The sequence below is a fragment of the Molothrus ater genome, chromosome 7, assembly GCF_012460135.2.
Source record: "Molothrus ater isolate BHLD 08-10-18 breed brown headed cowbird chromosome 7, BPBGC_Mater_1.1, whole genome shotgun sequence".
Taxonomy (NCBI): domain Eukaryota; kingdom Metazoa; phylum Chordata; class Aves; order Passeriformes; family Icteridae; genus Molothrus; species Molothrus ater.
The window spans coordinates 22,037,545-22,094,407 of record NC_050484.2 but is presented as its reverse complement, the minus strand read 5'-3'; the positions used below and the strand labels follow the sequence as shown (position 1 = coordinate 22,094,407).

The following is a 56,863-nucleotide window of genomic DNA, read 5'->3' as shown; positions in this document are numbered from 1 at the left end:
CTGTTTCCTACTGAGTAAATAGGTGCCTAGATAAATTGTTACAGGTAAGATTTTTAGTTCCTCTTTACTGCAGTAAGCAAAAGCCAAATCCTGCATCCATCCCAACTTTTAACAAGAACTGCTCACACATCACTGAATCCCCACATCCCCATCCAGTCTTCTCTAGGTCCTTAGTCCTCGGCAGAACTTGAAAACAATTCTATTTTGCCAAAACAACTGCTTCTTGGAGGTTTTTATAGCTACCTGCAATTTGAAGAAGCAGAATTTTTTTTCTTCTCTATGAAAAACATTCATCTTCAGTTTTTTTACTTCAGAAAGGTATTTAATTGTTTAAAACAATATTCACTATCAGTTCCATCATAAATTAGTTGCATTAACAAACAAGAAACCTGGTGGTGAGTGATTTCAGTGACCTTTTGTCTAGTCTTGGTATCCCAGAATGCAAAGGCGCATGAAACTGCAGAGCTGTATGTAATGTGGGCCTTCCACATTTAAAATTGGCTGTCTCCATTTCTGTAGTAGCAGCAGCTAGGGCCTGTTAGCTGTGAAACAGAAATTGCATAGTAAAGTAGGAGTTAGTATGCAACAGGTTCCATTCCAATTCATCATCAAATTGTGCCAATATTACTAATGCTGTGTTGCAGAGCACTAGTTTTGAGGGTGACAGTACAAGAAGAAATACTGTACATAACCCCTGCTCCTCTCTCATTTCCACTACACTGCAGCATGTGCAAACACACCATGCACTTGCTACACGATCAGTCAAAGAGGGTGGCCCGTGCTGTGCATCATCCCTTCAACTGGAGTTTTGCCTTAAATAGCATCACTGATGGAGCCCACAAACACCCCCTTGTTGTCACAAGGAATTAAAAGATGACCAGGTCACAGATGGGAGAGAACTGGAATGCAGAGGCCACCTGAGAAGCAACACTTTGTATACACTGCATACACTGGCTTGATCTCTAATGTATCAGACTAGGCTTGATTATCCATGTCCTAACTCTGCACTAGCTCTGTGTTCTGGCTCTTGGGTTGCTGCAGGCAGCTTGAACCCACTTGAAACATAACTCTCACTACTATTTGTTGTAATTCTGCTCATTTCTATAATAGAATTCCTTCTTCTGTCTTTTTTAATTTGTAACTGGCTTTACAAGATGAAAGTTTAATAAATTATTGGATTGCACAGGCTGTATTCACTTACAGGCATTGTGTGTCCATGTTAAGGGGTTTACTCAGAGCTTAACACTCAGAATGTGCAAGTGAAAATCAGGCGTCACCGGCATGAGGATACAACAGCCCTTCCTCCCAGAAGCAAGTTTTGGGGGCAATAGAAAATAGTTTGCTGCTAAGATGGGGAAGGTTTGTTTGCAACTTCTGCTTTTCTCTCTGGGGCTGTCACACCCTTGCTCAGTGGGAGATGTCCCACTGGTTCTGTGACATCCGAGCAAGGAATTAATTGTCTCCCAAGGCCCAATTTGTGGAATCAGCTCCATACCTTCTCTTCAGCACCTCCAAAGTCACTAATAACAGAAAATCACTTCTGGCTCAAATAAGCTGCCAGTTTGCACTTCCCACACAAGTGCATGGCCTGACCACGGTACTCGCTTAAGAGCTTGTGTCACTGAAATTGGAACTGGTAGCAGCTGTCAGCAACACAGACAGACCATCCCACTAGCAGACAAAAGTTCCCTCAATCCATACACAGGTATGGAATCCAAGCAGTGATGCGTAATCTCCATCATTATGCTCCCCTTGGTCAGATGCTCTGAGAGCCTCGGGACCCTGGAGATCAATCTATACAATATCACTTCCAACTGTTCACAGATTCTCTGTTCTCTATCTTTATCCCCTTTCATAGATTTTCCATGTCTTTATTGGAGGCTGCAAATGCCTCTGCTTACTGTCAGCTAGCCAGTCTCCTTTCTGGGCAGCTGTTGAATTTCAGACTGCACTTGTTTCATTAATACACCTCTATAAAGACAACAAACATGCACTGCTGCAGGTCCAGTATGACTACAACAATGCACACAAAGGCATTTATTGAGTGCTAGCCATGAATAACAACCCAGAGCGGTGCCCAACTAAAAGCCTTTTCTGACTCCCTTTTTAAATGTTTGATCACCCTGTTAGGTTGATATTCAGTCCCTCTGGGTCCACACCCAAGTATTTCTGTAATAGTTAATTCAATTTTGAATGCTCTGTTTATTTTATATGAACTAGTTTCTAGACAATTTATAATCAGCACCTACATCATAAACACAAAATGGTTTATACACAAAGATGCTGCGTCAGGTAAGTTGTTTCACAAAGTCATGTGTCTAGTTATTATTGGCAGTAAACTTGAAACATTTATTTGTACCTGGTTTTAAAACACACAGCCTCTCCCTATGTAGGCTGTGTATTCTATTATTACCCTGTGCATTTGCTTCAAAGTAACATGCTCCCCTTGGGCCTTTAAACAAATCTCACACAAGAATTCCAGCCCCCTCTGTAAAATATGAACTCCTAAATTGGTAGGATGTAAATTTGCCAGGCTCTTGGCTACTTTTTTGACCAGGGATTCCTAAAAAGCTGCTCTCAGCTTTCTTGCTTGCAGAGGAGGGGGACAGACCCACGCTGCCAAGGTTGTGGTGTTCTGTTGCTACAGGATGTTCCAGCTGTGCACAGTGGCTGTTGCAGCCCTTTCCCTGCAGCCCATGACAGGGCTCCATCTAGTGCCCTAATGGTCAGTGCTGCAAAGAGGTGTGAGAGAGGAGAGCTACAAAGAAGAATGGTGTCCACAGGAGAAAAAAAAAGATGGAATTTTAGAAAGCCAGTCTTTCCTCAAAGCAGCTCACCATGCAAGCTGTGGACAAATGTGATTTCCCATTATCCACACCCACTTATAATTCACACTGTCATTTAACACAGGACACTCTTCAAATACCCAGATTATGTTTATGAAAAAAAAGACATATCAATGAAAGTACAGTTGCTAATGGTGATGACATTCAATCATGCATATTTGAAAACCATCTCAACCCACTACTTTGTAAGTTTAATTCAGATATGCATATAAGGCCTGTTAGCTTAAACAAAGTGTAAGCACCATGGTTTTATACAATTATCTGCTCTGAATAGTCTCCTTAAAGGGAACATGACACATGGCATTTGAAAAGAGAAGTTCTATAGAAAGCAGGAGCAGTACTCTTACAATCTGTATGAGTGTCCCAAGACACAGCATGCAGAAAAAGATCTCTGTTCTCATTTGTTCTAGCACAAATGCATAAGAGGCCAGCATAATTCAGGAAGCACATTTTGAAATTATTATTTTGTATTGCTGGAATCCACTCTTTTAAAAGTCACCTCGGAGTAAATTACTCTATTTATGATGAAAAGTATTAAAACAAAGAACTGTTGTACTGTTTGTACTTATAGTCCCTTCTGCATTGGTAAAGAGAAATCCAAAAGGACTTCCAGTCTTTGTTGCAGTACTGTGTCATCACAATAAAAACCTCGTCTGGTATCCTCCCCTAGCCCCTCAAATCTGTAAAAAATCTTAGTTACTGATAGATATTATGATAAAATGTGCAGGAATTTTCAGTGTGCAAATACCATTCCTGTGGTTTAGCCATAAAGAATACACCCAAGATGACAGTATTTTATAAGGGCATCTATACTGTGCACCATTTGCAAGTTAATTTGCTATTAACAGAATATTCCCTCTCTTGTACTTTGTCAACTCCCATCATAAAACTCAGAACTAAATGGGAAAGGTCCATTAGAGTGGCAACTGAATTTATGCTCCAGTAAGGAATCTGTTTTTCCTAAGCTCTGTTCTTTAAATTGCTCATAGGTCTTCCTTTAAAACTGTGCAGTGTCTGTTCAATTTGGTCAATAAGAACTTTATGTACTTCTTGACAACAGAATGAATTTGACTAACTTTTAGAAACCTGGGTGTTATATATCCCACTGTGCTCCATACACACAGCAACAGCAGATGCATGAAGGGCCCAAACAGTAGTTCCAACTTGTAGCAACAAAAATTGTAATGTTTGGTCTTCATTTTTTGCAGCCACACCAAAACCAAAGAATCACTAGCAGGCCATGAAATTTACTTACTCCTTTCAAAAATGTTTACATGCGTAACATATGTCCAAAGCAACAAGCAGATGGTGCATTTGGTTTAAGGGAAAAATGCTGAGAAGTACAACAAAAGCATCAAGCCCAAAGAGTGCTCATGCATAAAGACTTGTTGATTTTTATGTCCATTAAGTTACTGACGCAGAAACACTTTTAAAATAAAAATGCTGGCTGGTGTAAAGGCAGTTGTGGATTAACCTTTCCGTGACCCAGAGTCTCCAAGGCCTGGGCAAAATTCAGGAAGAGGAACTGAAGTAGTACACTTTTTGCCTAAAGCTACCACAGCTGGCAGATATTCTGTGCTCTGGGATGAAGGAGTTTTAGGACTTCTCAACTCCATTGCTCTGGGACCTGGGAAAGCATTTCTCTGCTGCCATTTCCCTGTACATCATCTCAGTTAAGATTAATGTTTTTGAAGCAGATGACCTCGTTAGTCATCTTGCACAATAGGATGTTTCTCCCAGCAAACTAAAAATAACACTGCCCTTTGACCAGCAGTCAGAGATTTTGGGCATCTGGAATTCAGAGCTCAGACATCACTTAAAATGAAGACATCTTATGTTTTAATGGCAAGTGTTACTTAGCTGGAAGTAGTTTAACTTTGCCTATATTTTAAGAGGCATTATGGAGGGAGCCTTTATACACTGCCTTAATCTGGGCCTTGAGGTGCTAATGAACACCCTGATTAGAACAAAAAGGCACAGGGGAATGTTCTTTGTGTAAGCCTGAAGCAGCTTGATAAAAGCTAGGTATAACTAAGTTTTCAACTGCAAAAAGAAAATTAAAGGCATTCTTTTAAAATGCATCAAAGATGATGTATTACCTCTAAAAGTTTTCTTACTGTAGTAACACACATTTACTGGCTTTAATTCTGATCACAGCCCCTGCACTGTGCTTTTTTACCCAGTGATTAACGACCCATGACTTAGCTCTGATAACTGCTTCTATGGAAATAAAACCAGTGTAAGCAGTTCAGTGGTTTATTTAACTTTATTCTTTCAATAACAATACTGCCAAATAATCTTCCTGTGTATTTCAAATGAAGTAGGTTATTCACCTGCACTAAGGCCATAGTGCTTATGCACAAAGGAATTACCAGTGATTAGACAACTTGGGTGTGATGAAACAAACATGAGAAATGGGGCCTGAAAAAATTATTTACATCATTTATAAGAATAAAATATACAATTTTTAACAAAAAGTATATATCCTTTTGTGTTGAATCAGGATCTTACTACTAATTTCCACTTTTCATTTCAGACTCACACCTAAAAATGCTCAGAGTATAAACATCTATAAAACTATTAAATCTCAAAACATGGGAACGTGTAAATAATTTTTCCCATTTATTACCGTAGTTAGAAAAAGACAATAACCAATATTTATTTAGTCCATTAAGTTAGAAGTCATTTGGCAAAGCACTTAGGCATAAAAGCGAAACCAGAAGACATCAGGAACCAGACTTTGCAGCATTTCAAGCACTTCTCATACCAGTTAAAGAATGAGAGTCATTTTCCTCATAACGACATTTTCTACAATGAAGTTTTGTTTTTACCTCAGGAAAAGCAAATGTTCACAATTGTGCCCAAAAGTACCAAAACAAACAACAAAAGTGCTTAATTTGATCAGCAAACTACCACAATGGCTCCCTTACTGTGCCCCTTCAGGCTGCTCTTTTAACAAGCTCAGAGTGTATCTACAAGGAGTTCTCTACTTCTCAACACAAATGATAAACACTTCCTTATCAAAATAGTGCAAACAGGAACAAAGAAAAGTGCCATCAACATAAGTAAACTGCAGGAAAAGAAGGCAGTTGAACACTGTGACCTTGCTCTGCTGCTTCAGAGAAATCAGTAGTACTCTTCTCAGCACACCAGGCCAATGTATTCCTATTTACCACCTCATGCCACCACTACATGCAGAATGGATTTGGTCTTTGGCATATCCTCCTTCATAAAAGTAAATGCACCTGTTCTTTGTACTGTGCATTCAAAAACATCAAAAGACTTTTTCAAAACAATAATTGATCAAATCATTGAGTAATTAATATATACAACTCTGTCTTCCCTTTTTCTCTTTATAGTGTTCTTTGGAGTGCATAGGAAAGTCTACAGTGACACATCACATACAAAAATCAAGTTTCAGTTTTATGAAAAATACTCAAGTATTTTTAGCATTTATGTACACAAGTTTGTTTACCATATATTCTCAGTCTTTCCTTAGACATATCTTTTATCTTCTTTCTTGGACAGATGACATATTTCACCTATAAAGTTATAGATTTACTAACTATAAAATTAGGCATTTAATTCTAGTAGAAATAAGAGTATTGGGAGAAGTAAATTTTAAGTGTATTCATTAAAGTGATGTTGCATGAAGTACTGTTGGCATTAATTTGTTCCATCAAAAATTCCAGTAAAGAGAGAGAATACTATAAATTAAAAAAATACAACCGAACTCTAAACACCTTGCATCTTATAAGCCTGAGGCCAAATATAAAGAATTACCATTAAATTGAATAAAAATTGCACTTGTATATAAACAAACTAATTTTAGCCCCCATTAATAACCTTGTTGCTTTTCAAAAAAGAAGTAATAAAACATCAAGTAGCTCATTTCTTATGGCTTCACATAGTGAAGTTCATGCTTAAATTGAACAGAAGAAAGCTTTTCAATAGCCATCTTTCAGCTATCTGTGAACATATCATCAGTTTCATCATCATTCATCCCTCTTTGGTAGCGTACAGAAGAGAAGGCACTCCAGTGAAGACGCTTCTTTTTGTAGAGGTAAAATACCAGTCCAACTATTAAAACCAAGATAATTAGCAGGGCAAATGCTACAGCCACACCAGTATGATTAGAACCTGAAATAGAACAAAAGAGGAATGGTTTTTATTTAAGAGTTCTGGCAAGAACATTTTGTCATAGGGTTGATGCTTAGGTAGCTACACATTAAGACTGCACAGTTAGCTCAAGTCAAGGCAAACTGCTTCCTATCAATAGTCTTCACTTCATCACATGGGAAGTTAGATGTTGATTCATGCAGGAATGCATCAACCAATTTTTGATCATTCTGTTGTTAATTTACTAATATTTAGGTTGGAAGGGACCTCTGGAGTTCAAAAAACCTACTTGCAAAGCTGCACTCATTTAGAGGTTTGTATACTTCATAAATCTAATGAGATCCTAGGCTCTTGGAAGGGAAGGTAATTATACTCCCCTCAGACTGAAGAGATCTTGTTGAGGTCTTCCTTATTGGCACAAAGTTTAATCTATTCCTGCATTTCCACTTAAGTGAAAATGTATACAAAATCAGAAAGATTCCACTGCTTCTCGAGAACTGGCTTGCTTAATGCTCAGTTAACTGCTTGCTTTCCTGTACAAAGCCAAGGATGAGGGAGTAAAGGCTTGAGTTTTTTTCTGGAGTTATGGGGTGACATTTCCAGAAGCCTCCCAAGACTGAAACCACAATGTGCAGTACTTGCTTACAAGCAGAACTCTTTCTGATTCCAACTACACAAACTCACCCACAACAGATACCCTGTGGTAAGAAGCAATGGCAACAACTCTACGCTTTCTGGACATTTCAGTTCTGTTCCTTACCAACTGAGTGGATAGTGAGAGCCAGCAGAAGTAAATTCCTAGACAATTTGCCACTGAATGCAGTTTTATGGCTAAACAACAAAAGACTCTTGCTTAGGCAGAAGTACTTGATGGGCTCTTTTGTGAATTGCACTTCCAGTATTTCAACACAGACTTCATCCAATAAACCAGAAATTCCTGAAAACAGTCTCTACAAAATCAATTCTCTGCTAAAACAACACTTTCATACCTAAAGGTGCTTTACAAACCACTCTGCTTCGACTACGTGCACAGTCAACTTTGGACCACATGCCAGTTGTGGACAGGATAACACTGCATTTTTCATTGGCTTCTGCAGTTTTATTCTCCCAGTTGACATATTTAACAGATGAGCCATCCAGCCAGTTCAGGGACCGTCCTGTTGAAAAAAACATTACTTAGGCTAGATCACCAAAACATCCTGTAATGCTACACAATGTCATTCACAACCTATTGATCTCTTTGCATTGCTAAAAAGAAAAGGGCTGACTAGCCATCCCACATATTAAAAGCAGTAAATATGAACACAACTTTTAGCCACCCCTCTTCTCTAGACCTTTAGCAATTGATGCTGTTGCATCAAACATTAGAGAGAAATAACAGAGGTGGGAAAAATTAATTTCAGGGACTCCTGATTACCCTAACTGCAACAGGAAGAGATTTAACTACAGTGAAGTCCTAAGTTCTTTAAACTGTTAAATGACAGATTCCAACGTCAAGTAGAAATTACTGTAGGCTACCAACGCTACAGAATGTTCTTATTTGAGGATTTATGCATTTATATTTACAATATGAAACATTCATGCTCATTCATTGTTGCTACCTCTTACCCTTAAAGCTCTGATCCAGGCCAAGCCATACATTCTTGGTGATGAGATCATGTTCCTTTATGTGTGTGCTCACAAATGCATTTTCCTCAGCATCCACTATAGTCAGAAGTGTTGCTGAAGGATCTAAGAGGCAGAGGAAATCAGTCAGAATTGCAACTTACACAATTTTTCATGATGCTGGTACACTGAATCTATTTGGGAACAATTACTATGGGAAAGGGCTTGTAAAATTAGCTTAGAATAACCTTCTGAATAAAGACATGAACCTCCCATCCCCTAAAATACAGCATGTTTTACAAAATGGCTTCAGATGGCTTGTTATTCTACCAGGTCATACAGAATAAAATGGGAGTAAACTTACTGCAGCTGCAGACTACATACATGGAAGATATCAAGAGATATGCCTGATTACTAGTCTTGCCCAAGTAATAGGCTTTCAAAAATATAGTTGAACAAAAACTCAGCATTTTGCTGAGTCTAATTTCTAAATCAATCCTCCCACCGTGCCTCAGGTTTTTATGTACAGTAATTAAGGAATAAGAGGGAGGAAAGGGCATGCTAGAGAGGCATGCTCAGAGTGTACCCATCCTCTACAAGTATATATAAATATAAGCCAGGTGCTTTCTCTTTCAACTACCAGAACAAATTTGACTCAACAGAAAACTGCATCCAGGACTGGGTTCTTTAGATTCTAAATAGTGAGTCCAAGGTCACACCATAAAATAATTCCATAAAAGAAAGTTACATCAGTCACTAACTTCTGTGTTAGGGTGATTAAACCTTCTGTCCATGAAACTGATGAACATTGTCTCTGCAATACAATTCCCCATGCAGCTCAGCAAAGACAGACAGAAAATCCTTTAATGTGACATAACATTAGGTTTGTTACATGCTTTAATATCTATAACATACATACCCTTTGAACCATTTGATAAGTCTAGCAAGCTCCCTATTAGCAAGCGGCTATGGCAAAGATATAATAAGAAAGCCCTGCCAACAGCACTAACTTTGCATGCAGATAAAATGTCTTCCGTCAAACCACAAGCATTAAACCTCTGACTCTTCAACTGGCTACCTGCATTTTATCTACTGATACCTGTGTGCCAAATGATCTGTAGCATGTTGCAGTATTTTATTAAGACTTTTCCTCAGGTATTCAAAGATAAAGCTTGCTATTGCATTTCCTAAACTCAAGGAGCATAAAAATGGCAAAGCTGAAGTACAACCAGTGTAAGATTTCAGGTTGTTGGGTTTTATTTCTTCTCAAATAGTGGACTTCTATAACAAATTGTAATGTGATAAAGAGTCTAAACCTACTCAGCTTCTTGCAGATTCTCTTAGCCTCTTCCACGTTATACACGGAAAAATTGTAGAATGCCATGTCAAAAGCATAACAGTGATCCCTGTACTGTTCCCACTGCAGGGAGCCACTGCTCTGTGGGCATCCAGAGGCTCTGCTTGCTTGCTTTGGCTCTAATTTTCTTTCTGCAAAGACAAAGAAATTGATGTTATTTCGGCTGCAGCAGTTTGTGCCCAGTCTCTGGAATAACACGACAATAAGTATTAACAAGGGCTACTACTCCAACCAACAACCACTATTCAATTAGTTTACATTCCCTCTTCTTGAGTCATGGATGAATTTATTTAAAAATGAGCACAAGACAAATCCCAAATGGTTGGAAACAATTTTTATTGTTTTTTTGTGGTTTTTGACATTTATGGTGTATATTTGATAAGTATTTTGATTTAGAAAAGATACATATATTTGATATTCCTATCTCAGGTGCTCAAGAAGTAACCAGATTTGATTTAAGTTTTCACCACTGGAATGATGAGAATTTATCTCCCTGAAGTATTAAAAGTGTTTTATCATTCCTGATAGAAAACTCTTCTTAAAAAAGGAATCATGTGCAGTATTTCAAACTTGATTTCTACTTCTAAATACAACATGTAAACACAACTACACAAAACCTTAAAAATAACACTTACTGTTTGGAGGGCTGTAGCAAATGGCACCTTCAGCAACATTAGTACATTTTGTACGGTTCCAAAATCCTTTAGTATCCAAAAGAACACAGTTCTCAGTAGTATTTGAGTTTTTTAATTCCCAGGGGTAGTAGTCAAAGTCACTTCCATCTGACCATTCAAAATTAGCTTTACTTCCCTAATAAAGGAAAAAATGAAAAATTTTAAACCACATATGACTGTGCTTTAAATCTCATCCATCGTGAATTAAGTCATGTAGCAATATTTGTCCCTTGTAGACTGATAAATTAAAGAGCAGGTGGTCTCATCTAAATTCACAGTAAATAAATGTACAACATAGTTTGCATTTTCTTAACATAGAAATTTTTATTATTTGTGGGAACTGAGAAAGTACAGCATGTTCACATGCAAGTTTAAACCTGCAATGTGGCTGTTTTATCCTGCGGGGAACATTTTACTTGGTTCCACCCTGCTGTTCCATTTAAGCAATCTGCCTTCCCTGCTATGAACACTAGTGGATATGTTGCAAACTGCTAAATTGTTGAGATGGCTGCAGTGAGTAGAACTGGGCAGCTCAGGGATGGTTTGCAGTGCTACCTCCTACTTCAGATACCCTCCTGGAAACCCATGACAATGAGGAGTCAGTTGGGAGGGACCCATTCCCAGGTATGCATAGAAATGACACACCTCTGCAGAGGACTGTTCCTGCCAACTAACTACCACTACCAGGTCTGCCAATTAGTGAGGGGAGCAGGGTCAGGGCCACAGGCTTTTGGCTCCACAGTAAAGCAGACAGAGGAGGAAGTAGATCTGCAGCTGCCTCCTGCTATTGTGTTTTCTGGGAGGATGGACACTTAACTTACTGAGAGCCTGTTCCTGAACTGCTCTGGAGAGCCAGTCCTGACCTCAACTAAGCAGGTTCCACACAGCCTTGCCTGTCTCTATTTGTTAATGAAATCTGATTCTACAGAAGGCCATAAAGTCTGAAGCCTCTAGAGATAGCACTGCAGATCATGCTTCCTTGTGCTGCAAGGAGCAATGAGAGAACACTCTATTATTTTAAACTGTCAGGTATTAGGAAGAAATATCTTAGTGTGCCTACATTCACCAAAATTTAATATTAACACATTACACAGGGTTGAAAATATACTACATGGAAGAGAGATGCTAAGAAACTGGAAAAAAACATCAGACAATATTTCATATCTTGTCCAAAACATTATTTACAGATCTGTTACTGACGTCCCCAACAATATATACTTACATCATGAATTGACAACCCAAGCCACAGAGGATAACCATCCTGTTTGACAATATCTTCTAGAAATAACTGTTCTGATTCACTGTGTACACTTGCTAAATCGCTGTTATTTTGTTGGCACAATCTCAGTGCCTCATACCACGTTAATTTTTTCTGAAGGATCCTGTATGTTCTGTTTCCATGTGGAATAGTGTCGGGCAATGGAGGTTTGTGCTGTTGGTGTCCTATTTCAAAGAATAAGAAGATAAGTTGTGTGCATTTCTTTCATGTTACTAGGAAAAATACAGAAAGCATTAAAATCCATCTATCTCAGTGTAACTCAAGCATTAAAGTGCTCACTACAAGCCACTTCTATCAAGTTAAGTTTACTTTTGCTACTTGGAGCACTGAGTTCAGCAGTTACTGGATGAGCACAGCAAACACATTTCTCCTGATCAGAGTATTACAGCAGTGATGCAGACTGACCAGATGACCCCTCAAGACAGCTGTGCCATGTGTTTCACTAGGAGCAAAACCAAAGCCTTATTCAGCAGGAACTATGATTTAAATTATGACCCCTCACCCAACACTCCAATACTACTCACCCCTTTCGATTTTACAGGCGAGAATACTGTACATGTTGTAGTGATTAGCATGCCAACTTTGAGAATAATTATAAATATCCCAAAACCCATCAAGATTTACACCAGCAAAAAAATTGTTCTTCTTTATGATAGGTCTTCCCAGCCTCCAGTTATTGTAAGTCAGATGAGTTTCATCATACCACTTGAGAACTTTATCTGTGGAAAATATTTCATATTTATTAAGCCACTGGCATTATGTATACAAACACCATTTAACTTTGAATATATTATTGATATTAAGAGATCTTCACTTTGGAAAAAATGCTGGGATACTGAAAATTATTCTAAATCAGTTTCATATCCAATGCTAAATATGTTAGCATTACTCATCCTGGCCACTTTACATCCTGCTTTCCAGGGAAATTAAATCTAAACTAAACAGAACATATTGGATCTAATTATCACTCAAACAGAGAGCATGTCAGGTTATTTTTTCTAGAAGATAAGTACAAATATAAATCATTATTACAGGTTTGCATTCACTTTTACTTTAGTTATAAACTGAAACATGCAAGGAATGTACACTTAACGCTGCAAATTTTGTCTCTGATTCAGATAATGAGAAAAAACCAAACCCTTAAATCTTACCACTGTCATCATAAATCACACCCAGCCAGACCCACAGAGCCAGACCGCTGAATGAATGAAGCTGCTCAGTAACAAAGTTATTCTCCTCTTCATCTCGAACACTCAGAACAAATGATTCGGGGTCTGTTGAAACATTTTTTACATTACTTTCTTACAAATCCACCTTTAAGTTAAAAATTAACTTTTTTTTTCTAATAATGTTAACAATTATTACAGATAAGTCAACCTCTGTAAAGGCCAGATCTTTACAACATAACTAATTGAACAGTGCAAAACCAATTTTCAAATGTATTATCAATGGTTCTATCCCTGGTTTTGTGGATAAGTGAAAGATTTCAGCTCCACAGATGAAGTGACAGTAGGACCCACAAACAAGTTGTATGTAGCAAAAGTTCTCTGCATAGAACATAAAAATACCAGCGAACTTTCATGCTTGAACTGCTCTATCAGAGAAACAGTATTAGGAAAAAGACTGAATTGAAATCAATTAAAAAAATTAAAATAATTTTTGGAAAGATGAATGTCTGAAGGTTTAATACAAGAGGAAATCTGTTCCTGAGGTTATACTTTACTCAGGATGTTCCACACAGCAAAGCTGGAGGTAGCAGGAAACCACGAAGTAAATGTAACTGTAAAGCCAGAATGTTGCCAAGGGTTTAACAATTACCCAAACTATTTAAAACTGGCACATTATAATAAAGCCCCCAAACAAACACAAAACCTTGCCATTTTTCAGATTTCAGAGCTCAGTAGCTCCAAGCTGCCTCTTTCCTCAACTCTCCTATCCATGCTCTGGCACTTTTTATCAGGGGAGTGCAAAAGCAAACAGCATCAGGCAGTGCTACACTGCTGCATTACTGCTACAGCCTTTCCCCACATTCACTCTGCCCTCTGTCATTGTAAGACAGTGACTCAGATCTAACACTCATCTCCTCCAAGCTGATCCAAGTCCATAAATACCTGCAGTATGACAAACTACTTACTCATGTTCCTGCATAAATGATGAGCTTCGTGAGGCTTCAGTTCTCTCCATCTATTTTTTGTTATCATAAAAGTGTAACAATTGTTTCTAAATGATATCCAGGGTGTATTTTTAATCTTATGTGGGCATTTCACTTGTGTAACTTGTTCTTTTTCAGTCTTCTCTAAAAAAAGACAAGACAACATCAGGACATGAATTACTAATAGCACCACCTGGCCTGGCATCCCACAAAGCACTTTCAGGTACCACTTAAAAACATGTAAGACAAATTAAGTTGTCATCCTTTAAATGTGTTATTTTCAGTTTCTCATTATAGTGATTTTTTTAAAGTAACAAACCAGCAGTAAGCTCTACTAAAGAATACAGATACTTGCAAGTTTTCACAGTTATTTTAAATAGGTTTAAAAACAAAATCCTTTCATAAAAGTGCTAAGTGTAGGCCAATAATCAAAAGCTCTCACTGCCTCTAGTGCAGGGCAGATCACTGTAACAAATAAGCTACTTCACAGCTAGCAACACCTCTTAGTTCTAAGGCTTTATCTAATATTTGAGGAGTGGGAGTATGACATCATTAACTATTCCTGCAGTTCCCTGGCCTGTAAGCACAAACCAGTTAATGATGTCATAACACCACACTTTACTGTGACTCAGGATGTACAGTGGCTTGTGTCCCCTCAAAGAATAAAACCAAAAGAAATCATCATGGTCTCATAGAGAAAAAGTCTGTGATGATCTCTCAGAAAAATCTTTTTCTGAAGGATACATAACTAGCACAGCTCTTTCCTGGAAGTAAAAAAACCAAATCCTACTACATTCCTGTCTTGTTATAATTAGTAGGTATTTAGAAAGGTTTTGTGAACTTCAGATGATGATTTTCAATTCAGTGTCAACCTTCTACCCTTCTCCATATAGCCATGTACCTTCTCCCTGTAGAAGATTTCCATGTCTGAATAGATTTCAGGAGGTTCCAATATTAAGATGTAAACAGTACAGAGATATTTTAATCTTCTCCCACAGGCAAGTGGGAGAGATTAGTATGCAACAATCTTAGAGAAGCAGTGCAAAGATAGGATCAGTTGGCAATAAGGGCATTAACCCAATGCATCCATGCTGAATTTATTTCTAAGGTACAATTAGATTAAGACCAACAGGTGCATGTCCCCTGCCTTTGAAGCCAGTTTTTTTTTTTTTTTAAGGGCATAGAAATCAGACTGTGGGAGAAAATGTAAGTTTTAAAATGTTGTAATTTTGAAGTTACAAGCTGAAATCATTGAATTCATTTCATAATAAAATAAAAGTCAACTTTTCTAAAAATGATGGTTGCATACATACTTTCTGATGCATAGCAAATAGCTCCTCGATTTTCAGAGGAGCAGTCAGAAGTTTTCCAGAAGCCATCAGTATCCAAAAACACACATTCTTCATTTGTGTCTTCATCATCTTCAGACCAGCGACTAAAACTCACATGCTTCCCATCCAGCCAGCCATAATGTTTTCCACCCTAGCATTATTTAAGCAAAAGGAATGAGCTTACACAGAAAAAAAATATAAGGTGCAGAAAATGGTATGATAATACATTTACATTGGCTAGACATTTTCAGTGTCTCTGATGAGAACTGTAAGTGTTCCACTGCCCTCATGAGCTGATTTCCTGCTCACAATATAACAAGCTTTGTTATTTTAAGTTCTGCAGTTGGAAAAATACAAATTAGCTGAATGGTAAATTATCCAAAGGTAATGTCTCACTACTGTTCTTAGGGAGGCAGGCCTAGCAATGGGATGTCCAAACTGCATCATTTGCATCTGCAAAGCAATGGTGGATATCATCTCCTAATCTTGGAAAACTGCTAATAACTGAGAAGAAAGTCCAGTCTCAGTTACTCTATATTGAGTTGAAAGTAATTATTAAATACTTAATTGATGTTCCTGCCCTGGAGGATGTAGGAAAAAAAACTCCACATAACAAGCAGCATGCTATCTTTAAAAAACCTTACATTTGAAAGTCTTTGGGAAATCCCCCTACTGTTGTGTAATTTGTCTTATATCTTTCTTTTGTGTCTTGATTTCAGCACTGGAGTAACAAGTTCTGTTGACCAGTTGCATTATAATATACTTTCATGTGACATTTTAATTGTGCCCAAATAATGAAGTGTTGCAATAGTGAAGAGCCAGTGCATGCCTGAGCTATATGCCACAAAATGAATCATTTGATCTTCACTTACAGATAAAAAAATCAAAAGAGATGGGGAAAATAGGTTGTCTGGTTTCCCCATTTTCACTAAGATTAAATGGTTGTTTCATTTAAAAATTTAAAAATATTCTCCATAAAGTATATACTCAAATTTCTGTTTTCCCCTATTTGCTAAAGTATCCAGTAGCCCAGAAGTGACAATAGCAGAACATAACACCAAGTGCTGCATGAACACCACTATACTGTGTAGGTAAGGCACCTCTAAAAAAATTCTAACTTTTTTCTTGCAATTATCTCCAGACTTATGAGTGTGACAAAAGAGATAAACCTGGCCAGAAAGCCCAAGCCATCCCATTAACAGCTGAGACACCTCTCAATCCACAATAAAGATTTTCAAGAGGTCCTCCAGCTAATAAAGATAAAAAGCAGCCCCTCCTGCATTATTTTATTTTTTTTACCAAATAAAAACCATAGGGAGAAAGAAAAACACACTAACCTGTCTCAGAGATGCCTCCCTCAGACTCACAACACAGGTATAAATAACATCAAGTAACAATAGAATCTAAGTTAAACTTCAAAAATGTATCTCCACAAATATTCAATGATTCATTTTGAATTTTATTTGCCACTTGTAGTTTCGCCCTTCCAAAACAGATTTTTGGGTCATCTTTCTAGAGTGGTACTGTAAACAGTGGTGATGATATTAAATGGCAACACTCATTACTCATTTGTAAACAAAAGAGATGACTCAGTAACCTATGTTGCTGCCACCCTACAATATATCCCTTCATCATCAGTGTTTTAAAATAATTTTATCATCATCATCAATTCATCCAGCGGAGTTCAAGAATATGTAACTTGGAGAACTGAAGGTTCAAAACATTTATCTTGAGATGGTTATCCCTAAATTAAAACAACTTTTAGCCCAGAGAGTAATTTGTTACTGAATTTCTTTAACTCAGGTTTTGTTTCACACAACTGTAGAAATTACCTTAAGCCACAGTTTGAGGAAAAAACAAAACTTACATCTCTGCTGAAGAGTCCAGTCCAGAGTGGGTAATTATGAAGAGCAGCCTGAACAGCAAGAAAAGCCTGCTGGAACTGATCTGTAATGCTAACCAGCTGCATCTTGTTATTTATGCATGCAGCCATTGCATCATTCCAGGACAAATTCTTCAGAATTAACATGTATTGAACATTTTGATAGCTCAATGTTTCATTAATGACTTGCTCTGTCTGGTTATCAGCAGTACCTATACATAAGAAAAGAAGTCCAGTAATTAGGTAGTTAAATACTGTAATACATTTTAAACTCCAAATATCTCTGTAACAATCAGAAAAACCTGTTTGACTACACTTGGGAAAAAAATCTTAGATAGTAGATTATGCTGATAATTATAGTTAGAAGCAAACATCATTGATATCTTAGATAGAAAAATATATATTAAAAATAATTATTATTTTCAGCCAATGTATTATTAAATATCTTTTTCTCAATTTAGGTTCATTTATTTTTATATGTTATTTTAAATTAATTGCTAATTAATTTATTGAATTAAAAACATATTCTATAACTTCAATTATACACAAACATGAGAGAGCAAGTGCTCTCTGCTGTAATGTAGCAACAGCTAAACATGACTCATTCATCTCTGTGGAGCCTGTGGATTTATGGTTATGCAAATCTATTGGGCCACAGAACCCGTCTATGCAGATCTTGGTACAGCACAGTCCCAGAACTCCTTACTGCCATCCATGAATATAGTGAGAACTGTTTTCACCTCCACTTAATTAACTGCAGAAAATCCAGCTTGCATAGGGAGGGAGATAATTCACTATTTGTGCTCTGAGCACAGAGTGTTATCACAGTTACCTGCACCACACCTGAAGGTACAGCTCAGTGATGCTTGGCTACTGCAGTAAATAGAAGGTGCAAATATTCCCATGGGTGGTAGGGTTAAGCATACAAATGGTAACCCCGAAAGCTTTATACACAACCAAAAAGAAACTCATTCTGCAAAAGGCAGAACCCTCCCAATATTTAAAACACTTGAAGTAGAAAAATGCCCGCAAGGGGTGAGGGGAGGCATCACTATAAATACCAGTATATAAATGGCTGATTGATTGGCTGACAGGGCCATTTTCCAAAACACATGACAACAGAAACACAATATTAATTTGATATTTACAGCTTTCAGTAGATCAGAAAACTGACAAGGCTCAAACAGATTGTTTCAAGTAGTTTGTCTGCTGCCAAATGCTTTCACTTAGTAAACAGCTACAAAAGAGAACCATGGAACCCAGGGTGCCATCACACATCAAGGGGTACCAAATTGGAAACAAGGCAGTAAGCAAAATGTTCATTTCTGAAAAAATAATTGCTGATGATTACCATCTCAAGAAATTCTGCAAAACACAGTCATGCCAAGATTTCCAATGAACATGAATCATCTTTTTCCTGATGATAAAGCCCTAGACAGCTTCGACTCTCACACAGCTGTCCCTACAACCTGCTGAGGTCCCTCCCAGCCCAAACTATGCTTAGATCCCTAACACAGTATAAGACCAGACCATAGCAGGACACATTCTCTGTCACTCCAAAAACCTTTCTCATTAAACCTTCTACAGCTGTGGCAAAGAAACATTGAGTATTTAGTCACTCCAGACTAATAAGAGATTGATATAAACAGATACATTGTCAACCTCCAATTTGTATAAGTCTCCTTTTCACATTTTTATGACATCTCTTCCATCCAAACTTCTAATCTTAACACTTAGAATTTCTGGAGTATTTGGCACTGAGTAAAGAGGATTTTGTATGTTAAATGGAGGTGGGAGGTGGAAATCTCTGCCTATTGGAGACTAAAGAAGGTGGGTGTAGTCTTGGGCGTTTTGTACACCTAGGTTTCTTTGTGTTTGATTCTTTTTTAGAAGATAGCATGTTCATCACTTAAAAGGATTATTTATATAAAGGAACCTACTCAGAAGTGGGTATGCTGAACATTAGCCCATAGCAGTAATTAAATGCACATAATAACTATATGTGTTTGATCTTATTCCAGTAATTGGTATTTGCCAACCCACATGGGGACATCTGAATATTATTTTTAGTTCAGATTAAAAAATCCCACTCACACCAACTCTCAAGTTTTCTCTGGGGAGAGACCAACTTCAACATTTAAAGTCTATGATACTTTATATTCTCATAGAACTAAAAGACAGAGGATGTATTTAAGGAGGATATAAATATTGTGCGATTCCTTCCTAGGGCTTCTCACTTCCACAGTTCTGAAAAGGAATCACTTGTTCCATCCCTCAGTGTACATGACCTCTATACACACAGAACATTAAAGACCCATCTGCTGAAGTGTAATTCCACTGAGACTGCACAAAGTCTCTCAGGAAAAGAGATTCTCCCTGAGCTGGCCTATGAAACACAATAGGGAAAATTCTGAATGGCTGATAAAACAGGCCCCAGATCATCCTCTACACTCTGCTTTTCTAGAATTTACCTGCTCAGTCTCTACAAGAATCTTGCTCTTCAAGTGAAATCATTTACATGCATTGAAGTCTCCTGGCACATGCACCTTTAAACTCTGGCTGCAATTTATTTTGACTCTTCAGACTTACCTACAGACCGCTGGCATATACCCAAGAAGTGCCTGTCAGCACAAGCAGTGAAATTCCATGTTCCAACATATTGTGATTTGGGATCATTGAGGATTACACCACACTGATTGTTAAATTCTTCATCAAAAAGCTGAGAAACAGAAATATCCTTATCAGACTCAAATAGGGTAAAAACATACTTGTGTAGAGGTGAAGTAACATGAGTCTAGGAGATCCCCAGCTGTCTGAACTTGTTTAAGAAGTTTCAAAGGAGTGGTGCAATACAGCTTATACAGCTTACCTGCTTTACAGACACTACCAGGTGCCTGGACTCAAAGTTTTCCTAAGCTAAATACCTTTCAGAAGTTGTCATCCAACTAAGGTAAACAGAACTCCAGTACTGTCAGCCACCCTGTTGGCCAATTAAAATGACTAACTGGGGAATTTGGTCTGTTACACATGGGTTTTTTTTTTTGACACAACATTCCAAATTTCATTACTCAATAGGCAAAAGAAGTCAAAAGTCAGAACTTACATCCAGTGGAATTTTCCTTAACCTCCCTGTCAGGAGTGGGTGAAAGTTACTATATAACAGTCTACTCTCATCTATCCATTTATTTTCCCTTGTACTGAAGAGGAACTGTAAACCAATCCAAATATCTTTTGGCAGGCCAGGAAGCAACGATGTTATATAATCTGTTGGACAGAAGAGTAAATGTACATATTGTGGTTAGGAAAACAACAGTAAACCTCCAAAAGAAGACTTCATCTAAGTAAGACAATGTAATCCCTGTTTGTGTTAATTTAATTTTTCCAGCCCTTCATGACTGATGAATGCTTATCATTCCGTCCTTCCATTTGATAACACCTTTCATAGTGATTTTATCTGAAAGGAGCAGTTGGTATTTGCCCTTCAAATTCTGAGCTGAGGAGAAATTAGGTGATTAAAACTGTTCCTTTGCCCACTAATTGGCAGTCTTATTCACACACAAATTTAAGAAGCTGCTTTTCCACAAGCCTGCAAGATCTTCTCTTGTCTTGCTGCCCTTTCTGAATTGATGGACAAAGTCTCCCATCTTTCTATTTTACATATCATAAATCAGAACGTTTTTTGGATTCTGGCAGACTTTGTCCACTCCACCATCAGAGACAGCAGGACAGGTCAAAGGAAGTCAGATTTAGCTGAAAAAAAATTCAGCCAGGTAAATCTTGTATCAGACCCCTCTTAGTGAGCATTCTGGGAAGAAACAATGGGCTCTGGTAATGCCCCAGGCACCAAAGACATTCAGTAAACTTGACTAATTTAGGAAGACAAATCAAAGCTGTGTAATTAGCTACTGCTGACATGTTTCAGCTATTGGTCACATGCCAGACTAGCCACAGCCTATTTTCTGAACAAGACAAAGCCACTGTAGATTTGCAGGTCAGGGCTAGCCCCCAATACCACCAGGAGGGGTAGAGGCAGCCCACAGAAAGAAGCACATTTTAAGAGGACTGTGTCTCCTTTCCATATAGGTGGTCTCCACTACACAGAGAAAAGAAAAACAAACAAGACAAAATAACAAACACTTCCAATTGCACCAAATCACACGAGGGATCCTGCTATGTTACATTTCAGAATGGCTGTGCTTTTCCAACCTTAAATACATACAAAAACACCCAGGCCTGAGACATGTATATTCCTGTACATAACCCTATTCCTCCCCAATAACAGCAGTGAAAGAAAATTACCATTAAGCTGCTGCCTGCAGGTACACTCTTGACTTCTCTAGTCTATTTACCATATTTTGTTTGGCAAGAGGTTATTTGCTTATAAAGAAAATATACACTGTGGGCACTGCAGAATTCAACTGAGCTACTTCAGATACACCCTCAAGAGAACTCTTAATTATCAACAAGAATATAGTTGCAAATTCAGCCATATCATTCATCAGTTTATTGCTGAACATTACTTGCAGCCAATGTGAACCCATTTCTTCCTCACTGCATTTCTCTCATTGACCTTAGTTGATTTAGGTGAAACAGTTCTGTCTTCCAGTCCTCCTGCTTCCAATCCTCTCATCAGGAGCTCCTGAAGAGCTCAAAGGGGGTCACTTTGGACACATTGCCACATTAAGCTGCACATGCAGAAACAGAGGGTCCTGTGCTCCAGCTGGCACTGTATTTGCCACCTCATTCCCACACACACAGAGCTGAGCTTCTCTTGGAAGCAGCTTCTAAGGTGGTTTTTCACAGTGCAAAGTCTACAGTCTCAGTTATGCTTAAGCTAGGAAAGCCAAACAATTCTTCATTCAGTGATGACCATTTTATGCTCAACTCTCTCAACAAGGTTTTGCAACTTTTTTCTTTTTGTAATGGGTTAAGATCATATAAAGAAGCTGCTCTTCAAACTGGTTCAAGTATCTGGTAACTGCATTTCCATGTTATGTTTCCAGTGATGCAAACAACAGACAACACATTTTTAATCAGTCCTGGATTTTTAGAATGCTCCTAAGTATGCCTGTGGATAACCAAGTGATTTATGCTCAAGCTCTTAAGCAGAACTATTTTGAATATAGAAGAGAAGCTGCACACTAAAGTGCCCCCAGTCCACCACCATACCTTGGTCAGCTTGATCTGAGATAGATGGAAGAGAGCCTCCAAAAGTTACACATTTTTCATTAGCTGCATTAAATGTTAAATGTTCAGGTTTCATCTTTAGAAAACACTGCAAAATAAAGATAATGAAAATTATTTTTATCATACTATTCTGCCTAAGACATAAATCAAAAATCTTAAACCAACCCTAAAAACTCACTTCTCATTTCCTGCAATAAAATATAACATTTTTTTTTGCAGAAAGCAAGGGACATGATAATAGTTGCAAACATTTATTTGGTTCAGCAGAGTAGTTAAATATAAACAATCTCCCTGACTAATGCCTCACTCATACTCAGTAATTCTTATTTGCCACCTCAGAATCATGTACTGTTTTAGGAATGACAACTCACACATGAACTCTGCAGTCAAATAGTGCTGGTCAGGAACTTGAAATAAGCTACCTTTAGGGAAAAACTACTTGGGAACTCCAAGGTCTATTCTGCAATGATGTGAAGTAAGTTTGCAAACCTTGGCACAACGTAACGTGCAGATTTGAAGATTTGATGCACATGTAAAGAATAATGGTGGAGCAAACAACAGGAATGAGTCTCACTAAGACTTTAGATGACTGCCTTAAAACATAGTACTGAAATAATTAATTATTCTATGGATTCTGACTTGTTGGTTAATTCTTAAAAGCTGCTCACTGATTCTTACGTAAATTTAATCATTAAGGCAACTCAGGAAATAGTGTCTGCCAACTTGCTGCCTGCCTATGATTACTCCAGAACAGACGCAGCATGCTTCTGCCACAGAAACCTCATCCTCTCCCTTTCAAATCCTTCTCTTCATCCAAAGAAGGAGCCCAAGACTAGATACTACAACCAATGTTTTTGGACCTAAATGTGTGGCAATGGGAAAGCAAAACAATCTGAAAATGAATGCTTTGAATTTAAGAAGCCGTCAATCCTGAACAAGGGACAAAAAGGGGACGAGATTATTTTCATCACTACAGTTAGTTTTCAAAAGTCCATTTCTAGTCTATTCCTCAACAGAGGGGCTACCTCCTCCTTTCTTTCAGAAAGGCATTCCAGCTTACTGGACTGTGAAGAATAGGCAAGGATGATGAATCTGTGTTATCTCTGTACCTTATTCCGGAACTGATGCCAGCCTTTAGGGCAACCTCCTTGGACTGGGCGGTAACTGGGATCATGTTTCTCTAGTAAGGAGGCATTGTTTTTTTCACAGATGAAGGGTAGTTTCACATTACAGTTAACTGGGTAGTCTGCAGAAATAAAAGTTTAAAAAACAGTTACGGTAATGCCTATCACACTCCAGTTGCTCTCCATACTTTATGACATGACAAGGACCAGTCTGAAGGGAAATCCGTTTTGGTGGAACCACAGTGAACTATTGTGCAATTGAAAGCATTAAAAATAGCAGTAGAGCAGAAGGCAAGCATAAATCATTTATATCAGACAGTAGTACAATATTCCTAAAGATCCAGAGTCTCACTCTTACTTCCAGTATTACCAGTTTGTATAGGCAGAGAGAATTTGAAAACAGAATATTATTGAAAAAAAGATTTTGTATATGAGGACTAACCTTGTATTCTGGCAAAGAGGGTACACCTAATTGTCAAAAAAAGCCAAAAGGAATCCTTCAACATCTACATGGAGAGCATCTGACCTGCACTGCTTTACATGACTCCTGCAGTCATAAATGGACTGACTTTCTGGTCTAGAGCAATTTTTAGCTAACAGAGATGAAAACAGTTCAGCAGCAAACAACTGAACAATGGGGGAAACATGCTTTAAATAGAAATGGTAGAAGACAGGAGGAGCCTCTTGTTCTCTGGAGGTTATACATTTTCCTCAACATAAAAGTGTTGAAGAAAGGAAGCAATACACTTCAAGTACCACCAGGAGGCTTTTTCATTACTCTGTCTATCCCTTACAATATGACTCCAACAGTTAATGGAATTTGTGTCTTCAGATATGTACACGGTTGCAAGTACAGAGTTAAGCTCTCTAACAAACAGCTCTCAGACAAACTCCAGACCTCAGAACATGTGGCATAAACACAAAAAGGTAGCCACCAAAACCAGATTTATTTCTGTTGCAAAAAGAGTGACAAGCTATCATAAAAAATTGCCATTAGAATTCAGGTTTGCCTCTGGCCATTAAGAATTATTACCATGGATTCTACCATGAGGAAGTAATAAATGATTCAACAGTCAATCAGATTATCATGAAGAAGCCATTCACTCCTATTAATTGCAGATTGATACCAAAATAGAAGAGCTTGGGTAGAACAGTAATTACTACTTTTTTCTTTTCAAACAAACACAACAATAGGAGAGGGGGTGAAAAATAAAAACAACCTTACCTCTATACCAGTTCTTTCTGGAAATGTACCAGCAATCTCTCAGTAATCTATCATGGAAGCGTGGAAATAACTGTAAACTGGATATAAATATTTCAGTTAATCTCCAATCCAATGTGACCTTCACGGAGAAACTCTGATAGCAACAGTGTCAGTGCAAACAAAAATTTGGGCTATTAACTGTTTCTAGATGCCCTACACAAACTAGGCTAGAAATAAATAAGTGGCAGGTTCAGCATTTATATATTGTTCCCAAATTAACTTTTTGAAATGTGCAGAATGAGATTATTTATCACCATGCTGCAATCACAGCACATTGCCAGGACAAGTGAAGGGAATAGGAAATAGCTCTGGTTTCCTTTTCACAATAGTGCATTGCTATAGTATTTTGGAAAGTGAAGGACTTTCCTTGTAAGAAGCCTATGAATCTTCCCTGCAGCCAAGAAGGGAATGATGCAAGATTTGCTGTGAGTCATCCCAGCTCTACAAGGTTATACTAAAAGTCCTCCAACACTTTGGCATTACCTAACTAGAAGAGTGATGTCTTAAACCAATTTCCTATTTCCTGCTCTTGGGTATTCCTCAATCATCAGAGTCAACAGACTGGGCACTTTTTTTTGGTCAGTTCTCCAAATCTTAGCAGAACACAGAAGTTTGCCCAAAACCCCAATAAAAGCATTTCAAAGATCAAGGGAATACATTAGCTACTAGGATCACACATTTCAAGGATTCACACAAGAAGACTAAGATGGCCATGCCCAACAGCCCAAAATCTAGAGGCTCTGATAACACGCATAAGAAATGGATGACTAACTCAGTTACAATAAAATTACTATGAATTAACTACTCCACTTAACAATTCCTAAAAAGCACAAAATAAAGCTTACAATAAAGCATCTCATAATTATTCTACATACGGTGAATGATAGCTGTAGCCATAATCAATAAACTTCAGCCACCACTTCTGTTCGCTGTTTGATAACTGTGGAAGGAAAGAACAAAACCCAGTGTTTTACAACCCACAGAGAAAGAGCTCCTGACTCTACCAAACATAGAACAATGTGACAAAATTAGACACAGAGGTACTGAAACTTGACATGTTTTTCTCAGATGCCTTACAAGAATGTACTTTTATGCCATGTACAACACAAACCCCTTCCATAAAGCCTATCAGATCATCCAGCATTTCTAATTAAATCCTCTCACCAGGTGAAAAACTATATGTTGTCCTGTGCACAAAATTAAGAACTAGCACAATTGTTAATGAAATATTTGCAGACAATGGGATGCTTGCATGGTGGGCCTGCTATGATACTTTTTCCCCATTCAGAGAGCTTTGTGTTTTTTTAATGTTGTTAAACCTACTTTTAAATTTAAAAATTCTTTTACCAGACTGACATTAAAATAATTCTCTTTTATCCCATCTTTTCCTTTTAAGTACAATTGAAAACCATTCAGGCCAACAGGAAAAAGAAAGAAATTAGGATTAACATTTTCTTATATTGGAAAACTTGGCAAGTAAATTTCCCTGCAAGGGAAAGTAACTGTAAAAACAGATTACACCCCCTTACCTTTTCTATTTGAGATAGTATTGTCCTGAATTTTGGGTAAGACTCTATAGAGGCTAAATCACTATCATTTTTTTGACAGTAGGAAATAGCTTCCTGGTAGCTCAGGTTTTTATCTGGTACAAACCACAGCTCTGCTCCATCAACAACAAGTGGGGGTCCATGAATTCCAATTTCATCTACACAGAAGAAATATCACATGAGTAAGAAATGAATTCTGAAATACAAATCTTTTATTTTTCTGAATTTATTAAGGAATCTCAATTTGACACTGGGAAGAGTCAATGCTCTGCATTTTGAACTTTCTCAAAACCAAATTCTATCAGTCATAATCTTTTCTGGAATGAAACGGGCATTGCAGTAGCAATGTAACAAACCTAATAAAAGATACTGAGTACAAACAACCCTACAACATAGTGGAAAAATACAGAAGAAGTCAAATTACCTGGTATATACCACTCTGGTGTCTTTGGAGTGCTACCTGTTCAGAAGAAAAAAGGAAAAGTCACTGAATTCACTTTCTAACAAGACTGTGGCCACCAATAATAGAAGTGATGGTTAGCACTCATATTCTCAGCATTCATGATGAAAAGAAAGGAGAATGAAATCATACACGGGTTTAATAGTTTAAAATTAGCTAATATAAAATTAATGGGAGTACTGCATACCTCCATCTTACATATCTGTGGTTCTTTCATCTCTCAAGCATCAAAGTAGTATTTCCACCAGAATCTCACCCCAACAAGAAAGTTTCATCCCAAGACACCTTTTAATCAACAACCCAAATGTAAAGGTCTACTGGATTACATACTGCATGAAAAAACCTGGATCTGTGCAGATATACCATGCTATTCTTTGGTATTCCCACTCCTCACTACAATGAGGAGCTACTACACCTGTTCTACAAGAAGGCTAGTTGACCGAAGGTTGAAGCAAACTGTACGCCCAAAATACTTGTGGTGATTTAGTTAAAAATATCACTAAGAAACATTAAGTCAAGTCCACAAGTGCTGCAACTCAGTGGCTTATATCAACACACAAGAAACCACTTACTTCATGGGACTAGAAAGAATACAAGAGCAGTGATACTGCATTCTCCTCAAGGTCAGTTTCTAAGTGTACATCTGTTTGTATGTGACATCCATGAGACATTTCATGTACTGTCCTCTTTAGCAGTTCAGAGAGGAAACAACAAAATACTGTTTACAAAGTTTCTATTATAGGGCAATAATTACAACTCATTGTATTAAACTCTTTATACAAACAAATGGATGTAACTGCAGTTTACCTTTTGTTATCTGGCAGACCCATTCAAGCCTAGCTTCACAATCAAAAGGCCTGAAGTAAAATTCAAGGTCTCTGGCTTCATGGAAGTAAAATCTCCAAAATGATCTCCGTGAAAACTGTGAGGTCTGCATAAAAATAGAAACAGAGAACTGAGTTAGGATAGCATAAGCCTTTGAAATGTAAAATTAAACTGTAATAAAAAGGTCCTTTGGCAAAGTCAGTGTATTTTAGTGTGTTGTTAGCCACACAATTTATTTTGCAAATAAAAGAGCAGCTATAACTTCAACTATAACTCTTCATGTTAGCTAATGCTGTGAAGCAATAACATAAAGGGCTTAAGATCATCTACACACAAACATCTTAGAAGGTTTTTCTAGAACTAATGTTTCTTAGGGTTTTTGTAGTGCCCAGTTTCTCATAGATGCTTATTATTAAATTATCTATTGCAACTTGTTCCCCTGAAATGAATCTCATATCTGCTGAAAAGAAACCACCATCTGAACTGGCACAGAAACAATCATTCTTATTTAAAATTATTTCTTACAATCAAACTTGAAGAACTGACTTCACTCCTGCTGGTCTCTCCAGTAAAGAGAATTTTTTATCACTTACTGAAATGGCATGTCTAAATCTAGCAGGCAGGAGAGGAAAGTTACTATGTTCACAGCATTCCCTTCAAAGTGCTCTCTGGGGTCTAAAATTTTAGGAGCTCAGTGCTGACCAGGTTCTCAGTCTGGGGTCATGAAGACAGGAAAAGCAAATAAGGGAAATGGCTGTGAACAGAAGGAAAGGGATGCAATTATCCTTTCCCCCAGTAAATCCTAAAAGCAGAAGTGGTTCTATTTAGGTTAAAAGGGATGGTAGGTACTGCAAAAAGTCAGATGATACTTCAGAAAAATAAAAGGCTATTTTAAAACTCATGCCATCAAGACTAAATTAAGTATTGAAGAGCTTAATCAGGAATCAAGCTGAGGTCTGACATTTGAAATTAGAAACCAACAGAGAACATACAGTCTATTTCACAAGTAAACAAGGAAATACACACAATAAACATGAACACATGCTCTGTCCTGGCTACTGCATTCCTCTTCAGGCTTTAAATTTTTTCTTAATCAGAAAAGCTAGTATAGATTTTTTCAAAATTACTGGTAGGGCTCTCTGTGCTTTTTTCTTTTTGACTCCATGACACATCCTTAAGAATTATATGTAAACAAGAGATCCATAGTATGGCACTAGGCAATACAAAATACCATTGTTACTAAAATCATTTGTAGTTAAAAAGATACAAAAGAAGTCCTATGAAAGGTTATCATTAACATAGCACTCGTCTCATAAAAATACTTAATTAAGGGAAAGTTTGTAATAGGTGTAGATTGATAAAAGGAACAATACAGCTTTTTCACTATCCTTAGAAAACATCTAAACCTAAATTCAGTTTGCAACTGGAAAAATTATTTTTTCCAAGTACCTCCAAGTAAAAACACACATTACTAAAAACCTTGAAACTAACCTTTAATGCAGCACAGTCTCTTGTATCATACTCATCTTCCAGATAGTCAAGTGGCATAACAACACTGGTTACCTACAGGATGAGTGACAGGGTGAAAGAATCAGCATCTGACATTCTGCTGTGGCAATCCCAAGAGATAACCTTTCAAACCTGGGGTCCCATTATGTTTATTACTATCAAAATATGTGTTGAATGGCAGTTACTCCTTCAGTTTTGAGTCTCCATGTCTGTTTTTTGGAGGGGAGGAGGAAGAACTCACAATTTCAGACAAATAAAGCAATTACAGTGAGGAAGATATTTTTGGAAAAGTCTGACAACAAGGAAATGAGCTGATAAACCCTCCCTTCTGTTGTGGTATGAAGACACCTTGTTTTCTCCACCATCTCTTGGATGTTTACTACTACATTTCTGTGAAATTACTTTAATATAATGGAGATGGAAATCAGGTTAGCCTTGTTAAAGATACGTTTTTAATTGGAAATCTGCTTGCATGACACAATCTTCTTCTGAATTATTAATCTGTTGAAAGACTTGACAAATTTTAATTAAAATATTTATCAATTTACTTTCAATGCAGTCCTAGTTGAAACAAATCAGTATGTGACACTTCCTGATTAAAAGTTAACTTACTGGTTTGTTATCACTCCATTGCCAGGTTCCCAAAGAATCAGGACTCCTCTTATTCATTCCAATCCAGACCCATCTGTCATTGCTGTAAATAAATAAGATACAATCTTATGCCAAGCATATGGTTCAGCTCATTTAACAGGAAGACTGACCGATGGCATGGCATTATTTAGGAACAAGCAGCAAAACCAAGGTTTTAGTTGTAGCAGGCCAAAGAGAAAATAGACAGAAGGGCTGGGACCTCTTCTGTACAGAAGAAAACGAACTTTTTGTGGGCTGCATCACCACTTCATCTGTTGTCATTTGATATAATGGTCTCTTTTCTTCCAGAACCCACACACATGGTGTTTATATAGTTTGGTTCCCTTTCTCTTGTCCACCTTTGGGCTATCTCCCAAATACCATCAGCTCAAATTCACTCTTCCTCAAATCACACAAAAGCTTCTACTCAAAGAACTGGCCTATTTTCCTTAACTTTGTAAGTGGTATAAACACACTAAACATGGGCACCTATTTCAATTATGAACCCTCACAAATGAGGCGTAGACATAAATCAGCACCAACACCACTGACTTCAATGGCTGCATGAACAAGTGGCAGTAGAAATTTTAGTCCTGTCAGAACTGGGTTTTTTCCTAGATTTTACTTCCTCATTTTTCAAAAGCAGCAGACACTTAAATCTAAAATTTCAGTTATGTTCAAAGATACAAAATTACCTGAAAAAAACAGGTTTACAATGTAAATACTCAAATCTGTAGTAAGAACCTTTACAATAATCTTTTGCTTATGAATCTAAAGATCCTGTAACAAAGATAAAGGTGCTAGTCCAACTGCAAGGTTAGTTTTGTACTGCAAATTCTCAAAGATTAAATTGTGCGCAGGGCCCATAAACTGAACTTTATGATAACTCACTCCAATCCAATACCCTGCCCAGTAAAGTCAATAGACACTGCTCTGAATGACTGTATCAGCTGGAAGCAGCAGAGGGGAGAAAGATCATGAGTTTCTTCTGAAATCACAGACTACATCAAACCCTACTGCAAAAGAGCTGTGGAAAAGGCACTCTCATCAAGATGGTCTGAAAGCAAAAAAAAAGCATTGATGCCAAACTGCAGGGCTCCTGTAGAACTGTATCAGGATGCACCAAATACAAAGAAGGAACACAGGACATTTGAGGAAATTAGGAGCTTAGGCTATTAACAAGGATTAAGGATTTTCTTGTATAGTCTTCCCAAAGAAAGACAGGGAAAGGATAGAATAATTCTTTGTAATATATTTTAGGAGACTAAACCTGCAAGAAGAGGAGTGATTTGAGCAAAAAGAACATCACATGTGAGGGAACCACAACTCAAAAATAAATTTAAGCTCAAAACTGGACAGAGACATTTGACCAGCAGAGGTCAGAGTTTGTAAAAGACTCCCCAGAAAGTAGTGCTGACAAACTTTGTGATTTGAAGCCAGAATTTGGAAAGTTTATGAAAATTACTTACTACCAAAACAGCTTAACCCAGGGTTTGTGAGCTAAGTATGTGAAATCCAAGAAGGGCAACAGTACTGTACTTGGTAAAGTTTCCTTTAGGAAGAAAGTATCAGCCATCAACAGATTATTTTTTTTTGTTCCTTATTCTCAACTCCAGTAATAGTTTTCTGACACTGGTGAGATAGTGTGATCACTCTAGTGTGATTTTATCATATTGATCAATCTTTAGTCTTTCAATGATACAACTAAGGAGCTTTAAAGAGCTTAAATGCCCCATACCACTGCAGTGGAAAACTGCAGTGAGCCAAACATTCACAGCTGTCAAACAGCTAAGTGACTTTTGGCTATTTGCCTTTAGGAGTTCATTTTTCTGTGGCTGTTCCTCCAACTAAGAGGCAGAGATCCTGTCCTAAATGCAACCTACAGACTTAGCACAGTTTAAGCAGTTGATCACCACACAGGAATATCTACTAAAAAGAAAATTGGAGACACTCATTTTGAAACAATTTGCAGCAATTACCTGAGGATCTAGAGCAATTTTTCAAACTCTTTAATTTGTATCTGGCTATTACACAATAAATAAATTAAAACCAAGAAGGGTTCCAGGTCAAGAATTTCTCCAGCTTATCTTCCAATTTACAATCACTAGCCTGCAAACAGAACAATATTTTCAGCTGACTGGGCTCTTATACTTTTTTGTATAGCTTTTGCTTCTTTTGGAATTGTTCAGACATGACCATGAGTAATTTAGTAACTGCTACACCACACTTGACAGTACTTTTAAGCTTCAGTAAAGCCTTCTGATAACCCTCTGAAATTATACTGTCATCTCATCATAGGAAAGAATCCCAGCAGCTATTTAAGACAAAGATAAATTCAGACTCCCTATTGCAATTAAGCTTGCAGCAAGGAATTTGCTTGTGCTTCGAGTATCTGTCTCCTCATTGCATAGCATTAAAATTCATCCTGTGGACTGATATCAAAATGGATTTTTCAGTGACAGAGTATTCTTTGAGCTACACTCCTGGAACTGTGTCTAAAAACCTAAATAAAAAATCCTGAGTTTTAAACTAAAACATACATGCAATTTGTGCTTTACAATGGACTCCACACTGACACTGAAAGACCCTAAATCTCTAGCATCCCCTGCAGAATACTGCTGGTTTTTCTTTACACAGAGCTAAACATTCATAAAAGTCAAATACTGCAGGAGTGAATAAATACAGTTCAGATGCTGAAGGGACTATAAACCTGTAATTTTTCTGATCATATTCTAACTGCCAAAATAGAAAATTATTTTCTCTGTCCTTTATAACAGCTCCAACACAAGATTAAGAGTGAAGTTTTTAGGGCTTGTAGGTCAATCTAGTTCTTGACAAGAGGCAAAGTATACATCTGGGCCAACTCCTTAATGGTGCAATTTAAGGCACATTTAATCTAAGGCAGTGCTGGCCTAAAACTCTGCATGAAGCCCATTGGGCCACCTTGTTATCCCTGCTGTAACAGGCTACTGCACTAGCTAAATCACATCCTGCTAATTACCTGCTTTTGAGTGGAAGAAAAGAGAAGTTGAATTAATGCAATTACTACAGCTTTCATCTCAGCTTTATTGCTGTTTTGGCCATTCTGTTAAGGTGATTTTTTTCTTTCAAACTCAAGTGTTTGTGAGGCTTTCTAGATGCAAATAAATTACAGCAGCAGAACCGTTCATATAAAAGGCAACCTGGATTTCTTTCCAGTAAGGCATCCTTGCTGAAATGTCGCTTCTAACCAGTCCAAGCTGTTTCTCCTCCTGTGTCCAGCATTGCTGCCAGCTATAAGATGCAGAATGCTCACACAGTCCAAAAAGAATGAAGTAGCTGAACTGCCTGTATCACATCCCTTAAAGCCAAAAGAGGTTATCCTACTTCTTCCAGAGAGGGGAAGGCTGGCAGGCAAATTTTATTTTCCTTTCCAATGGCAATAGCCTGACTTGGCTGGAGCGATTCTGGCTCTTATTTGACTCTAAGGTGGAATCTGAGTAAAGAACAGAATGGACTAGGCAAGCTGCCCTTTTCCTGGTGAACCAAAATGACTCCTGCTAACATTTAAAAACAAACAACTCTCAATGAGTCACCAGAGAACTGTGCAAGGGGAAAAAACCTGAAACCAAGAGAGTCGAGGTGTGGCTCCTTCCCCAAACTGAAATGAATGCACTGAATGAATGCTTTAGGTTGGAGTTTGCACTGAATAAATACAGAGAATATGAACAAACTGCATGCCAGCACACTCCAGCAGCTAATCATATCTAATATCACCTTAGCGTGATTTCTCCCAGTTAGCTAAAGTATTTGCTCTTGGTGAAATAATTCACATGGTTTCCTATCTCAAATGAGCTTGATTTTTATATTAACTACCCTTGACACCTGACCTCCAAAATATTTTATGTAATCAACACCTCTGAGTAATTTAAAAGCATAACTATCTTCAACAATTCATCATATTATCTAAACAAACATTATTTAAAATACCTCAGGCAATATCAACTATGTAGTATTTCAGTTCAGAATATTCTGAAGTGCTCAGAAAGGGGTTAGCCCAGAAGAAAATACTGTGTTTTCAGTTATATTTGATATGAGCAGTTACTGCAACACTAACTGCAGAGTCAATTTCTACCAGGTTCAATATATTGCTCCTCATTTTAAGTTCTGCTGGAATAATATTGAAACAGTGGGACTTATTAGCTTTCAGACTAAGTTTGAAATTTCTGAACTATGGGAAATGCAGGAGCATTCTGTTTCAACTGACTTCCTGGAAAGACAGAAGTCTCCACCTTTAAACTCCTAACAGAAAATGTAATTAATACCTCAGACAGTCTTCAAGCTGAAAAGCAGCTCTAAGTACTTGTAGGAAAAGAAAATGTGACTTCTTTATTCACATATCATTGTAGATTAGGTGCACTAAAACAAAATTTGCAATTGAAAAACCATCTAATAAAGTCTGCAGCTAGAAATAACTTGCGCACTGATTTTTATTGTGGGACTTCAGCCAGTTTAGCAAAGGAATTACAAATGGATTTTACACAAGCCATGCTATCTATATATAGAGCATACAAGTTTGGTTTTGTCTCTTATTAACATAAACACTGAGTAATTTTCATGACTTGTGCACTTCTAAAAAAAGTTCACTGGTTTCTCAAGAAGGCACCACTTCAGTCATCAGGTCTAAAAATTTAATCACTGCTGTATGCTGGCAGCTTCTGCAATAATCCTAATTTAGTTTGTTGATGAAAAAATTTACATCACATAACTGGCAGCATTTGATTTTTAGAAGGCAAAAAATTCTGAAAAAACACACTGTCAATCAAAAAAACCATATTACACAAGGATCTGACATCACACCAATGCCCAATAAAGCTTTGCAGTGACAGTTCATTTGATTAAAAATAAAGCTTTAAACTCATAAATTATTTAGCATTTAATCTGTTGATACCAGAACAGTCAGCACACCCATCTAATGCCCATATAGTGTCAGTGTAGCTATGCCAAATAGGATCTGTGCCAACCAGATTGCTGGACACTACATTATTCACATTTTCAAAAGTTAGCACCCAGTTTATTCAGGAAGCATTTCATGAATAAAAATGAGATGTGTTTGAAAAACTGAAATAATAACTCATCTCTAAAGAATGTACCAGTAAAGAGTAGGTACATTTACCATCTAGGTGTGCCAAAATTCAACACAGAGAGGAATAATTTATTGTAACAACAGACTTAGATTTGAGCTTTGAGCATTTTCTATTACATAAATTTCTCTTCCTGTGCTGCCTCTAGCACTGTGAAATATCAGCCCAAGCTGTACTCCTGTGACATTTTCCAGCAAGGCAGTTCAAATGCCACATCAAAGTGTTCTGTGGGAAACACAGGTGTCACACACTATCTCGTATTTGCCATTTTTGGTCACCAGCAGCATTTGCAATCCACTGCAGAATCAAAACTTCAGAACATGGCTAGTTTGTTACCTGATCATTTTCCTCAGGATAGAATGAAGTGCCTTAATTTCTTCTGAGTGGCTAAAACTAGGCAGATGGCCTCCAAGGGCTTCACAGAACCTTTCTGCCTCTTCCCAGGTCCTGGTTCGCAGCACTCTTTCACTATGGAAGAACTTCACAACAGCCAAATGTCAGAGCAGAAAATGACACAAGGCAGTATTTTTAAAACACTCCTGTTCTACTAAAATATGGCCACCTGAGAGTCAATAACTGGTATTTCCATAGGGAAAGAACTTGACTTTTTAACATTTTTTCTTTCACTTTGCTTGACAGCAGCCAGACTCTGAAGTTTAGCTGACAAAATTTGTTTCAAACACAACATATTCCACATGACAGACTTTCTCTGCTGTTCTTTACCAGAAAGATTTTAGAAACCACCAGCTAGCTCATTCCATAACTGTAAGCCAAGTTATAAGTTTTAAGGGATGTTGTTCTTTCAAATTTACGGTGAACTACAAAGGCTAATGTTCACTTAAACTAGTCTCACTTAAGTGCTGTGCATGAAGAAAGTTCTTTGGCACACCCTTGGAAACCTGTATACATCTGAGGTGCAAGTTTGGCTCGTACACCTCAGCTAACACATCCACTTGATCCCCTTGGTTTCAGTCCAAGACAAGTTCCATCAGCTGGATCTCTCTGCACAGACATGCTGCATTTGGTCAACAGCAGTTGTGGAGAATGTGCCAGGGCCAGCTGTCATGTCCATCAGCTATGGGACAGCTATGCTGCACAGCAGCACAGACCTATCCCTTCAGAGTGCTTCCCCACACCCTTGTTATTCAAGCTGGGTTTCCCCACTTTGCTATAAGAGCTGTTTACAAGAAACAGTTCATTGCAGACACTGAGTCAAAAAATAATGAATCCAATGAACAGCCTCAGTTTTAACTTGATTTAATTTTTAATAGAAGGGAAAAACCCCTGCATTTCTAAATAAAATTTTATTTAAGCCATTCCAGCTAAACAGCACAGCTGCTTGCTTCCAATGGTCATCTCAAAACAGTAAAATACAGCTGAGGCTGAATGTTTCTATATATTCGTATTCAAAACAGAGAAAATCCTACCTCTCCTATGTAGGAGGTACAGAAAGGAAAAGGGCAAGGGAAGGTGATGCAAAGTGCTTTCCTTCCCTAACCAGGTGTCTGTGCATGCCTGAGGGCAGCAGTACAGGGCCAGTGCTGTGGCCCCAGTCAGCTGCCCACAGAAGAGGCACAATGCACCTTCCAGGAATGGCAGAGGATGATGCAGGGCAGTATCTAATCTACAGGCAGCCAATCTGAATCAACACCAATTCCCTCTCCTGGTGAGAGGCCCTTGAAAATGCCCTCAAGAACTGCTATGCCCACAAAATGTCTGATCACTCACTTCCTCCAAGACAGTAATCAGCAATTAACAGCAAACAGGAATAACATTTTACCTTGTAGCAGGCAAGGCCGGATCCATTATGCCACCCGGGGGGACAGGGATCAGTTGGCTTTGGGAGCACTTCTGGCTCCTTGGGCTTCCCAATATATTTTTTGCAGACAGAAAATGCTTTAGTGGTTTTACAATCCTTAGTTTCCCACTTTCCAAGAGAATTTCCACTGGACATGGCCACACATCCTCCTGAAAACTCTAAAATTAGAGCCACCAAAACCACATTTAAAACCATTGGCTGGTTTCCAAAAAAAACCTGACATAATTGTGAATTACTACTTTATTGCATGCTTGGAGTTCTGTAACACGGTACTCCAGTGCTTGCTCAATAGAAAAGGACAGTATTTTTATGTGTTTTTAGTTTTCAAATTTACCTGGTTGCATGGAATTCCAGTTAGTGTATGCCACAGCTTCAGGTGTTTCCCCATTCACTGTACCCCAGGAATATATTCCTGACTGGCTGATATCCTGCAAACCAGTCCAGAAGTATTTTTCTTCAACTTTTGTGTGCTTTCTAATTAGACTGTTAATAAATTCTTGTTCAAATCTGAAAATTCACAGATTAATCAGAGTCAATATTTTAAAGATACCAAACTACTGAGAAAACTTAAAAATCAGTTCAAGCAGTCATCCAGGAAGTCCCATATTCAACATGGGGTCAGCAGGCTGGGAATTCTCATACTTCCAGAAAGGTTTCACATTGTAGTTTTACCATTGTTACACATTTCTAGTTCTTGGCAAAAGCAATTCTCTCTCTACATTTTCTTTATAAACCATTAGTTATCATAAAACAGTTTTAATCTCTGATTTTATCTCCAGGATTGTGATGTTAAATTTGCTCATAAATTACAAATGTGCTTTACCTGTTCATCACTGTAAGATTGCACTGGGCTCCAAATGAAACTTCCATTTTATCAATCTTGTAACAGTAGTTTCCATGTCTCTCCCATCCCTGGTTAGAGAACAAAACCCACATTTATACAAAACAACCTAATTTAGGCATTACCTACAGAAGAAAATAAATCATTGCCAACAGTGGCTGGTGCCCACAAGCTGGCACAGCATATACAAGAAAGAAATGCACTGTGTCGCACACAAGGTCCACTATCATCAACTCTCAGATTCACAGTTATAAAAAATAATGCAGCCACAGGAATAAAATACACCACTGTTTTAGCTTGCCTGGGCAGAGTCTTCTGACCACTATTGCATTTACAGAGAAACACAAGGGCAACAGCCCAGTCCTATTCAAAACAATAGGAGTTTTCATGCTGTTCCACCAACGCCAGGATTCAAACACAAGAATACTAGGAAGGCATACACCAGTGTCTCTTTACTTCTGAGAAAAATACTTGATACTGAAAATGTGTGAACTTACAAAATTTCTCTATTGTTCAAACATTTCTCCCCATATTTACACTGAAATTTCAAGAACCATTAATGTGTTAACTCTTTTCTAGCCTAGCAATGCCACTGGTGTCTGAATAGCACAGAAAGCTGTAACTCTACGTGCTGGAAGTCTCTGAAAAGACAGAGTAAAAAGGTCATGTAGAAAGAAAGATAAGGGGTAAATATCTTTCCTGTTGCAAGCAATATGCCACACAAAACTGAACCAAGTAACTCTGAAATAGCTAGCAATACCATCCCAATCTAGCTCAAAAGACAAGAGCTTTATTTAAGCAATAAGATGTTGTACTGTAAAAAAACAAAAAAAAAAAACCCAAAAAGCCCCCACCTTAATTCAAGTCATAGAACAAAAATGAGAGCCAGTGAAGTGCAAGAAACATAATCCCAGTTAACAATCTCTGCATATCTTTACGTTGTAATGTGCTTATTCTAAATTTTAAAACATAACTTGAGCAAAAACAACAGAACAAGTGGTGTTATCAATAATATTTCTAATAAAATCAAATTCTTTTAAATAAATAAATAAATAAAACACAACCTTTCCTGGGTCCAAACTCATAATACTTTCATCAATAAACAAACTGATAATACATCCTGAGCCTGCCTGGAAGAATGTGAAATTTGGTTTATGCTATATAAATGTCCTTTTTCAAATAAAATGTTTTACAGACTTTACTGAACAGACAAGAAAGAAATTGAAGTAGAGGAAGTAAGTGTTTTCAAGCAAGTTTCAGAGCTAAATGACAATAAAAGAAATAGAAGCTTCCTATTACCTCTTCCAATGAACAACTTTTATCTGATTTTGTTTCATTCAAAATCTCTCCATTTTTCTTGCAAACATATTTCAATTTTTCTTCACAGGATTTGACCCTCCACTGTCCCAGCTGTAAGAATGAAAGGAAAAAGAATTATTTTAAATTCTAACCATCTTTGAATTTCTGTGTTTGCAGGGGCTGTTTCCATTGCGAGAAAGCCAAAATGCCTCCAGTAGAGATATTGGGTGGGATGCCCTGGATTATATGCACAGGTACATGTTTGGAAGGGAGAGAGAAAGCTGACACACATGCAGATGGGAGGATTCTGGATCACACCCAGAAAGGAAAGAAAAGGTCAGGGTGGTGCAAACTCTCTTAGATCAGCAAGGGAATAGGTGCACGAGGTGTGCTCAGTGTAATGTGGAAGTAGCTCAGAGACAGCTCAGAGGAGCTGAGCACAAGCTCCAGTGCCAGGCTGCTGACACAGCAGGCAAATGCATGCTCCACTTTTCTAATGAATCTGCAGGATGGGATACAGCCTGCTTCCCACTCTTAGTGACCTCCTTCCTTCACCAACACCCTTTTTAGAACATTCCATCCTCAGACTGGGTGACCCAAACTGCTCTGGGAGATGACTGAACACAGATATCTCCTCCTTCCCACCTTTCTGCCAGAGACATGCACAAATACAGTAACCCAAAATACAGTCTGGCCAACAATGCGTTAGTCTCAGAGCTAGGAGTCATTTCTTCCATTCTTTGCAGAATACAGCTACAAAGTTCCAGCTAAATAATTCTAAGAAATTTGCTTGTAGAAAAATGAATTTTAAAGATTATTCCAGAAATAAGATCAGCTAGCTGCTTTGTCCCCTCCTTGACTTTAACACACACCAATGTTCCCTCTACTACGATGAAAAAATACCAACTAAAAAACAAACTCAACAGTGTATTCCTACCTTGCCTGAATATGACACGCAGTTAGGAGTGCTGTTAAAGGGAACTCTTGGTTCATTCTGATCCCAGTAGGTAAAAACCACAGGCGAGTGATCTGACCACTTGAACAAGGTTGGCACATCGTCATTCTTGAGACCCAACCAAATTTCCTCTTCAACATCTGTAATTTAAAATTAGGACAACATTTCTGTTTCAATATAATATTCAAACTAACAGGAAAGCAATGTGTTATTAGCAAAATTAAATTTTTCATCATACTGTGCAGCAGTATAGTGATACTATTACAGTGAGAAGAGACCATATGTTTGTTGACTTGTTTCTTAACTTATAGTCACGTGACCATGAGTAAGCTTAACAGAGACGGAACAAACAGGGAAAAAAACCCAACCACAAACAAACAGAAATAAGGAACACACAAGAAAGCAAAAAACCAAAATACCCGCAACCAAATTTAGAGTGTATGCAAAGACATAACATCAAACACTATCAGTACTATTTATTAGTGCAGTGACTCAGCAGTCAAAATATTGACCCAACTATCTACTACTCTCTTTGAATGAGCAAATTAACCATAAAGTATTACAAAACTAGAAGTAGGTTAGGTCAGTAAATAAATAAATTATTAGACTGAACCAGAACAAGTCCTAACACAGGGGGCCTGGATCTGCACAGCAACATTCAACAGTAGCCTGGGTACAAGCTCAGCTTTAACACCCACTCTTAAAAGATAGAGATTATGACAAGTGTATGCTAGAACGTGGAAAGCAGTTTGTAATTTATGGCGTGCAGCACTTGGTGCTTGACCCTTACAACTACCCCAACTCACCATTATGGAGCTTTGTAACAACCAGTTCAACATCTGCTAATGAGTGAATGCTGATGAGGTTACTCTTATTTGCTTTGCACAACTCATCTGCTGAACTCCAAGGTGCCTGGTTGTTTATCAGCAAGTAGCAAAAGCCATCGTGGGGGAGCCAGCCTGGATCACAGCGAGTATCCAAGTGTCTCCAAAACTCTAATAATGAAGAGAAATGGAATTAGAGGCTTTTGTTTTACATTGCCTAGTGCAAAGGGTTAGCTTTAAAGTCAGCAGCACCTTGAAAATAGCCAGAAGGCAGCAATCAGAATGTGTTCATATCCCTCCGTTCATGAAAGAAAGGGTCACAGCTTAGCCAAACAAACAGACTTCAATACAGCATTAGGAGAACTCATAATATTTTGGGGCCATGAAGAAGACTGAAGGAGAAAGAAGTTAGTGGGAGTGGAAGCAAAAGGCAGGAGTGCATTACATTAAGCTAGTCTTAGTGTAAGTGAAAGGTTCAAAAGTAATTGTAAGCAAGATTTCAAAAGCAACTGAATACAAATCAAGTTGATTCATTGCAGGAAAGAAACACACAACTCAACAAATGCCTAGATTTAAATATTTTTTTTCTTCTCAAGATATTCAAGAATTCTAACTAGTTTTTGGATGCTGAAAAGGTATGTACTAATAGCCTTTCTGGTTCAAAACACACTATAAAATACTCCAGCCACAGGAATTTTGTTTTTTAATAAATAAAACACTATATAAACACTGGTAATAACTCTACATACCCCACTGAGGAACCAGAGAACAGACAAGAATTGTTAACTGACAACTAGCTTTCAGAGTGTCACTGCAAAATTTGAACCAGCTCAGTTAAATTGAAACTGATTACTGTCTCTTCTTCAAATGCACACACCTCTTCAGGGGAAGCTGGAGACAACATGCCTTAGCCAGAGATACTCCACACCCCTTCTCCTCTAGACCTCCCTGTCATTCAAGGACAATTACTTTTTACTAAAAGTTTTTGCAGGAGAGCCCTGGGAACTGGCTAAGGCCAAAGCATGCACAGAAGAACAGGTCATGGCCATGGGAAGGGTTGGACATTCAGGTGTAGATAAATGGCCAAAAGCATGGAAGCAGTTACATGTCACTGTAAACACTGAAGGCCTCTGTCTGTGTGTGTAGGTCGAGATAAAGGAATTATTATCTTGTAAGAGCTGTTATGGTCCAGTAAAGATTACACACTGAGAAAACTACCAACTCCTGCACTCTGATTTTCAGTGCTTGGCCTGGTTTCAGAGGACAGTAAGGTTACCTGACTGCTTCTACTTGAATTTAACAGAGTTTGATCCAAGACCCAGGTAAGTCCCACTTCATGTCAATACACACCAAGAGCAAGAGAAATGGGCTTAAAGCAAAGGTGGAAAGGTTTGGGATGCAACTGCCAGTTCCAGACTTTCAGTAATACATGAAAGAAGGCACAAGCCATGGAGGAAAATGTGATGAAAAGGGCAGGACTGCTGCAAAATGCTTTATGTGTGAATGAGAAAGCTGCAAAAAATGAAAACTGTTTGTGATGCATCATCTTGACACTGAAGAAACAGAGTTTGCTTCTGCTCTGCTAAAAAACCAAAGCTGTTGTGAAAATGTTTTGGCAGAGATGCCTGAAAAGGCTTGGGAGGGAAAAGAATGATTCCATAAGTGAACATTATACTTGCATTAACATACAAAACTCAAAAATGCAAACTGTCCTACCTGGAACGCTTGAAACTTCATTGAGTGACTTCTTGCAAGCATATGGAAGCTGAGCCCCACAGTGGTAACTCTGCCACTGCCCTGAAGCAGCATTCATCACCACACAACTCAGCCCATCCAGTGGGGATGAACTCTGCACATCTATAGACAGGAACAAATGAAAACGTAACAGCACAAGTGATCACACAGTAAGGCAGTGACTGCTTCTTTTCACTACTGGTGTTCAATACAGGAATAAGACTCTGGATAGTATGGCGCCTTGTATTTGAAGAACATAATTTGCATCAGCTGAGGGCAGCTGTCCTAGCCCAGGTCCCACAGGATGTTTTCTCTTAGAGAGAAAGTTTCAGAATCAAGGAATCTTGACTTCTTTTCCAATGTTTAATCATAGAACCAGGAGGAATGTTCTATTTACAATACAAGAAACCCTTGGCTGAGCACTTTCCCAGACTAGAAATATCTCAGGGGAGAGCCGTTTTCGCAGCCCTCAGTTTCCTTTGGCAGTCCCATTCCACACCCACTCCAAACACAGTTCTGCACTTTCTCTCAATGCTAACCATAACCTTTACCATAACATAAACCTTAGACAATGCCCCAGATTTGAAACAGCACAGACAATAACTCCTTTTTGCAGTCTTCAGCTTCCCTTGGAGCTCCTTTCCAATGGAACTTTTTGACTTTTTCTTTGAGCCTCAATGCTGTGACCTACACAGACCACCTCAGCTCCCCCTGTACTGGGTTAGTTCAGGCTCACAGAAAAAAGGCTCAGGGTAAATCTCAGTTCTCCATGAAAGAGAACAGACAGACAGGGTCTTTTCAGAGGGGAAAAGGGAAAGGAAAAAGTAATGGGCTCAACTTGCAGGTATCAAAATTCCTGTAAGGCACCAGTAAATACTTTCACAAGAGGAGTAGACATGAATATGTCTGCCATGACTGCAGACTAAATTATGCCACTATATCTCAGGATAGTCTGGCCTCTAGCTCTGCATTACAGTCCCACAGAGTGGTCACAGCTCCAGAAGAAGGTGCAGTCCATAGTACAAGCAGTAAAGTTCTTAACCTTCCCAAAAGACAGAGTACATTTGAAAATCCCACAGAAATTTCTTAGCCAAGTTATCAAAGAAGTAACAGAAACCACTTCTCAATTTTTCACAGAATTCCAGTTTCAGCACTGTTCTAGAAACTAAAGGAAAAAAGAGAATTCCACCTAAAAAAAGCTCAAATTCAGCTTGAATGACAGAACAACATTAGCTTCAATATTCCTGACTATGACTCTGGGATTCTCATATACACATTAATTCATAAAATATTTGTGAGAACATTACAAATTAATCCTGGAAATTCCAAATAGTCTCTCACTAATCTTATCAGCACCTCTGGAGTAATTAAAAAAGGTTTTTCAAGGATTTTATACTTCTTTCATCTTCACCTTGAAATTTAGGCAACCTTGAAGTTCAAAAACCCAAGTTAAGCTTCTAAATAACATCAGCCCTTGCATGAACACAAACAATCAGAATATCTGAGGGAAATCAGTGTCATTCTGTCAGTGGGAGGAGAAATTTAGCAGCTAAGAAAGCTGCAGATACTTTACTAAAATGGACTTCAAAAATACTATTTAAGTTTTACCTTTTTAGAGATTTATTAACCTAATCAGCTGTAAATATAAAATGAGAACAGAAATATTTGCTGGCTAGGAGGAAAAGATGCTTCTGAAAGTGGAATGAGAAGGAAAAAAAAGTAATACTAGTTACTGTTGAGAATATTGTCAATACCATCAGAAATATCAGTACCTGGATGCCAGTTGAGAAAATTCAAAGGCTTGTGATCTGACCACTGCCAACCACCAGAAACATCCAGTTGATTTAAGCCAATCCAGAAGATCTCAGCAATGTCATCCTTGCCTAGAGATATTTTTTTAAAGAAAACAATTAGTATAAAATGCTCATCCTTTATTGGTCTTCTTTAAATTGAAAATGCATTCTGAAATGGCATGCATTTCAGGAAAGAAAGATTGCTAATATAATTGGGCATGCAAACTTTCTTGAACTGAGGAGGAATTAACCCACACAAGCCTTCCCTCCCAGTGTCATCAGGTGTTTCTCCTTTGGTTTCATAGTCCCAAAGGCACTTGGGTAATTTCTCCACGTCAAGACTGAACATCAGGGAGGACAATTTCATAGCAAGAGAGTAACATGTTGCTAAAACAACAACTGCCACTCTGGCCTGTATTTAATATTTTAGGGATATTCCTCATTAACAATATGAACAACATCTAGCTGCTATAAGGAAATCATACAAACAAATTTAAATAACTCCCTAAAATGAGATTAGTACGTTAGTTTTGCTACACAAATGAAAGCCAAAATATTTGAAGTACAATCAACTTTTAATCCCAGAGATTTAGGACAGAAACTAAAGTGCTGCCTCCACGTTATAAAGATTTCCCAGTATTCATATGTGAATAATTACACCTACCTTGTATGTAACTTAATTCAGATGCATTTTGGATGCTAAGTAAATCTCCTCCTTGCCTTTGACATGAAATATAAGCTTCCTTCCAAGAAAGAGCAGACTGTGTATTAAACTGGTAGCAATTTTCAGACCCTGGATCATGTTCCCAGCTATCATGACAACCATCCTCTGTTTAAAAGAAGCAGAAGGTACTTGTAACTACAACTATACAGAAACATTATGAAAGTTTCAAAAGAAAAGGTTTTGAATATAATATGTAGAATCTATTGGTTTTTATATTGGTCATCACTAATACTTGCAGTTTAAGCCAATGCTGCAACAGAAAAGCTTTGACACAGCTTTACAGCCACACGAAGGTGGAGCTGTACATCAGAGAAGTGACAAAATGCTTTTAGGATGTCTATTTAGAAACCCAACATGCCTGGCTGTAAGCAGATTCCCCATTTTCCATCTCGAGAATAATCTTCAGAAGTGGCGCACCATTTCCCGCCCGTGTGAGTTTCATCCTGAATGCAGTCATGATGCCAAACCTTGTTGTACAGAAAGGGGAACTCACAGGGTCTACCATAAGAGTTGCCATCTTTGGTATAGACCTCTGCAGAAAAAAAAAAAAAGTAAAAAAAAAAAGTAAATACATTCCCCTTCCTAGACATGGAAAGTACAGCAAATCAGTGTTTCTTCTTGTACAGACACAGTTAACTTAATGCATGCAAATCACACTTGTGGTCTTAAAATACCATATCTTCTTGTTACAGATAATATACAGCAATGCCAGAACTGAAAAACTAAATACATTGAGAAATCTTTTTCTGTACATTTTCTTCTGAGAAACAGCAGAAACTTGTCTCCCCCATCCTGGTAAGATAGAGATAATTCATTGTCCTATTGAAAGCCAGGTGCTTTTCAGAGTCCTACAGAATGAAGACTTTTAACAATCAACACGTACAGGAGAGGGAAAAGGCAAAGCACATTTTCACCACTTCTTCCAGGAAGAATGAGATTTCAGACAAGACTGGCTGCCATGGCAAGTGCACACACTACCATACCAAAGCTCACAGGCCAGCAGGCTGTCAGCTGGCAGCATGCTCTGAATTTGACTGTGTAGCCTACCAGCAAAGAAAACATCCTCATACCCTGCTAACAGGAAAATTCCCATCATGGTGAGGAGGGCAGTGTCAGTTCCGATAGAAGGTGGTTGGTATTTCATAATTAAATAGGTTTGCACTGAAACATGGGGAAGGGGGGATTTAAACCTGCTAAGAAAGCCACTCAGTACCAAAATTTCTGCAGTTGCGCTCTTATTTTTTATTAAAAACCTTTGCAGTTTCTCTCTACAGCACAACATTCTATTGTTTTACTGATCAATCTTTTCACATAACTAATTTTAAGAACTTATTGGCTCAGACATACTCAAAAAGCCCTTAACAAATAAAAAAATCTTCAAAGTGCAAAGTTACTTACCGTGGTAGGGATACCGACATATATCACTGGAGGAACTGTTGCTTTTCCACTGGTCTGTCGCATTTATGCTTGCAGTCACATAGTTATTCATGATAGTTACTTTGTACTGAGAGGCACCAATGATGCAAGCATCAGCACATCGCCACCACAGCATCAATTCTGAGTTACAATCCACCATTTTCAGGCGAGACACTGATTTGGTGAATATATCAAGTCCCAGGCACTGCTTGGACCCCAGGTGAAAGAGGCGATTCTGGGATACCCATTTCCATAAAGCTTCACTCGTGTCCCTGCAGTCATCTATGACTATCAGCGAGTTTTTAACCTGTATGCACTTGTTCTGCTTGTCATGGCGAATGGTAAAAACATCATTGCCTGTGTAAGAACAAACATATGGCTATGATTCAGTATCATTTTCACAGGAAGCTCGTTTTTAAAAGGGTAATCACATTCTGAGCAATGCCTTCAGAGAAGTACCACAACTGCTGTTCGTATGTAAAACCCCCTCTTTTGCAGAAGCCACATTCAGTGAATTTTCCTGCTCTTTAGTGAGTCTTAACTTCTTTGGAAAAAGACCTCTTTCCAAGTCTTTATAAAATGAGGAGAGACAAATGAGACTTCTAAGTCCAATTCTAGTAATAAGAATTCTTCCTCTATATTTAACATATACTGATTGCATCAGCCCCTGATTAATTTGCAAGCTTACTGGGTAAAGAATCTTGTCTTCATGCCTATCTGCAAACACAGTAACACACACAACAGACACCATAAAATATAATTAATAATAATATTAATTTACTAAGCACTTTTTTCCTAAACTGTATATCCTATATGATACACAACATGAGAGGTTTACATTTGAACCAGTTTGTGGGTGCAGCTGCAGTACTACTAAGTTAACTAGCATTGCTTTGAGGAGAAAGTTTTAGGATGAATATCCCACCAAAGACAGCACACAACAGATTAGGAGTATAATTTAAAAAATTATATAGGGACCCTAGTTTCGTTTTCAGTTGTGATGAGTTTCATTTTATGTTCTGGCATAGTTTGTGATTAAAGAGAAAAATTCAAGTTGATAAAGCACAGTATACCATTTAAAAAGCATATGGATCACCCTACTAAGAAAAGCTAACACCTCTGTCAGTATAAGAACACTTCTTACAAGCAGCAGTAGGTTTGAGCAGACCATGAAAAAATGCCCTAAAACTATTTCTATGTCACAATAAAGATGGCTCCACAGTACAGAACTTTCACTAATCAGGCTGAAATGGACCATGGCTGTACCAGAACCAGAGGGCTATTATTCTGCTGCTTAAATAAGGAATCTGCTGAGTAGTATTTTGTATTTTATAGTAATGCACTGTCAATCACATTCCTACAGCGTTTTTCTGTTATGACTTACTAAAAGGTTTGGCTGAACAGGAAGGAAAATATTCAGTGATGTTAATGCAGTGAATTTTACCACTACTTCCCAGTATACCCATGAATTTTCCACTGTGTAAGTGCCAAACAGTATTTAAATAGTACCTAGCTGATCACACTGTAAAGAAGAATCTGTAAGTCACCCACCTACTAAAGTGATTTTTTTTAAGGAGCACACCAACACCAACTGTCCCTTTCAGCCTATTAACTAAGACATTTCAACAACCAAACCTGCTTCCGTGGTATCCTTTAACCCTGCGCTTTATCTGCTTTTGCTTTTTATTCTTCCCTCATGTCTTTCTCACTCTTTTTTATTTCTTGTAACAACTTTTTAGCCTCTTCTCACATCTTCTTTCACTTCTTCCTCCTCAACTCTCATGCAAATGCCAAGTGGAAAATCACTTTTTAAAATTTCCCTGGAAAAACCGCTGATACTGTCTCACCAAATCTCTCTGGCAGCAATGTATTAATAATTACTCCAGTTCAATGCTCTGGCCATGAAATTTTAGTGACATCTTCAGCTACCAACCTGAGCCTGTTACTATCATAGGTTACAAAAAAATATGTGAGGTGCAACTTAGCGAAGAGCTCAGCTTGTTTCCCAGAAGCTCTGACTGTGCGGCTGTGCCTTACAAGAATTTGCTCAACGTGAAACTTTTCCACCTGCTTCCTGCTGGGAAAGGCGAGCTCCCTTTTCTGTCTCGCTGCGCACACAGCGGCGGATAACAGCGACGGCGGAGCGCGCTGCCGGGAACTGCCGGGGCTCGGGCACCCGCTGGCCCCGAGCTGTCAGGCCAAAGGCCGCGGCCCGGCCCCGCGGGCACCGGGAACGTGGCAGCCGCGGCCGCCGGCGGCTTTCGCGACGCCCCAGGCCAAGCGCACGGTCCGAGAGGGAGGTCCGGGACTTTTTCCTGCCTTCTTCGCTTCTCCTTCTAAGTTTCCCAGGTTGTTTCCACGCAGTCGGACTTTGCCGCGGAGCGCAGCGCCCGAAGGAGCCGCCGGGGCGGAAGGCCCGTCACGCCGCCCCCTGACCCGCCCAGGCGCCCGTCGGGGCGCTCCAGGACCCTCCGCTCCCGCAGCGCACCCGCCTCCCGCTCGGCCCGGCGGCGCCCGGCTTACCTGCGGGGTGGCGGCGGGCCGCGCAGCACAGCAGCAGCCAGGCGAGGGCGAGGCCGCAGGCGCGCACACAGCGCCCGGCGCCCGCCATCGTGCCCCGCGGCGCGCAGGCTGCGCGGGGCTGCCGGGCTCGCCGTGCCCCAGCGCCGCGCCACCGGCGCCGCCCATTGGCCGCCCCCCGCGCGTCACTTGTTGCCAGGAGGAAAGCGGCCCCCGGGGTTGGGGCGAGGCGGGGCCGGCCCGGCCCGAGCGGGGCTGTGGAGCCGCGAGCGACGACGTGAGAGGGAAGGTGAAGGGAAAAGGCGGGGAGGAAGAGAAAAAAGAGGGAAAGTAAACGGGGAAAAATTAAAGGAATTAAAAAAAAAAAAAAAAAGGTGGAAAACCCGAAGAAAGACTGGAAAAGCAGATCGAATTGTCGCATGGTCAGAAAAGTTAAAACTAAAAAAAACCCCAAAAAAACTTAGAAGCTCAGCTGGGGGAAAAGGGAAACGCGTAACTGCTAAACTGCTAGAAGTGAAGAAAAGGCAAAAGGTGAATAGAATAATCTAAAATTAACAAACACATAGAAGTAAAATATTTCAAATGGTACAAATAATGCACATCACGCTGCCATCCTCGATCCCCCCTGGCCGCGGGGCCAGGTGCCGCCGCCGCGGCAGGAGCTGCGGAATGGCAATTGGCCTTGCCGGGGATGGGCCAGGAGGGGAGGGCGCTGCGCATCAGTGCCGAGTAACTGTTGCTGAAAAAATTTTGCAACAGAAACCAAAAGTAACTTGCGTTACACAACTAACCTGTACATGGCGAGAACCAGGTGGCCAGAAGGAGGAAAAGAGAAAAAGGGCAAAACTGACAGAAACGATGTGAAATGAAATCAAGTTTATAGCTACATGCTGTCTGATTCAATGCTTACCTGGACAGGCTGTATACCTCAAGCTCCAGCTGCTTAAAAAAACGATTTGCAAAGTCACAAGAAATAAACTTTTTTTCTAGGAAAATCCATTTTGATTAGACTTGGAAGAACCATTGTTCATGGAAAGAAATACTAAATTTACATAAAGATGGGAAATGCAATGTGCAGTCTGTTTTATATGCTTCCAGGCTGCCCATCATGTAGGAATGTGTACTCCTGGGGACACAGGATTTGAAGATATGCCCGGCTGGGAATTGAGTGGAAATGCAGTGAACAAAAACAGACACCTGCAAGTTAACAAATGTTCTCTCCTGCTGGAAACTGCGCATAGCTGCCAAGGCAGGAGCTATTTGAAAAATCAGAAGTCAGATCCAGGAAGAGAGGAGTCTGTAGACGTAGCAAAATCGAATCTGTGTTACCAGAAATAATTCATTTTCAGGAAGAGCAAAGCTTTAAAGTCTCCACACAGAGAATGGGAAGCAGAAATTCCCCTCTGGTGACCCTGATGCAAAAGCAAGCTATTGAAACTAAAATTAAATATGTGGTGGGATGGCGTGGCTCTTTTTAAATAAAACAAGAAGCAGGTGTGAACCCTGAGTCCCCATCAATCTTTCCAAATGTGTGTTATTATTAATGCACTGACTGTCCCAGTTTGGGAATGGTTAGTAGCAGAGTTTCACTTTGAAACTCATAGCATGCAGTGCATATTTACTGAAAACATACCAGCAATTCTGAAATTACCAGCATCCAACTTACTACAATTATATCAGCAATATGTGTATTAATAGAGGGGAGTTCTCTAAGGTATCTTAACATATGTAACATATGCTTTCAGATACTTCTGATTTCAGCTCCTTTTCTGTTTATTGGTTTATACAATATTATCTTTGATAGTACAGACTCAAACTCTGATCCTGGCTCAAAAATTAAAGAATGCCCAAGAATAGGAAAAATTGCAGTTTGCATTGGTGCCTCTTAGTTTCGGTTTGGGGTTCATGTGCATATCCTGTACTTAAATTCTGTTTTTACATTAATTTAAGAGGAGATACAAAATATACAGTCCTGGTGAGCCCACCAACCAACCAAAATTTTTGAAAGAACATGCAGGAAAAAATGAGATTTGTTGTATGTCATGTGATAACCTATGGAACTCTAGTACAGTTTTCTCTTGTTGAAAAAGTGGGTTTGTATTAAAGCTTATCAGAGTTGTAACCCTACTTCTTATAGGATTTATCCTTTATTAATGAGGCTTCTGCATTTAATGTGAGCTGCACATTATCACTCAGCATAATCAGTGAGCAGTTTCTGTATTGCAATTCACAAGCATTATATATCCCCATGAATACCTACAGCTCACTTCAAAGCAGAGCTAATGGCTGAGCAAATTTCAACCATGCCTGTAGAGATAACCAAATACAGAATTTCAGATACAGGAAGGCCCAACCACAGAGCTCCCAGTAATGCACAGCAGCCTTTTTCTTCCAAGAAGACTACTTTGCCTTTCTGAACAAAAAGCCTTTCAAGGTGCCAACATCATGACTAAGAGCCTTGTATTTCTAGCAGGAGTCTTTGTTGCTTATCAAAGGATAATTTTTTGCCCTTATGCCCATATGTTTTTAACAATAGCAACGCCTGTAGAAAGTGTCAACACCTATCTATCCATAAATCTCCACCCCATCTCTGCTCTGCTCACCACATGAAACAGATACTTTGCATGAGCAACCTTCCTCCTTTTCCATTCGACACGTTGCAATCCAGTTTTTCTGGCTAAGTTGGGTGCATCCACATGTGCCAGAGAGCACAAAGGGAATGGTGGAGAAGGATTTGCTGCCTACAGCATCTCAAGAGAATAGAAAGAGGATTTGGAGATGGTAACTTCTGCTTTTCTCTGCTTCCTCCAGCAATGACTTTGAGACTGGGACATCTGAACAGGGATCACTAGTTATTTACTGCCTTTTTAACCTTGCAACATGGGTGCTTACAATACCTAAGTCCTTACAGGAGAAAACAAAAAAAACCCAAAACAGACAAACAAACAAAAACTCAAACAAAACCAAAAACAAACTAAAAAAAAAAAAAAAAAACAAACCCCAAAAAAGAAATAAACCAGACCAAACCCAACAGTCACATGAAGGCTTACAAGAGTTACAGGAGCAGTTATTTCCTGAGGGAGAGGACTCTCCAAAAAAGTGATGGTACCTACAAAGCAGCCAGCACACAAAGATTTCAGTGCTACCTAGACTCTGCTGCCAAGTTTAATATTAGAATATGGCTCTGGTTTGAGTAAAGTCCCTACTAATAATATAAAATATCAGCCCTGGACATGTTTAAAGATAGTTTAATGGAGAAGAAATTTGGACAATTGCAACTTTTACCATAAATGCAGCTAAAAGTCAAATGATTCTTTTTTGACAGATACACAAGTTTAGTTTGATGGAGTTGATCCCATGCATGGCTATGAAAAAAGTCACTAAAAAGCAACTGATTTGGATAAAGAGAGACTGTAACCAGAGTGGTCTTTAAGCAGTAACTTAAGCTTTGCATTAACTCCAGCTGGATGGTCTTTTCTTCGTGGACACTTACTTTGTTTGCTGCCTTGTTTTTTTAAATGGATATTGAGGACTTAATTGTTTTTAAACATCAAAGAATGTTTTGCTTTCAGCAAAAAGGGAACACAAAGGAAGATGGCTTTTCTCCCTTGTTGCTCTAAATTTCCTGTTTCCAGTTGCAGTGGCCTAACCTTTCAGCTCATTATGAAACTGTCATATTGCACAGTAAACTTAAGATGAATCAAATGCTCTTTCAGCTGAGTTTGTGTGTATTTCTTACATCTCTTCTACAATCTCTGTATGCATCTTTGGCATGAGTTCCAAAGTTTTGAGGCTTTTGTTGTGCTTGAAGGGTTTATTATTGCTAGGGACCCTAACATCTCATTCTCTTTAGGTGTCACCATTCATAATAAATACCTAGATGTTATTATAGCATTTTAGAGACTGTTCTGTTTCTTCTACTGCATGTGGTAGATAACTTTCAGAAATAATAAAGGAATTACAGACCTTTTTTCTAATATCAACCTCCTTTTTCACTCAAATGTGACAATGGTAACTTCTGTAGTGCTGCCTTCAGCTCTGCCCCAATGCATATTCAAATCTTCATATGCAGGCCCACTGAAATACTAGAAATAGGTTTGGGAAGTAAGACAAGGAAAGAAATGTGGACACATCCACATTGCATGTTTGTTGAGAGCAAGGAATGTCTTTCTCTTGGTATTGGTTTAGCTTTGACTCCTGTTAGGATCTCTGTGTGCTTCTGGAACAACGACAAAATAATATAAGCAGTACTTTAACATTGAAACAACTGCTTGAAATTGTAAAGTGGTAAATGATATTCTTCTGTCACACTTTAAAAAAGGGTCTCTGACATCTGTACTGTGCATTTTCAACAGAAAGTGTGCCTTGGTTTAGTAGGTCTACTGGCAGAGTTTGTATGCTCAATCTCCTCAAAAGTGGTTCTCTCTTGTCACTGTGTCAGTATGGGGTTATTACTTAAATTAGGATTGTGGGAACTGGCAAATAAGATGATATTTTGTACCACGTTATATTTGTTGCAGAAGGCATAATTTGAAGGATTTAAAAGAAAATCAGTTATCATTTGGAAAATGTTTTTTGAAGCAAATAAAAATTAATTCAGGTAGAAGAGCTTTTAATTTTAAATTTGAAAGGTGTTGGTGGGGGCTGTTTTTGGTTTTGATTTTTGTTTGATTGTTTTTTGTTTGGTTTGGTTTTGTTCTTTAAACATGTAAAGCTGAACAATTACCTAAAAGTGCTGGGAAAGAGCCTGTAGTTTTGGGTCACACATGTTTTGGAAGCAGAATTCATTCCTGACTAATAGCAATCTCTAAAATGCCCCCACTGCCTTATGTTTGACCAGGAAGGAGCAAACTTTCAACAGGTAGATGAGAGAATGGTTTAAAGTTCAAAATTCCAGATTGATCTAAGCTTGGGAGTACTTCTGAGATAAAAAGGGTCTGTACAGAAACAGTGAACTCACTGAGGGCTAAGCTGCTGGTGTTTAAAGGTTGTGATTGATTAAGATATAAACTGAGTAGCAGCAGCAGTGGAGAACACACAGTTCAATATGCCATAAGCAAAAGTTTGGAAATTGTGCCTTTCTGAGTGCAGAAGAGGCCACAGAGCAAAAATAAAAAAAAACCAAATAAAAAATAAGAAAACAAATAAAATAAAAATAAATAAAACAAATAAAATACCTTCCAAATGGGAAATGAAGGAGGAAACAAATATCAGAACAACATATACCTCTGTAATAATTATAAAACATCTAATGAATAAGTGGAGGGAAATCAAATGTCTGGTCTTAGACAAAGGCAATGGCATGCTACACACATGCAGGACATTTTAGCACCAGAATATAAAATATACAAAAATGGTAGGAGTCACCTCTGCTGGTAATGGGATATTGAAATTATATTTATATAATCATATTTTTATAATTATATTTATATAATTATATCTATAATTATATATTTATATACATATAATTTATTAATGTGATCTTGTAAGCAGATCAAGTAAACAAAACAGGAACCTGGCAGGTGGCACAGAATGCCAAAGCACCAAAATGTCACCTTTAAGCATATGTAGTCCTGAGTCCCTCACTTGCCTGCCTGACCAGAAGGACAGAGAGAGCATGCTGAGAATGATCAGATGGGCAAAGAGGGTGGGAAATGTAACCAGCACTGTACTTCATGTAACCTCCATGCTGTCTGGACACTGCAGCCTTGTTATGTAACTCAGGCTACATCAGACTCCATCAATATTGCTTCACAGAGCAGTGGGACAGGGAAGCCACAGAACAGATGCAGCCCCGCATTTGTCCTCATTTATGTGCAAGATCTTGACCTACATCTTCAGCTCATGGTTCCTACTCCTGTGTTCACATTCAGAATTCCCAGAGGCTTGACAAAGGCCAAGCATTCACAGCAGTTGCACCCAGTTTCAAAAGGGAGAGAGACATAGCAGTGAGAAAGCTTGTGAAGAGGAAACAAAAGGCAGCTGCAGGAACAGCAAATTCTTACCAGTGGAGCTGAACCCCCTGAAGGATGCACAGCACAGCATCAGTGTGTGCCATCTACTAAAGTCTTGAGAACTGGCAAAAGGAAGTGGGCACAATAACTTCACCACTGGGTAGATTATTATTAGAAATCAGAAGTTTATATCTTCTCCAAGTGCTAGACCACAGAAAGGATCACAAACCAAGGATCACATGTTAATGAAAAGCACAGTGAAAGAACAATAAAAAACTGTGAGCAGCAACTCACAAAACAAATCCAGACTAATGTTTAATCTTGCCTTAGGTACATCAGGACCAAGAAATCCACTGGATTCTGACAAATCAAAGGACAATTGCAGGGCAAAAAAAGAAGAGAAGCTAAATTATCCAGAGAAGCTAAATTATCTATTTGCATATGTTCACTGGAATAAGCTGATGATCCCCATACTTGAACTCTTCTTTTTGAGAGTCAGCACACACTTGTCCTGAAAGTGTGCTAACTGGGAAAAGCTACAAACCAAACTAGGCAAAGTAACAAATCTGCAGATATCTGAGTTTTTTAAGGCAGTGTTGAGCACTGAGTGAGAGCCTACAAATGGACCTACTTTTCTCTTCACACTTGCCATGTGCCTGTGGTCTGGAGAGTGGCAGTATGACACTTGACATCAATCTCTATAAAGAAGATTCCAGAGGGTAAATGAGGTGACATGATGGAAACACTGGCAAGCCTCACATCAGTAGTAGGCAAAGCAGTAGAAACTGCAATCCAGAATAAAATTCATGTGCACCTGGATAAATATGATCTATTTGGGCAGTGCCAATGCATCTTCTCTAAATGTAGTATTTACCATCTAGGCCTCTAGACAGCTTTTTGATGAGGTCTGCAAGCATGCAGATAAGAGTGACCTGGTTGATATGGTCCACCAGTTATTTCTTTATCTGGATGAAAGCTCCTGCTGGGTGAACAAATCAGCAAGTCCTCCTCACAAGAACTTGCTTTTTGCATTTTTCTGTTGATTCAAGGGGCCTTTGTTGTAAGGAAATTATTTGTACCTTAGTCATTATTTCTGTGAGACTGAAATAGCTTTTGTTATTACCCACAGCTGGGACTTGAACAAGAACTACCTGTCTGTGACTCAACACTCACACAACCTGAGATAAAGTTAGTGGGTGGACAGTGCATATAAATGAGCTTATAAGACTTCTGTCTGTGCTTGATACCATGGGTGAATCAGGGAGAGACTGTGAGGGCACTGCTATCGGGCTGTCATCACTGCACAAGTACTGCTGGTGAGCTGGTTTCATGTGCTTGACACAGAACGCGCGAGGGAGAATGAGAGAGATGAAGATAGTACAGAGCAGCACAGATCCCTCATGACTCACATCTGCAGTGCTCTGCCAGACTAACCAGTAATGAGCCTCTAGGCAAAACTCCAGAGTAGATTTTAAGTTAGACAGACTTCAGGATTTGGTCACTTCAGAGATCACCTCTGTGTGTGACATATTTCTATTGTAGAGATGATAGTTGTGTCCAAGCTGAACCTGCTCCTGGCTTTGAAAAAGCAAAGCCCACTCTCTTTCCTTTCCTGAGGTTGTCAAGGAGTAATGCTGCTCTTTATGGCAGCTTCTGGAACACATACTTTATAAAGCTGCATGAGTAACTCTAGTTATATTTCTAAATGTCAAAAAGAGAAAAATGAAAAGTATAATAACACTGTATATTCAGCAAAATCCCTAAACAGTACTATTATCACTCTTTGATTTGTATATGTCTTAATTCTCAATATACCCAAATTACAAAAAACCAACAAAACCAAACCGAACAAAAACTAAACAAGAGTTCATAGTAATGAAGTGTGTGTAGATTTCTGATTAGTGATCTATTTAATTGATGTTTACCTAAATAGTCCTGTTACTTTAATGAATGCATCTACATTTCTTGTTCTTTCTTGGAAGCAATAATATGCCCATAGTACTAAACCATCTATTTTTATATACATTCTATTAAGCAGTGACACTTCATTCTATGAAGTCCATAAGTTTC

General features: G+C 38.5%; 1 protein-coding gene across 1 annotated transcript; it reads right to left on the bottom strand.

Moving 5' to 3' along the window:
- Positions 1 to 5,093: 5,093 nt before the first annotated feature.
- Positions 5,094 to 48,930, bottom strand: LY75 (lymphocyte antigen 75). The gene is made up of 35 exons (XM_036386813.1): positions 48,843 to 48,930; positions 46,302 to 46,676; positions 45,262 to 45,435; positions 44,844 to 45,008; positions 44,159 to 44,269; positions 42,369 to 42,509; positions 40,635 to 40,823; positions 39,811 to 39,968; positions 38,874 to 38,984; positions 37,557 to 37,645; positions 37,068 to 37,240; positions 36,695 to 36,891; positions 35,251 to 35,393; positions 29,774 to 29,855; positions 29,144 to 29,215; positions 27,635 to 27,758; positions 26,792 to 26,827; positions 26,350 to 26,525; positions 25,696 to 25,760; positions 24,782 to 24,858; positions 23,542 to 23,678; positions 22,415 to 22,520; positions 20,349 to 20,509; positions 19,835 to 19,964; positions 17,231 to 17,457; positions 15,346 to 15,514; positions 14,015 to 14,176; positions 13,032 to 13,154; positions 12,405 to 12,599; positions 11,824 to 12,044; positions 10,563 to 10,737; positions 9,891 to 10,058; positions 8,574 to 8,696; positions 7,955 to 8,122; positions 5,094 to 6,986 (listed from the first exon to the last, which is right to left on the bottom strand). Exons 1-35 carry the CDS (start codon positions 48,928 to 48,930, stop codon positions 6,808 to 6,810), a joined length of 5,190 nt encoding a protein of 1,729 aa, XP_036242706.1. The 3' UTR covers positions 5,094 to 6,807.
- Positions 48,931 to 56,863: the final 7,933 nt, after the last annotated feature.

Excerpts from the sequence above, each read along its gene's own strand:
- LY75 (XM_036386813.1), bottom strand. The coding sequence starts at position 48,930 with ATGGCGGGCGCCGGGCGCTGTGTGCGCGCCTGCGGCCTCGCCCTCGCC. Across the intron at positions 36,892-37,067 it reads CTGGAATTCCATGCAACCAG|AGTTTTCAGGAGGATGTGTG; the intron begins GTAAATTTGAAA and ends CTCTAATTTTAG. Across the intron at positions 17,458-19,834 it reads TATATGCCAGCGGTCTGTAG|GTACTGCTGATAACCAGACA; the intron begins GTAAGTCTGAAG and ends TCTTATGTATAG.